This window comes from Glycine max, chromosome 2, assembly GCF_000004515.6.
Source record: "Glycine max cultivar Williams 82 chromosome 2, Glycine_max_v4.0, whole genome shotgun sequence".
Taxonomy (NCBI): Eukaryota; Viridiplantae; Streptophyta; class Magnoliopsida; order Fabales; family Fabaceae; genus Glycine; species Glycine max.
In genome coordinates, this window is record NC_016089.4 from 41,865,199 (window position 1) to 41,930,395 (window position 65,197).

Consider the following 65,197-nt stretch of genomic DNA (forward strand, 5'->3'; position numbering starts at 1 on the left):
CCTAAGAGAAACATTCGAAGAAGAAGGTGAGGCCGGTTCAACACTGTGTCCTCCGGGGGAATTCGACCGCTGCTAGAAATTCAACTCCTCCCAAAAAAAAATCACAGATGCTGCACAAAACACATCAAAAACCAAAAAAAATAAAACAAAGTAAAAGTTAGTTACTGGAAAAACAAAAATGGAAGTAGAAAAAGGAAAACAAAGAGGATTCATATCGTTGCAAACCTCAACGAGCCTTTCTCGGAACGGTCACGTCGATCATCTCATCTGTTATCTTGAACGGCAGAGGTTTCACCGGCATGAAGCTCCAGTGATGGTTGTGATCGGAGGCGAACGACAATGTCATATAATTAGCGGAACGAATCTTAGAAACGCCATCATCCACAACGTCAATGTCTTGTTCGTTTCTGACACTCTCTTCAGTGCTTTGCGAGTGAGAGCCTCTCCTCCTCTTGATCCTGTTCGCCGAATCCTTATCCCTATCTCAATTCCTTCCTCTCTTACTCGCACCTTCTCTCAACTCCACAACACCTTCCTCTGTCACGGAACAAAAATCGTGTAAGAAGGAAAAGGGTTGGTGGTGGGGGTTTTGGAGGCGTTGCTTGAATGGGAAAGAGGGTGGCAGAAGGAGAAGAGAGAGGTGTTGCTTGAATGGGTTGCGCGCGACACAAAGGTTATATAGCTAGGGTTTTTTTCCAGAATTACAACGATTTTTAATTAAAACCCGTTGTTAAGTTTATTAAATATATCATTCTAAGGCGGTTTTCAATAACCGTCTTAGAATGTGCGTCGTAAAATACATTTTTTATTATAATAATTACAAAAATGTCACCGTTTTACTTTCTAAGGCGGTTCCCAGAGAACCGTTGTAGAATAGGTGTCATAAAAAATTAAATTTGTAGTAGTGTGGGTTTCCTTTTTGGTTTTGATATTTTGAGTTCAATTATTGAAACTGAGGGTTGATAGTAGTTCTCTTAAAAGAATTTTTGTGAAACTTTCTATTTTAATTTTGACATTTAAAAAGGTTGTTGCTAACTGCTTTTCAGGAAGGTTATCACATGTTGTGAGGGATTTTGGAATCATTTCAATATGGGTAAGTAAGAATAGAATAGTTTCATGGGTTCTTCTGTCACTAAACTTTATGCTATGGGATCCATTTTCCACTTATGGAAGAATACTATCCGGTTGCCACTTTGTTAATTGGTTTGTTTCCAATCCTATGATCTCTTATAGGTAAGGTAATAGCAAATGACAACAATGTAAGTTCCTATATAAATTTTCACAGAAAACTTGCACTTTAAACATAAGCTGAAGAAATGTGACATGTGTACTAATACATTATGCAAGTCTGTCTATTAAGTTATTCATTGATTACCAACATCATTACTATTTCTCTTTTTTAGCTTTATCACTTTTATCTTTTCTTAGAATGTTTTGGATGTTACATTATATTGGATTATAATTTTATTTTTCATGAATAAGTCTTGTAAATTCGTAAAAGTTCACACCTACAATATGTTGTAGAGTTGAATATTTTAAATCTACTTGCTAACCCTTGGAAGTCTATAATTGATGCTCTGATTATGTATTATTAAGCCATCTTCATTCTATATATTTTAATTTTTACTATTTTTTCTTATAGGTGTTAACTCTGGAGTATGTTGAGTTTTCTAAATTCCCAAGCTTCTTTTTATCCATGTACTTGATAATTTTTTAGTGCATCACTTAGAAAATTCAAGAGAATAAAATGTAAATTGATTTATTCAAGCTATTTTCATGAATACATTAAAATACTTATAATATTTACTACTTGTGTATTAAGCCACAAATCAAGTAGTCATTATTGGATTTGTTTACCCATTGCAATTATACAAGTACATATAGAATCACACTCCTTTTGGTCCTTCCACAATTATTGTGTTTTTATTATAATTATTAATGTCTAAACTCCTAGGATTAATCCTTTTTGGAATAAGACTATTAGAATTTAGGTTGGGTGTACTTGTATATAATGTAATTGACGAGTTGGTATTTTTTATTTTTTTAAAAGATATTCTAAGACGATTTTTCAGAAAATAGTCTTAGAATCCTCAATATTTTTTTAAATTTATTTTGTTTTTGTAAAAAGATATTCTAAAACGATTTTCACTAAAAAATCGTGTGAAAACCATCTTAGAAACCTCAAATTTTGAAAAAAAAATTGAAAAAAATTACATTCTAAGACAATTTTCACGTAAAAATTGTATTAGAAAGTTACGCTTCTAAGACAGTTTGAAAACCGTCTTAGAAGGGTGATTTTTTAAAGACAGTTTCATCACGAAACCAATGTCGAATTTCTCATTCTAAGACGGTTAAGGAATTATCGTAAAAAATGTTGATTTTTCACGACATAGGCTTCAAAAACAGTTTAAAATCGTTGTTGAATGTCTTAAAGAACCATCATTAAAGATGTTTTTTCTACTAGAAAGAACAAAATTAGGTCTAATGAAATTTATTTTGTTGGTTTGTTCTTTCTCCAAGCAAGAAAATTGTTGTAATACATGTATGAATTGTATAAATTTAAAAATAAAAAATATATAAATGAGGAGGGATCCACTTATTCTAAAAGTTATTATTTTTCATCCTCAGCATTTTTTCTTTAAAGGTTTAATGATTGTAATAAATAACTAATCTTAACCATTAGATATCAAAAAATGAATGGTGAGAATGAATGAGTAACATTAAAAGAGTTATTCTTGAAGAAAGTGAATCACTCCTCAATATAAATATATGATTATTATGTTATTGTGAATATTAATATATTTACATTAATTGAATTTTGTGTGCTTGTAATTAAGCGTATTTAATTTTTTTATTATAAAAACTAATTTTTTTATTTTAAATTGATATTGTTGAATTTTTTAATTGATTTTATCTCATTATAGAATTATAGCTTAATTGAACACTCTCTATTCCAACAATGAGATTATTATTATTATTATTATTATTATTATTATTATTATTATTATTATTATTATTATTATTTAATGATAAAGCTTAAGTGAAGTTTAAATTGTAGAAAAAGAGAGAAGCTTATATAAATGGCAATTTATTTATTACTTTTATTTTTACATATTACTTAAAAATTAGTTAAATACCTACAAACTGTTTATTTATAATTATAATAGTTCATAAAATACATTTTTATAATTAGCACCTTAAATTATTTTCCATGAAATATATTTTAAAGTAAATATTTTTAAAAAATTAAGGAAACTGAGAATAATTATTAAGATACTATTCAATGTTATTATTATAATATTTGTATATTTTTATATGTATAAAATATTTAGGATTATTAGAAAATAAAAAATTTAAATATATTTTCGTTTGAAAACTAATTATTGGTAATAAAAACTAATAATAATAGTAATTCTTAAAATAATATTTAAAAATATATTTTTGAATATAATTATCACTTTATTGTTATCCATAAGCACACTTTATTTGACTAATTTTTTTTTCTCTTAATCTATTTAATAAAAAGTAATAACAAAAATTATTAGTTTTCAGATTCCTTTTTCAATACACCTATTTATATCTTATATATAAAAATAAAAACACGTATTACATTCATATTTATAACAATGTTATTTTTTCTCAATTTTTTTTAAAAACGAATAGTATATTGTTATTTTTATTATAATACGAAAAACATAGCATTTAATGCTATTATCATAATCATTTTAAAATTCATTAAATTGTGTTAAGATAGATAATAATAAAAATATATAAATAGATATTTTAAATATGTGCATAAATTTTATAAAAAGATCATTAGTGTGAACTATTTAGTCCTCTAATAATATAATATCATGTCAAATTAATTTAAATCAATGGTTATTATAAAATTTAAGTTTTGATGAACGGTCAAGTTCTAAATTTCATATTATTTTCTCAAATCAACAAATATTATAGAGGACAAGTTTTGATGTAAGTTGTAAAACTTTCAAGTGAAGTTTAATATATATATATATATATATATATATATATATATATATATATATATATATATATATGTATGTATATTGTAACAAAAAAAACTTACGTTTGTAATGATAAAAAAATAATTCAAATAAAAGAATGGACAAAAGTTATCATGATGTAAGTTTCGTATATTACGATATCCCATGAAAAGTTTAATTGATAGAATGAATTGAACAATATATATATATATATATATATATATATATATATATATATATATATATATATATATATATATATATAATGAGTTAACCAAGATGACTTCAATTCTTATAACTTTAAACAAAGAAATTACGAATTTTACGTGTGATTGCTAGTATATAACTTCTTACTTCTATAATTTTAAAAATTAAAATAACCATCTTTTGATAATCTCAACAACTAAAATTATATCTTTATAATTTCAAGGATTGCTTAATTCTGAAAAGGATAGAAAGTAGAAACCACTAAAAACTCCTAGCTCATTTAATCAACATCTACTCTTGTCATCTTTTTGGAACGACTAGTGGGAAAACAATGCTACTCCAACTCTCCATGCAACAAAAAATAGAATGCAAGATAGAGAGAATGAGCACTACCTTCAGGTCCAAAAATGGTATCCTCTCCAATTGATCTCTAGCATTATTTCTCTGCAACTAAAATCTCATCAATCGTGTATAACATTCTCTTTAATCTCTAAATATTGTGTTTAATCAACAATAAAAAATCAACCCTAATACTAATAGTGTACTATGTATTTGGTTCGACATCTCCAATTGATTCACTACAAAGTAATTTTGTGCAGCTTATAGCTTCACGTCGCAAACGTATAGTTACTTCCTTCTCAATAAATTTTCTAAACCCTAATAGTGTAGTATCGCTTCAGAACAGCACTAGTAAACCTTGAACACTCCTCATTCTTGTATGTTAAAGAACACAACGACATCTGTAATTTCTAACCTAAGACTAAAAATTTTGTGTTCTGCACATGTTGGAGCAAAAACAGTGTTCCGCACCGTCCAACGAAGTCGTCGAGGCCGTTGCTCCCGTGACGACGTCGTTTTGGCCTCTTTCGATCGACGTCCAATTCTCCCTCTGGAGATTTCGCTCTGGCGTCGTCGTCTTTCACGAAAACAACGACGTCGTCCGGCTCGACCTTGTAGCGGCAGAGCGGGCACGTGGAGTATGCGTCGAGCCACGTGGAACGCGTGCTTGCATTTGGGCAACAGCCTCAAAACCTCAGGATCCTCAAACCTGGCGACACAGACCGCGCAATCAAGACCGTTCTTTTGCCCCCTCAGCGACCCAAACCTAAAAACCGGCAAAGATTCCAGAACATCACGGTCAATGCCGGAGTTCTTCCGCACGTGCGAAGGCCGGGAGTTCGTGGTAAGCTTTAATGTGTTGGTGTTGGTGTCGTAGCAGTGCTTGATGTAGATGAGGAAAAGGAAGGTGAGACAGAACGTGGTGATTAACACGGCCAATATAACGCCCATGCTTAGATTGAAGGGGTCCGAATAGGAATAGGGACCGGTTGAGATAACCGGGGATGATGACGTGGCGGCGGTGCCGTCGTCACCGAGGATGAAAGGGGTGGTTATGAGAATGAGGAATGTGAGAGCTTGGAATGGGTTGAAAGAAGTTGCATCACCCATGTAGTAGTATGTCATATGTGGCAATTAGGGAAGTGAGACTGCATGTGTTTTGTTGCTATTTGTTTACTTGTTTTAGCAATGTGATGACACTGTGTTGAGATGCCTAGGCATAGGTGTTTTGAACAGATTATTTTAATCACACGGGCGAGGCCCTTTAAAAAAAGACGTGGACGAGGACTTCAAGAGGGTGAGGCTTTGTTGGGAGAGATTCTAGTCATTCTATATTGTAGGAATTCACGGGAACAGAAATGGTATTTGTGCATCCAAATTCCAAAGTGCTAGTTGTAGTTTGATACCTATTACCTAATAAGAGAGACAAAATAATGAATGCAATTAAAACAAATAATAAGAATTAATTAGATATTTAAAAAATAGGTTGGTAAAAAATCATTTCTCTTCACAAGAAATTTGCGTATGCACGCTAGTAAGAAAAAAAGACAATTGTCTTTAATTAACTTCTCAACTTTTTCTTTTTTTATGAAAGGCAGGTATCTTATTGTAAAGTCATGAAATTATTGTCTTGAGATGTAGATATTATTTAAGTGAGTTTTGTCTCTTCCAACAAAATTTTCTTCATATGCAAGACCAATAAATCAAATACTTATTGGTATGCTCAAAGAACTGTTTAATTATATACCAAGTGCGTTAGACTTTCAACTTTAATTATTGATACAACTTTCTTCTCCCACATATTCCTCATATCTTTTCAATCACCACTTTTAAACGAGATATATTCAATGCTCATTAATGTTAATCTAGTTGTCCTGTATGCACTAGAGTGGTTAAAAAAGTATGGCCCAATGGGCCAAAAAAATAGGTCAAATTGGACTATAAAAAATGAACTAATTAGAATCAAGGATTTTTGCCCTAACCCGTTTAACTTGGTCAAATGAGCTCAAGTCTGGCTGACCCAATGACACAATAACACACATACCAACTTGAATATATATAATTCGAAATTAGACTCCACAATTGATTCGTTAAACTTAATTCACTAATCGAATAAGTTGAACTTGTGCTCAAAGTTAAACTCATTAAATAAATGAGTTGAATTTGAGTTACATATAACTTGATTTGATTTATTAATGAACCATCTCGGTATATAAATTTATCTATTTATTATATCTAGATTTATCTATCAATCTATGCATATATTAAATATTTTATATTATTGAATTCCTATAATTATTTTTGTTAATTTTATATATTTTCTTATGAAATAAATAAATAAAAGTATGTATGATATTATAAATTTAACACACACATATAGTAATATATTTCATATTATTAAACTAATATAATTAATTTTTTGATTAATTCCATGTTATTTGATTCTTGCATAAAACAAATAAATAAAACATGTAAATAGTTATAATTTTAAATCAAGTTGAGCTAAAGATGTGAATCGAGTTGTCCATCGAGTCTAAACCGAATTGAGCTTAAGCTGAAAATAAAGGTTCATATCAAACTTGAGTTGAGCTTTGAATTTAATTATTTCTTGTCGAGTTGAGTCGAGCTTACACAAAAATGACATATAAATTAATGTGTCTGGATTAAATTAAGTTTCTTTAATTTATTATTATAATAATACAATATAAATAATTTATTAAAATTGTAAGTAAAATTAATTTCTAAAATATATATTTTTAGCCAAATCATTATTCATTCCTTAATTATTATGTTAATCCTTATGTAAAATAATGAATATTTTTCTTCACTTATGTAAATTTAAGTTTTCTTTTAATCGTTTATATTTGATTTTAGGATTTGATTTTTTTAAAAAAAATAATTTAAAATTTATTTATAAACATATATATAATGCTTTTAATGAGACTCAATTAATGGATTCCAAAGTGGAAATTATATTTATTCTTATGAGTTAGTAATAAAACTAAAATACATTTATTACTATATATACCTAAATTGCAAGTGATATTGCAAAGAGGAATAAAAAATTCATGAGATGAAGAAAGAAAAAAACATATAAAGCAAGTGAAAGCAAGAAATGGATTAAGTAGTTAAACTTTTCTGGTTCAACTTTTTTTTTTTTGTTACTTGTGAAAAGATGATTTGCTGAACTTCATATCTCCAAAAGCCTCTCAATATCTTTTGTTCAATTTGATTTAAATGATTCATGTGCAAGCAATATACCTCTAAATCAAAATTCAAACAAAACATTCACACAATATGGGACAATTGAAAAGTAACAAAAATGAGAGAGACAAAAAAAAAATTAATTAACCGCATGCTCTCATTACTAAAATTGTCACGCATGCCTATTATTGAAATGGTCAAATCAAATAAGTCAAAGTAAAGTGCATGGAAAATGCATAAAAAGACAAATAAAAAAGAAAAAAAATTAGTTGAAACATTTTACATCTGAATAAACCATGCAAAGTGTTGAAAAGAGAAAAATGAAGGATGAAGAACCAATTTGAAATAGAAAAGAAGTGAAAAGAGGATCACAAATTTCAATGCCAATAAGAGAAAAAAAAATATTCAAGTGAAAGGTTGATATTAGACCAAATTAATGTGGAACAATATAATATGGGACCATACAAAAAAATAAAATAAGAGATAAAAAAAATTAACCACACGCTCCCACGCTCACATTACTAAAATTGTCATACATGCCTATTATTGAAATGATCAGTAAAACAAATCCAATAAGCCAAAATAAGTGTGTGAAAAACGCTTAAAAACACAAAGTAAAAAGAAAAATATACAAAGAAATTAGTTGAAATATTTTCCATCTAAATAAACCATGCAAAATGTTGAAAATAGAAAGATGAAAGATGAAGAACCACTCTGAAGTGAAAGGTTTACATTAGACCAAGCAAACATAATTTAAATTTTAAGCAAAATAGAAAGGATTGAAAATATAGAAAAAAACACATGGACATGTACCTGATAATTAAAAAGAGGAACAAATTTGAAACAAAAAGTTATTTCGTTGTCTTTTGAGAGAAAGATTCCAATGCAGAAATAAGAAAAAAATTTGAGAGTAAGAATATTGAAAAGAGATGTCATATTGAATTGATAATATACAGTTACACAATATAAATATGCAATTACTACAATTTCTCTTTGAATTGAATGTGCAGGTATTTAAATTAAAATGTACAATAGAAAATATTAGATTCACATAAGGTCCACATAATTTCTTATTTTAATATTATTTTTTTCCTCTTAACCAAACACATCCATATATACTAGGTGAACACATTTTTTCTGCCTCTTAATAAAATATTTTTCTCTTTTACTCTCTTAACATTTGCCATGAAATAATTTAGATAAATAAAACCAATTATTTTTTGTATTCATTGTGGTGAAAAAAGAACAAAGTACTTTAGCCAAAGACATTAATGATCGTCAGCATAAAAGAAATTCGTTAGCATTAAAAAAAAATGATCCTTAAACTAAAAATTTATACAAGCTGTGTGGGTTGAGCACATTTGAGCAAAAGGCATTAATGGAGTATGCTTTAAATAATTATCCAATTTTGGGTGGGGTTTCCCTATTGTGGCCGTTAGAGTTTTTCATTGAGATTCGTCGGGACACGTGACACGCGCGTGACAAAATTTCCCATTTGAATTTCGGACCTGAGCGCTGTTTTCTCAAATCCACTTTAATCTAACCCAACACATCCACATTCAAAATTGCTGCTTACTACCCTCTCTTCTCTGTTCAAAACTTAGAACCCTTCCTTCTTCTTATTTTCCTCTCAGTCTTCTCTTTCACTTCTTTCTTTTCTCTCTTACTCCGTCGTTCCCTCCCTTCGTTCCTCTTTCTCGCAGTAGGTAAGCAAGTTCACACTCCAAATTCCATTTCGAAACTTCACCAGCTTCAACGCTCGACGCTTTTTTTTCTCTCTCTCTCTCTCTCAATCATTCGCTGTTATGCGAGATTGAAAAAAAACATTGAGTTTCGAGCGCAATGCAACTCTAAACGACGTCATTTGATTTAATTTCTGCGTTTTGATTGGATTTTAGGGTTTCCAGCCTCGAGGCTGATTCGGATTGGTTGGAGATGGAAAATTCGGATTCGGCGCAGTGTGTTCGAGTTGCCGTCAACGTTCGGCCTTTGATTACGTCGGAGCTTATGCTTGGATGCACCGATTGCATCTCCGTGGTTCCCGGTGAACCTCAGGTGTGTTTTCTGTTTGAATCTATGCTCTGTTCGTGTTGCATTTGATCTGATTTATGCTCTTTTTTATTTTGTGCATGTTGAAATTTATATTGAATATGTGATATTGATTTATAATTGTTGTTGGATGCTGTGTAGGTGCAAATTGGGTCGCATGCTTTCACTTATGACTATGTTTATAGCTCGGGATCTCCGTCGTCTGCAATATATGATGATTGTGTAGCTCCACTCGTAGATGCACTTTTCCATGGCTATAATGCAACTGTTCTCGCTTATGGACAGGTATAGTTTTCGCATATGGTTTAGACTTTAATGATTAGAAAAAATATACTAGTATTTCAGAAACTTTGTTTTGTTGTATTTTGTCTGCATTAACTGGGTTTTTTGTCCACAGACTGGATCTGGGAAGACATACACCATGGGCACCAATTACACGGGAGAGGACAATGCCGGTGGAATTATACCCAAGGTGATGGAGACAATATTCAAGAGGGTTCAGACTATGAAGGAATCCTCAGAGTTTTTGATTAGGGTATCTTTTATCGAGGTAAACAATAATGTTTGATGAATTCTCTCTGTAATTGAAATTGAGCTTTTGAAACATGGAAGTTTGAACTGCTATATTTTTTTTTGGTGAATTATTGAACTTCTATATTATGATGACAGATATTCAAGGAAGAGGTATTCGATTTGCTCGATCCCAATTCTGCCAGAGGAGATATGGCTTCTACTGCGAAGCCTGCAGCGCCCAGCAGAGTTCCCATACAGATTAGAGAAACAGTGAATGGGGGAATAACACTGGCTGGTGTGACTGAGGCTGAAGTTAAGACTAAAGAAGAAATGTCATCTTATCTTTCTCGAGGTTCACTTTCACGTGCCACAGGGAGTACAAACATGAACAGCCAATCAAGGTAAAATTGCTATAATCAAGTTTGCAGTGTCATTTTTTTTAATGAGTAATTTTTTATTGTTTGATTTGATAATGTTGACTCTAATATATTATAATGCATATTAAAATTAAACTTTACACATGATGTATCTTTCCCCCTACTGAACTGGAAAATTGCTTTAAAGTGTGATGACTGTGTGGTTTGTGTGCTCTGCCTAGTCGGTCACATGCTATATTCACAATCACTATGGAGCAAAAGAATGGTGATGATGTCTTGTGTGCAAAACTACATTTGGTAGACCTTGCTGGTTCTGAGCGTGCAAAAAGAACCGGTGCAGATGGCATGCGTTTAAAAGAAGGTATTCCTGTTGTTTGTGATAGGACATATTGATAAGAAAAGGAATAGAATAAATACAAAAAAAATGTTCTTTAATATATTATATATAATATATATAATATTTTCACAATCATAATAGAATTTTGAAAATCTTACATTGCCCTGCTTGCTGAGTTTTATAAATATAATTTTTTAAGTTATTAATTGATCTGTTTGTTTTTCCATTGTCAAGGCATTCATATCAATAAGGGTTTATTAGCTCTTGGGAATGTTATAAGTGCACTGGGAGATGAAAGAAAGCGAAAAGAAGGTGGCCATGTGCCATATCGCGATAGCAAATTAACAAGGCTACTACAGGTTTGCACAGTATTTGTTAAAGCATTACATCTAGTATACTTGTACTTATCTTGAACAGCTCTGCATAAAATATGTATGATTCTTTCTGTATCTCACTCCATAGCTGATAGCTTCTTTGACTCTGTATTTTAAAAGTATTGTTCGGAAAGGAAGTGTGGCTATTATTGTTTGTTTGAAATACCATCAGAGCTTCTGAACTGAGTGTCTTGTGGGATTTATATTGCTACTCCTATCTTGAAACTTGTTTTCAAAATTCATTATCACTGAAAATGTGATAATAGTTTTAATTGTTGTGTTTACTTTTGAAATATCTACATCATGGATTCATATTATTTTATCTTGACATGGAATTGGTTAATGAATACGTAGGATTCTCTTGGAGGAAACAGCAAAACCGTCATGATAGGTACTGAACTTGCTAGGTGGATTTTAAAAAATTACACTTTTTAATACACATGTATCATGTCTAATCTGTTTGTAATGCTGCAGCATGTGTTAGTCCTGCTGACACCAATGCTGAAGAGACATTGAACACTCTGAAGTATGCTAACCGTGCTCGTAACATTCAGAACAAAGCAGTTGTAAGTGCTTTATATTAGTGTTCTCGATGTTTTGTTTTGCTTTGTTGCTTTTTTTCTTAAATTGTGTGACAATCGTTCATGTTTTTTGCATTTGATGGTTTTAAATTTTCTTCTTTTAAGATCAATCGTGATCCAGTGGGAGCTCAGATGCAGAGAATGCGAAGTCAGATTGAGCAATTGCAGTCTGAGCTTCTATTATACAGAGGTGATGCTGGTGGGGCATTTGAGGAACTTCAGGTACGTCATTATTTTTGGAAGTTTCTGAAGTTGATCCCTCATTTATTGGGTATAGGTTTCTAATGTCCTTTTTTCCCCCTTAGATTCTTAAACACAAAATATCCTTACTTGAAGCAAGCAATGAAGAGCTACAGCGGGAGCTTCAAGAACGCCGAGTAACTTGTGAGAGTTTAGCACAACGTGCTTGTGATGCTCAGGTCTTTCTCCAATCCTTTATGTTCTCAATTCTAATAGAACATTGGGTGTTTTACCAAAAAATAAATGTTAGTTGCTTCCAATATTTGTGCTGGTCTCACTCAAGGTGTTGAATTTAGGTTGAAAAGGATCAACTGATCATGAAAATTGAATCAATTCGAAATGGTAAATCTTGGGATGAAATTGACTCAAATTCAAATCAGGTTTGAACTCATCAAGTCATTGCTAATGCATAACTACAATTTTCTGATGAAGCAATCCACCACTAACTCATGGTCTGAAATTGTTTTTAGGATTATGACCTCGTGAAATCTTATGTGTCAAAGATCCAAGATCTGGAAGGTGAATTGCAGCGTTTGAAAAATTTGAATGCAAAATCTAGACATGTTGACTGGGTTGATTCAGATGATAGTGGATTCCGGTCAAAGAATGTGTTATTTGCAAGTGGTAATGAATATTCTTCTGATTGTGATGCCAAATCAGTGGACATAACAGGTAGAATTTTGGAAGTAGTTTTTATGTATTATGTATTGTTGTACAGTGTATCATTCATTTGATTGATAACCTTGTGGCTGATGTTAACAATATTATTCTTGACAAATTTGTTATGGTTGAGACTAGTGCATCAAATTTATTAGACGATGAATTGATTTCTCAAAGCTAGACTTAGCAGCAGCATTTAGGCTTCTTAATACCCAAATTTTTTTATTTTTTATTTGCGTTTTTGCTATCACTTTAAATTGGTATTTTTTTTCCTGAATATCAATATAATTTTTTTAACATTGTGCAACCTTGTTTGCAGATGACATGGAAGATCATGCAAAGGAGATAGAACACTCTTCTCTTCAAGAAAAGTTGGATAGGGAGCTCAAAGAATTGGATAAGAAACTTGAACAAAAGGAGGTAATAGCTTCAAACTCGTGAAGACATTGGATATGCATTTTATCAAGTTGTCATTTGCTAGTATCTTTATCAAATTAGATAAATTTGCAAGATATTGGATGGATATGCATTTTATTCCATGTTTAGTATTGATTCTCAAGCATGTTTTACTGTCGAATGCTTTTTATACTTTTTTTTTGGTTGTTGAAGGCTGAAATGAAGATGTTTAATAATGCTGATACTTCAGTTCTTAAGCATCATTATGAAAAGAAAGTTCTTGAGTTAGAACAAGAGAAGAAATTTTTGCAGGTATTTGATCTTGTGTTATCTTGAATTATATTGCATTTAAATTGTTCCCTTTATAACTCTGTTCCTATTCTTTATAGAAAGAAATCGAGGAACTTAAGTACAATCTTGCAAATATTTCATCCACTTCTGATGACGGTGCTCAAAAGTTAAAGGAGGAATATCTTCAAAAGTTAAATGCTCTTGAAGCACAGGTGCACTTATTATCTGGAATGTCTTAACTCTCAATAATGGCCACTCAATGTTCTAAACTGATTATTTGCTTTCCAGGTCTCTGTGCTGAAGAAGAAACAAGAATCTCAGGCTCAACTGTTGAGACAAAAACATAAAAGTGATGAGGCTGCAAAACGACTACAGGATGAGATCCAGAGAATTAAATCTCATAAGGTGAAATGATCCTACTAATGGAACTTCTTATACTCAGTTTGAAGCAGAAAGCTGTGTTTTGTTTTTCTTTCCCGTTAGAGTCATGACTGACAATTTTTCTTCTTCAGGTTCAATTGCAACATAAAATTAAACAGGAATCAGAACAATTCAGGTTATGGAAAGCTTCACGCGAGAAAGAAGTTCTCCAGGTAAATTCAGCATTGCATAATTTTCTTTAGCTTTTTACTAAATATCCCTTTAATTTTATTACTTCATTCTTCTGTAATTGTATGGAGGGAAATCATTCTTTGGCATTCTTTTTTCCAATCGATAATGATTTCATAATATTATCTCTTTTATGTTTTGTTAGGTACACTTTGGTTATTTGCTGACCTCTTGCATATAAGGAATGACCTGTAGTGTCTAACATGAAAAATTGATCAGTTACTAGTGAATCTTCTAATACTTATCTTGTGTAATTTTCAGCTTAAAAAAGAAGGAAGAAGGAATGAATATGAGATGCATAAGCTGTTAGCGTTGAATCAGAGGCAAAAGATGGTAAGTACGGGTTATGAGATGCATAAGCTGTTAAAATAACTTGCTTTTGGGGTCCTTATTTGGTACTGGTTTTTCCCATTATTTACGATTTCATTACAGGTATTGCAAAGGAAGACAGAAGAAGCTACCTTGGCTACAAAAAGGCTGAAAGAACTTTTGGAATCTAGAAAGACTTCACGTGAAAGTACGGGTTAAGAGATTTACCGTGCCATGCAATTTTCCCTATTTTGTGAACTTATTAATTAGTAACTGGCAATTCTTTCTTTATACACAGGTGCTGCCGGTGGGAATGGTCCAGGAATTCAGGTATTTCTGTTTCTATGCCTGTGAATCACAAGGACTTCATTGTTTCCTTAGCAATGATTAATGCTCGATGTTGCTAAATATTCTACCCTTTGTAATATATCATAATTCCATCATGCTATTTTGCGGAGGATGTCTTTGTGTTTTAATAGTGCTTCTGCTTGACATGTGTGTTTCTATTTTGAAGGCTTTGATGCAGGCAATTGAGCATGAACTTGAGGTCACTGTCCGAGTGCATGAAGTACGTTCAGCACATGAGCGTCAAATGGAAGAGTATGTTCCTCTTTTTACATTTAGATTCTTCATCTGAAAACTTTAGATTGTGTAGGTTGTTTTACCGATAAAAAATCTATGAGCGTTAGTTTGAATAATATGTTGAAGGCTTGGACCTCTGAAAGGCAACTTACTTCTATGTTAATTTCATTTCTAAATTGAAGTATGGATTAGAGAGATACTGTTGGATGAAATCAATTTTATATATTTATATTTATTTCATTTTGTATGCAAAGTTTGCTCACCTATGTTTTCTCTATGATTCAAATTCAAAAAGATGTGAAAACTGGAACCAGTTTACTGATTATCATGGCTTAAATGTCTTGATAATATACACAAGTAGATGTCATTCTTATATTAGAGTTTTCCTCACAAACTATACTTTACAGGAGGGCTAAAATGGCCAACGAGATTGCAAGATTAAAGGAAGAAGCAGATATGATGAAGCTTAACAATTCAAGGTGAAAAAGATCTGCTTGCCTCAGCCATTTTATTAGAGTTTACCTCATCCATTTTATTTATTGTACAATCTTGTATTTGGAAATCTATAATTGACAACATCTGCTTGCTTGGATTGCTAATCTAGTGCTGGCCTTGCATCAATGTCTCCGGGTGCAAGAAATTCAAGGATATTTGCCCTTGAAAAAATGATTGCTACTTCTTCTACAACATTGCTGTCAATGGCATCTCATTTGTCAGAGGCAGAAGAGCGGGAACGGGTTTTCAGTGGCAAGGGACGTTGGAACCAAGTCCGTTCCCTTCCTGAAGCCAAGAATTTGATGAATCATTTGTTCAATCTGGCATCTTCCTCCAGGTAGAGTAGCTTTATCTGCAAACAAAATTTATGGTCCATGTTGTGATGAATGACTGAATCTTTGTCTATGCCTTTCTATATTTCAGGTGTTCATTGCGAGATAAAGAAGTTACCTGCAGAGAGAAGGACATGGAAATAAGAGATCTAAAGGAAAAAGTAGTAAGGTTGAGCTGTTCACTTCGACAGTTGGAAATGCAGAAGTCTGAACTTATTCATCAGTTGAAATTGCTGGTTAGTATCGAGAGCTCCACTTAATCCAGATTAATCTTGAGAAATAAATTTTGTGTATAACTTAAAATTTACTGATATAATGAAACTTAAAAATTTTCTCCTTTCCAAATTTAAGTTGCAGTTTATAAAATTGAAGAAATATTGGTCCTTGTTTTTGCAACTTTGATTATCCAATTAATTGGTAACTTCTTTTCTTTCTCTGTTTTTAACCATATTATATAAACTTATGGCAGAGTGCAAAGAGATATTCAGAATCTGTGGGTGATTCAGTGTATGCTGACATAAATGGAGGACATAAGTATGACTTGCGCAAGATGGTAGTTCTCTTGCATATCACTAGATCTCTTAATATGCCTACAAATGATTATTATCTCATGACAAATTACTTTTTTTTGGTACTCTAGTTAATGATCATTTGGTTTTCATTTAGGAAAATCGGCGATCTACAATTTTACTGGAGGATATGGATTTATCAGTATCAGATACAGAAACAGATGATTATGTTGCAGATGCAACTGATGATGAATGGGTAGCATCAGAAAAAATTCACGTTAGGAAAAGAAAATCTAGAAGCAGACATGTAAGCATGGAAAACAATCAGTCAAATATCAGTTCAGAAGATGTAAAAGATAATTCAACAGAAGGAGTTGGAGGTGCTTCTGGGGAAACTGCATCAGATATCTGCTGCTCTTGTAGTAAATCTTCGTCATGCAAGACAAATAAATGCAAATGCAGAACTCTGGGTGGCACTTGTGGGAGTTCTTGTGGTTGCCTAGCATCCAAGTGTGCCAACAGATCATCAGTCTCAAATGAGGCACAAGTTGAAGGGGCTGGTAATGATTCCAGTATTGACGAAGCAGACAAAGATCGGCTTCTTGTTGCTCAAGGTGCTGAGTTGCTTCAGGGTGCACTGGTTGAGGGGCCTGCTGAGGTGCACAGTGATCATGGGCCAAGAAAGCCTCTTTCAGATATTGGAAATACACTGGTGCGTGTCAGTCATTCTTTGAAAAGGGAAGTCCCTAAATAAATGATCTAATCAAACCTCTCTCTGTCTCTGCATAGGAAAAATTTAGGAAAATTTCATGTACTTAAATCATTTATTTATTTTTATCATTACATGTGAACTGGATGCAGTTAAGATTACTTACTCCCATGTTGTGTTTAGTCTTGTGCTTGTGCTGGGTCTAAGATGATCTGTTTGTTTTAGCAGGCTAAATCAAATGCTCAGAATGCTAATCAAAGAAGGAAATGGGCGAAGAAGAGAAATAAGTCCACAGTCCCAGTCCCAGTGCTCACCACAAACGTTGTTGTTCCTGATACTCCACCTTTCTCACAGTCAGATAATTCTGAAGTTCCCAAGAAAGAAAATAATAGCATTAGTGAAGCGAATGTATCTATGAACATACCACAGAAAATTCAATCATCTAGACCTGAAAATGCGCCGCTTGCTCCAAAAGTAGAGAAAAGTGTAATTGAGACAGATCGTTGGATGAAATTACCACGAGCTATGCGAAAGTCACCAAATGGCGGTGGCCTTCCTCTGGGGGACATGAATGCTAGTAAGCCAGATGAGCCTGTCAATAAGGAGTCTGAAGTCATAGAAGCTAGAACTCCGGTGAAACAAAAAAGAACACTTGAGAAAGAGAACAATGGACGTTAATCTCGCGTCCATTTCTTACTTTTTACCCTCTTAAAAGCAAAGACCATGATTTAAGACGCATGCTGTTACCATATTCTTATCGGGTATCTGTTGAAGATATAAGAGGCACTTGGTGTATCTGGTGTCTAGAGTTGTGTATCAATCATTAATCTACGGTTGTCTTCAGTAGACAAAAATTATTTGGCTTCCTTTTTTGCTTGTAAGATATGGTTTATCCAAAGGATTCTGTGCTGGTGTTAATCACTTGATCTCGGCATACGTTGTATCTATGATCGGCATTTTGAGTTGTTCAGTGGGAAAAATTGTTTCCCTCATTAATCTTTATCATTTGCATGAGTCTGTGGAGTTTAATTTCTATATATGTATGGCACTGTGAGTATGACGTTGCATATAATTTATAAAAATATCTCAGGAAATATTGATAATTCTAATCTTAAATGTTTTTAGTTACTATAAAATGAGTACATTTTGCTGTTATTCTTATAAAAAAATTTATTAGGTTTTTATTGCTACAAGAAATCTAAAATCATTGTGTCTGTGACTGTCATCGTAAATTTTCTTTTTAAATATATTGTTGGACGGTTTTTTTTTAAAGTAGTTGGACCAGGTTATTTAACAAGATCCACATAAATTTTATCTATCAATATTTTCAAAAGAATGCCAAAAAAAAGTGTTACTAATATTCCTTAATACATTAAGGATTGATTTCATTGGTTGATAAAATCATGCCTTCCTAAAAGTTGTTGGGCATCATGTTATAGAAATCATTCAAGTTAAGATCAGTAGATCACATTTGAGAGTAAATCTTTTGTGGACGTGGATACAAAAGTGATGTGTCAAGACACATTAAATAAAACGATAACAAGTTAACAACACGTTAAAATATTATAATTATACATTAAATTATAATAAAAAACTCTCACTGTCTCTTCGTCCAAAATCTAAAAATTAAATTATAAATATTAAATATTAGTTTGTTAATTTTTATTAGTGGGAAAATTTTGAATTTATGACTTCTTTCTCTCTTTTTTTTTCTTTAATCATTAAATCAATCTTATAATTTCAGAAAAAATTGGTATCCTTGCAAGGTAGGGTAAGGTTTTGTGACGCAATGGGTGGATGCTGAAGGATGGAAGTGCGAAGGACACTAATCCGTGGTGGTGAGGCAGAGATTCTAATATGGTAAGTTATGTTCTGTGGGTCAAAGGTGTGGGGATAGCTATTAAGATGTTGGAGTTGATGATGGCTAGGCAAAGAGCACCTTTTTGAAAAAGTTGTAACTCAAAGATAGTAATTAACTTAATACACTTGCACCCTTTTCAATTTACCCATTATGAGTAGCTTAGCACACTTGCACCATCCTCAATTTACCCAATATCCTATGCAGCAGCTGAGGTGGAAGGTTTTCTTTTTTCGAGTGGTTGATATCCATTGTGCTCCCATGTTGTCCCTACAAACAATATGATTGTCACTTTCACACAAAAAAACAAATTAGATGTACACAAACAAATACTTCCTCTAATCCGTAATAAATATCGTGTAAAAAAATGTCAAAATAAGTACTATTTTTTTAATATAATATTAAATATTTTTTATATATACTCCTAATAATATTATTGATGAGCAACAAAAAAAATATAAATAAATTCATGATAATAAGGTTAATTTTGTATAATTATCACACTGTTTGGTTTATTTACTATTTTTTTCTTAGTTTATATAAAAAAATTAAAATGACACTTATTATAATATAGAAGGATTATAATATTACAAATAAATCAACAATAAACATCATCTATTTCATAATTTAAATCATTATCACAGAAATTTCAAAAAAAATAAAGTCCCATTACTTATCAGTTTTTTTTATCTGTTCAACCACAAGCCTAATCTTAAAGGAATTTATCCGGTTTCATGAACCCAAAGTCACAATAAAAAAGAGTTAACCCACAATTATTCTCTTGAAGTGGAAGTTATTTACCTTTGGTTCTTAAATATATGTCTTTGTACAATTTAGTCTTAAAAATATTAAAATTACTTGTTTTTAATCTTTGAGTATATTTTTTTCAGTTCCTCTATTAATAAATGTTAACAAATGAGCTAAAAAGTGAGCAATTTTAGACTTTTGAAGACTAAATTGTACAAATATTAAATTGGTAAATTATTTTACATTGGAGGAAAACCTCCTGTTAAATGAAAAAAAATATTTATATCTTAAAACAAATTATGACTCATAATAATTTTGAGTAGATACAAATAAATATAAATGTTAAAAGCTACGTCTCATGCGTTATCAGATTATGTTATACAAGTTTGCGTCAAAATGTTCAAATGTTAGCAAGTTTAAGCTATCATCTTATACAATATTTAAGAGTGACATTAAAGATATTCATTTAATATTCTATGTCTAAGATCCGTTTTGTAAAAATATTCTCTGGGTATCTGTCGAAATCTTATGAAGAATAAATGAAATCCAAAATCTAAAAGTATCGATCTTCATCAAAAGACGTGTTCTGCTATACGCACCTGCTTTGACGAACGAGGAATGACTTTATGATAAAGTGTAAAACATGAAAGCCAATAAGAGTGAACTCACTACGAAGAAGGAACATGTATTTAATGTAAGCATTAAATGTCCCCAACGACCATTATCATTAGATAAGATCAAGTGAAAAATCCAACCGTTGTGAGACAACAAATACTTCAAAATGAAGACTATAAATACTAGAAGCTTTAAAGAAGAAGACATAAACATTGTGCACAAATATTTTTTCATTCTTTATGTAAAAACACTTTTTGTGTATTGATTGTAAAGATCAAAAGCTCTTAAAACACTTAGAATATATTGAGAGAAAAGACTAAGTGCTTACTGTTTATTCACATGTGACGTATAGATTTAATCAATGAGCAAATTTAAACAACAAATCTCCTTTGATTTTTTTAGAGCTAGTAGTGACATGATACGATAAAGAATACTGGGTTGCCATCAAACTTGATGTGGAACTTGATTTGTAGAACTAGTAAACAATTAATACTTGTAACTTGTGAAAAGTTAATGAAACTTGGTGGTTTGTCAAGAATTGGATGTAGGTGGTATAGACAAACCAATATAAATTTTCACATATGATATTTATTTGCTTTCTTTTTGCCTTATATGACCAATGGTGTGAATTTACTTTTAGTTTTTGAAAGATATATTGTGTTCTGCGAAAATATTTTTCCATCTAGTGTTTTTAAAGATCTGTTATATATTATTTATGAAATTTTATTAGATGAAAAAAAAAATATTTTCAAAAAACTTCAAAAGTTTTAAAATCACAATTCAACCCTCCTTCTTGTGATATATGCCTTTACACCTTATCTAACATATATGTTCATCCTAATTATATTTGTATATAACACAAAATTTAGGTATAATACCATAAGTTTGCTGATGTTCTTTTGTAATTCAAATTAGAATTTTAACATGACAATTTATAATAAAAGTCAATATTAAAAATAAGTATAGAATATTAAAACAAAACTTTAATATTAATTAAATAATAACATAAAAGATATGTATATCTAAGTCTTATCCTTTTATATAACTATCATGATAAATTGAGGATATTTATCTAAAAATCAATACATAATTACATTCTTACTAGGTCACATTTAAATTACTTAAAATTTTAAAGTGTGAATTTATTCTCTCTCTTCTTATTAAATGAAACCAAATTATGTATGTATAATTTTTTTTTAATCAAATGTTCCCCAAAAGGACATATATAAAACTTATATTAAGTGTATGCCATGTATGTGTGACGGTATATGGCATGATATATTTAAATGTATGATACATATATTAAGTCGTGGTATAAATCGTTTCAAAAACAGTTTAAACATTTATAAGAAATTAAAAGAATAAAAAAGAATAAAAGAGGACTAAAATCAAGTTTGCAAATTTACAAGACATCAAAATTCTCTTATGTCTTGTAATTTTTAAATTTTGATGGAGATATTGAGCTCATTTTTTTATTGTAACCAATGATATTGAAATATAAGTACAAGCTTGGCACTTGAACAAGTATTTCCTCCGCAAACTTGTAAGGTGTTTTCTCCGTCCCAAAATAATTATTATTTCAGATTTTTTACATAAATCAATATAAGATAATAAATAAATAATAGAAAACACTAATATTATAAAATTAATCTTACATCATCATTAATTTATTTCTAAATTTTGAAATTCATCATTAATATATAAGGGATATAATTTTAAAAAGTAATTAATATTACATTAAAAAACTAAAATGTCAATTTTTTTCCTTACACGATAATTATAATAGAATAAAAAAATATTAAATTTTACTTTCATAAATAAAAAAATGATAAAAGAGATTTATGTCATTAAATGATTTCATCTTATCCATTTGACAGCTCTATTCAAAATAGAAGAAAATGTCAAAAGAAAAATTAATTGTTATTTTTGTTTTTTTTAAATACTTAAATCCTAAAATTGAATGGAAACATAAAAGAGAAGGCCCACAAATTAAGTATGGCAATTGCATTTATTACTGACATGCATATAATAAAGAAAGTATAACTACTATTTTGTTTGAGAATACTACAATTTTTCTGTATTCTATCATCTGCATACTTTTACCTCTTTTTTAATATAATATTTCTTTTTTTGTTTTATTTAATTTGCCTTTTAAGGCAATGCATATTTCTTAAGAAATTAATATTTAATACTTTTAAAATTATTATGGTAAAATTATTTTATTGATGAAAGTATTCTTATTAAAGAATTAAAAAGTAGTTGAAAGTTATTTAACTAGTTGGATAAAATACTTTTATCAAGAAAATTAAAATTTGTAAACGGATACTAATATAATATGAGAGGAGAGTATTGCATTATTATTGTTGGATTATGGGAGGAAGTGAACATCACATGAAAGATGTTGTTCCACAGTTGTTGCCCTTAGATGAATAAAGCATCTTCTAATAAATAAGCATTGCTGATTATGTTTGGCCGTGGATCCAAATAAATAAATAAAATAGTCCGATGGTGATATTTCTATTTCCAATCATAAACCACGTGGCGCATGTGAATTGGTTGATCCATGATGTTAAATACACCAACAAAGTCATTTCATTGGACAAACTTAAAACGGAAAAGGAACTGTGTATGCATCTTCATAAATGAATGGTTGAGAAAGGAATTGATAAACTTCCAGGAAAAACAATAATTTATAATAATTGTGTCTAATGTTAGAAATTGGTGGGCCCACCAAGGTCTTAGATGATTGAATTTCTTTTGATAGTACGATCAAAAAAATTATTTAAAGAGATAATATTCATTTTAATAATCTCTACATAATGAATATTAATATAGTAACTTTTAACTATATCAGAATACCTTAGTTTTAGAAGAAAAAAGTTGTGGACCTTTTGTCAGAGACAAAAATATAATGTGTAGTACTAAAAAAAAAATAGGCTTTTTGACACAATGGATATGGGTGAGAATTGAGGAATTAGTAATCAGCCTCCTCAAGTGTTTTTTGTGGATAGGTTTTGGCTTTGGAGTTTTGATTTGGCAGCATGTGGACTTGGCTTGTTGATGGCCACTTGATTGGCTCCTACAACGCAGCAAGAGAACACAGAAAGAACAGATTTTGGACCAAAAAGGAGGACCAAGGACCGTTACTGCTAGCTACCCTGTGACTAAATCTCACTTCTCTTCTTTTGCTTTTGATTTTTTTTTCCACCAACAACTAGCAACTAGCAACAAAACAAATACTAGTAAATAATGTAAAGCAACATTGAATTCTTCTTTTTCTACATATGGTATAGAGTTTAAAGTATTTGAAATCATAAAAGTATAACATAATTGAACAAAATTTGTTTATTATCTCACTACTTTCTTTTTCTTTCTCCTAGTTTCAGGTATGAGGTCAAATAGAAGAGAATCAATTTACCTGAAATCTTATATATATATATATATATATATATATATATATATAATAGAATGAAAAACTTATTATAACAGCAAGAATCTTGATAGTATCAACTTATTATAACTAAACTCAAATAATGATATCAACTTTCTCCTAGTTTCATCTGATTTCGTTTATCATTAAGTACTCTGATATAGTCAAAATTCACATGTATAATTTCAAGGGCAAATGAATTTAGAAGGGTAAACATATACTTATATTTAACCAACTAAGTCAGTCAACTAAGGAAGAATGTATGAAGTTTGTATAATGTTTTAACTTCAAATTTCGTTGTCTTCATTATATAAACAAACAAAACATGAATCCATATTTTGTTTAAAACTACTTTTCCGAAGACTCAATAACAAAACATAATAAAAGACCATACTGAATGCGAATAATCAAAGCTAAAATAAAACTGATTTAAATTATTAAGAAGTCAACATTTAAATAGAATAGAACTACGTTTAACTTTAATTTTTCTTTTCATTAATTTAATCATAGAGTAATAGAGATGCAAGACCATAAGCTTTAAAGCATAATCATCATGATGTGGGTAAATCAAGTAATGTTCCTTGAACCACACATCCACGCAAATGCAAAACCAATTCCGGTTTGAGTTAACCAAATTTACTTTCTCAGCGCCGACGCACAGCACCACATCTACGACTTTTGAGATTGGACCGCCACCTTTTCCTTCGCAGTTTCCTCGCCGTCGGGTTTCGATCCCCTGCTCCTCCGCTCCATGTGCTCCCTCATTCTAATATTTGTAGTTTTGTAATTTGTACTAGTTAGACTAGTTAGATGTCAAGTCATGTATTTAATGTTCCTCTCACCAAAAAAAGTCTGATATTTAATGTGGAATTTTAGCATTTTTAGATTAGAGCACTGGCTAATAATACAAGAATTAAGCTGATTTATTGTTTATAATTATCTTTTTCATTTTTTAATTCTAGATATCAATTTAATTGATTGTTATAATTTTAATAATTTTTAAATGATTACTATTTTTTTGAGAAAAAAAGTCTATACAATAATAATAATGTAAAAATTATTTATCTTTTCATCCAATAAAAAAATTGTCATATAATCATATATAATAAATAAATTGACCTTTGCCAAGAAAAATTAAAATTCATAAACATATATATATAATTGATTGATAGTATAAAATAATTGGATCTTGTTACAGTGTCCTACGAATATTGGTTAAAAAAAATAAAATAATAAGATATTTAGTATAAACATTATAGTAGAACATAAAAAAATAAATCATAACCAACATAATTTTATGTATAATTTTTTTTAGTTTTTTAACCAATATTGTAAAGACACACTAATTAGCATTTGTCAAAATAATTTGATATTATAAGTAAATGATTATTAAACTCTAACTTTTTAAATAAATATTAGGTGTATTTTTATTATCAATGAATTTTTTTTTAATATACAATTACATGTTCATAATTTAAAGTTGAGACTAATGATGACGATGAAGTGAAACTAAGTTAAAAAAAATAAATGAAATAAAATCATTCTATATTATTTGATACATACACTTTTTGTTGAGGGCAAGATATTTTTATAAGATTTAATTAAAAAATATATTTTTATTGATAAGAATCCAAATCATTTAATTAAGAGTCATAGATCATTATTATTTTTTTATTAATCATTATGAATTTGATGCATACAAGATGTTGAATTGATTAATAATTTCCAATTTCAAAAATCATTTTACCAATTTATTGATTTTTTTTTTTACAGTACCATTTTATTAATTTTAGGAAGTATTTTTTATTTTTGGTTACAATTATAGGAACTAATCTATTCTGTTAGTATAATTTAGTGATTTCCTCCCTAAAATTTGATTAACATGACAGAACTAGCTTTGCTGGCCACACGTACCCAACAGTCTGTTACTTTTCTGAAACCGGCTGCACTGAATCATAACCTCTCAGTTGTTATGTTGTTCTCTTCCATCGTCCACGTGGCGCTTTTTAACTTGCAAGTGTTGTTTATGCCAAGTGAATTATTATTGGAACATGTCAGATAGATCAAACGGTTCAGGACGCCCCACGTTTGACTATGAATCATCCAACGGTATCTGGAAAGTATAGAAATTGTGACTCTGGCTTTTCTTCTATTTCTATCTATCTACCCTTTTTCCCTTGAAAGCTCAAAATTGTTCATGAAAGCTTCGTTTCCGATTAACAATTCTTTGAATAATAGAGACTTTACTTTCTGAGGTTTTAACCCCTTTAAGGTATAATACTGATTGATTAATATCGTTTCTCTGTTCATTTTTTTTTCTCACTTTTTTCCCTCAACTAGCGGTTTGTGGATTCTCTGAATGATTGAATCTTTGTAAAAAATTCGTACTTTTGTCGTTTCGGCTTCTGGGTTTTATGTTTTTCACCTTGTTTTATCTTATTTTGGAGTAAAGACATGTTTTTTGTGTGTTTATTGAAACGTTTAAATGTTAAATGAATAAATGTGTAATCTTTTTTTTTTTTTTTGGGGGGGGGGGGGGGGGGGGGGGGGTGAGTAATTGAAAATTTTTCCTGATAAAAATGGGTTCGGTGACCTTGATGGTGCCCGCGTTGGAAATTTGTCTGTGTTGCCTATTTTAAGGTTTTGCTATTTTTTGTTCTTGCTTTTTACTGTTTTTCTGTTTTGAATCTGGCATTGTTTTAATTATGTGTCAAAGATGGGTTTATTCCTCTTGATTCTGGTTGCTGAGAAAATGGGTGTCTTTGTTCAATGTACTTAGGATTACTGTTTATCTTTTGGTTTTGTTTTTTGGTGTATATACAAATGTATTGTGGCTATTGCCCTTTCTTATAACTAGTAGCAAATTTTAGGACACATGCTTGCTAATAATTTGTATTGCCCTTTTTTATGACTAGTAAATCGTTGTTTTTTGAGGTCGAAAACACGTGAATAACGCAGCTGCAAAATTCAACTCTTCCAGCTTTTAGTGCTTGAAATTCAAGTAGTAGCACCTAACATTTTCTGAATTTGATTGCTTCATCAACTCGTTTTTCGTGTGCTTTTCTATAAGCTTGTTTTTGATGAGTTTCTTCTTTAAAACGTTGGATTTCCTAATTTTCTGTTGTCAACATTATTTTTCAAATGGTGTGCTAACTGAGTTCTTTATAGGCTTTCCCTAACTTGAGGCTGTGCTCATTTGCTGAGAGTTTTGCTGCAAGGACTTGACACAAATTGTGTAAATGTCTGTGGCTTTTACCAACCTCTCTTGGTGGTTGTGGAGTGGAAAACATCAAGAGCCAAGAATCCCAAATGGGCCTTCTATAAATTCTTCCGCCGATTCAAATTTGTGGGAATCGGATGTTTTGAGGTTTCCTTTGGTTCAGGCGAATGTGGGGTCCTCATCTAGAAAGGTGAAGCGCAAATGGCATAGTAGGGGGGAGAGGAAGGTGGATAGGGAATATGATGTTGTTCTGGTTCCATCTGATGGTGGATGTGTTTCTGGTTCCGAATCTGATGATTCTGACTGGTCTATTGGCTGGTTAGAGCCTCACGGACCTGGTTTCCCAAGTGATGATGAAACAGATAACAGTTTTGCTGTGATTGTTCCCTGTTACGGCCGAGACTATGGCAGAATAATGGAGGATCCAAAAGGCAATTTACTGAGGGGTGTTGGGAACTTTCCAGACAGTTATTCAGATGGTGAGTTTTTTTTTTTTTTTTATTAACACATGTTGTAGTTTACATTTGCGCTGTTTTAAACTTGATTTTCTCTTTATGTTTTGCATAATGGATAGTTAGCTATTTAGCATTTGAAAAATGCATGGATTCGGGTTTGAACAATAAACATTAGTTGAATTGTTGAAAATGTAAAAGCTATTCAAAATGTTGGTTTGGTTGTCTTTAATTGTTGTTGGGTTTGAGCATGTGATACTGATTTCTGTCAAAACACAGTTTAGGCATTGGTTCCACCAGCTGCTGAAGTCCAACATGAATGCATTAGTTAAAAAAAGAGATTAGCTAGATATAATTTTTTGCTTAGACCTAACCAGACTGAAGTATGCCATTTTGCATTTAGTGTTATATCTAATTTATTTTTCTGAGAGGAAGTTGCTTCATTTTGTTATAAAAGAAGATAAAGATAAACAGAGAATTCAACAATCTTGCTGCATTTTTATTTAAGCACCATAAGAGGCAAACATGATTTGGGGGCGATTCATTAATTATTTTTTGCTTTAGAATAAGATTTACCATTTTGTTGGCTGGAAACAACAAACCTATTAGCAATAATTAAGAGTGTACTTGGATTTATATCTAGTATGATACCTTGTGATGTGACCTGTGAGGTTAATGTTAATTTGGACTTTGTGCATATATTTGTGGCTGGTTATGACATTTATTCAGATTTGCTTTTTCTTATGGTGGGGCTAGAGTTGTAACATTTATGTCTTTTCTGCCCTTGTCTGCAGAGAGCAAAAAATTTGTGGAAGACTGGCTCTCTTCTCTTAGAAATACCTGATGCACAACCATTCATCATTGTGATCCTGCACTTCCTTAGAAAAATCTTCTTTTGTGGTCCTTAGCTAATAAACCATTTGTATAATGTAAATATTGTAAAAAAAAGAAAGAGGCATTGATGTGATGTCAGAATATGATTGGTTAAGGTCGAGTCTTGGTTAATTCAAATCTATGAGGAGCAGATATGGGCCAAGTATGAAAGCAGTTGTGATGCTTTGGCACTGAGAATGATGTGCAAATGCTGTTGTCCTCTCTTCTTCCTTTGATTCGAGAGTCCAAACATCGTGACTGAATTTGAGAGCTGTATTGAAGTGTGACTTTTGGAACTTGCAATTCGTTCATGTAAATATGGTAATTGTTTGAATGCTTGATCATGTACTCAAATTTGTACATAACTGTATATAAATTTTGTATAACATGGGTGTACTTATGTGTATATATGTGTGTTTTTTGTAGTTTGCTTGGATGTATAGTTAAATTAGCACTGTTTTGTATAGGTCCGTTAATAATCAAAAGCCTCTAGTCTTTTCTCTGTTTCTCTAAAAGATAATAGCATTTCCCTTTGGGGATTCAAGGTTATTGGAGTTTCTTGTAAGCGTTTATTTGGAATACTTGTGTGAATTAATTTTAATGAAGGGTAATTTGATGGATAATTCAAACCATGAATTATGTTTGTCATCCTAGTGCTTTTATAGATTCACGCTTTAATAGTAAGACTAGATGTCAATTGTGGTAAACGTTTTACTATTTTAAAAGAATTATAAGGGTTTTATTTAAGAAGGATTGAGAGGGTTTCATTTAATTAAAAATTAATTAGTGAATGACATTGAGTATTATAGTGATATATGCGCATTTTTAATAATTTTTTTTGTTACGTAACTTATGAGATCCAACGATAAATTTTTATTTTCCTCACTAATTCTAAGGTAAACACTAAACAGAGGCATAACCATTATGTACTTGTTAATAAATAATTATAATAATGTTGGCAGATGATGGGGACTAATTCGGATGACGGGGAATAATTCAGTAATTGTAAAAGCGGGTATATATATAAAGGTGTAATTACCGATTTAGTTTGTATAGTTTTTAAATTTATTTGTGAATTTTTTAGTTTATAAAATTTATTTAAAAGGTTCTTGTTATTCAAATTTTTTAATTTCATGAACTAAAAAATTCACTTATTAATTATAGAGATTAAACAAAATAAATTAAAAAAATATAGAGAATAAATAAGTAATTAAATCATATATAAAAAAACTCTTTATTGGTTGGTTTGGTGGGGAGAGGTGATATAAGAAAGAAAGAGAGTGTGGATTCAATTTTTTTTCATTAATAAAACTAAAAAATTAACGATTAACATTAATCTTTTTAAAAAATAAAATAAAAGGCTAAACTAAAACTATTTTCAAGTCTATATCTATTTTTATAAGTTTACTTCGGTGAGAATAATACTAGAACTTCTAGAAAAGTATAACAAAAAAATTTAATAACCTAAAATTTGTTACTTATTGCTAATAAAGAATAAAATGTTTCTTAAATATCATGGCTATTGCTTCAAAAAATGTATAAATAAATATCATAACTATTATTCACATTAGTGGGACAAGTAGCAAAGAAATAAAAGTGTTACGAGTAATCATAGAACTTTCTTTCATATTGTTTGTAGTTCTACTTTACAGCCTTGATACCATTTTGTAATATCTTTTTGTATCGATACCATTTCCTAGTCGTTTTGAATATAAATTAATATTAATTCACATTAATATTAAAAACAGTGTCATGTGGATGTCATTAGTTCATGTAACTACACAAAATAAAAAATAATAATTCTTAATAAATAAATAAACTAAAATAAAGTATTAATTAAAATTAATAAATAAATTTTTAATTTATATATTTTATTGATTATAAAATGAATAAATGAACTTGTATAAAACATTAATTATATAGACATATCAATTGTATAAAATATTAAATATATAATACATGAATTAATCTAAAAAATCATAAAATAAATTAATAATTTAACTTAAATAAAAAATTCAAAATTTAAAAAATGTAGTCAATTTCACTGTGCAAAAGACACGTAGATTAACTGATGTGAAATTGTTATATCTTAATTAATGGACTTGAATTCAAATTTTGGATAGGATGAAATAAATTAAATACTTAGAGAAAAGGTTTCACTACTCATAGTGATCTTACTCACCTTGAGTAGGATTGTCTCATATGAAAGATACAAGTGGTCTCTAAAAAAAAATCAACCTTTAAAAGGTATACATCATGCATGAGATTAGGGCTAACAATGATATGAACCAATTTGAAAATAGTCTGAGACTCAATTCGATAATTAATTCATTGAAATTGGTTTATAAATCGAATGAACTAAACTCTAGTTAAAAGTTAAATTCGTTAAATAAATGAGTTAAACTTGACTTATGTATAACTTGATTTGATTAGTTCATGAACCAATTCAATATATATATATATATATATATATATATATATATATATATATATATATATATATATAATTCTTATATTTATTTTTAATTAATTTAATATTATATTTATATTATTAAATTGATATAATTATAACAAATTTAATTATTTTACATACTTTCATATTAATTTTATTATACAAAATAAATGAATAAATAAATGTATATAAAATAATTACAATTTTAAATCGAGTTGAGTTAAAAAGGAACTATTCACGAGATTGAATTAAGTTAAGTTTGAGTCTAAAATAAAGGTTTATATCAAACTTAAGTCAAATTGAGAACTCAATAACATCCTTTCAAACACAAGCTTATTAGATTTTGAAAAATGATTTGGATTATCTTTGACAAATCATTTCAATTAGTTTTTAATTTTTTTATTAACTAAAAAACTGATTTGACCGTTCAGTAAGGAACCTTCTTTAAATAATTTCTAGAATTTTTTGAAATGCTAATTGAAGTAGCAATTTTTAAAACACTAGCTTTTAGTTTTTTTAATATTTTATTTCTGTTTTATTCTTAAAATATTTATTCAATTATTTTTTATTTTTAAATAATTTATTTATGTCATTTTATATTTTTCAACCACTTTAATAGTTAATCTTAACGAATACTTATGATTTAATAAGTTAACTTAAAAAATTTTAGTTAGCAGCTAACTTTTCAACTAGATTTGTCGTATATAACATTTATCTTTTTTATTTTTTAATTAAGTTTATTAATTTATTTTATAATTAATATGTTTATATAATTAATTATTATATAAGTTTAACTCTTTATTTAAGTTATTTATTTATTTTATAATTAATATATCCTGAATTTGGTACTCAAACTTCTCCCACATTACATATCACGTGCGACCCCATTTTTTTTAATTTTTTTTTTAAAAACTCATGTAGCACTAAAAACTGATATGTAATTTAGTGATTTTAGTGTGACATGGCAAAAATAGTGTCACTATAATAAAATGCTTAAAATTGATCCCATTAAAAATGTGTTTCTAAATTTTAATATTATACATTAGTTTGATTCTCTATGACTTCATCTCTAAAGGTGACAAAACAAGTCAAATCACTCTGATCCACTTTCAACTCACCCAAAGTAAGGTGGACAAGTTAATTCATCAACAGAGTATTGAGAAATACAACTCACGTTGCTAAAGGTGGAATGCCAAGGTTAAACCTTGGTATTATTTGATTGATAAAGTAATTTGTCTTATTATCTCTTCTCCTTGTTTTTTTTTTTATCGTATTTCTTTCTCTCCTATTTTTCTCTTTATCGAAAGCATAAAAGTGAAAGTTAGAGGCCCAAAATAAAGGAAGATATTTATTTCTCGTAGAAAAAAAAGAGTTAAAAGTATATATAATATAATAATTGATGGTGGGCTGTCGCACAATGTAGGAGCTTAATTGTTTGGGCCAATATTAAAAGGGCCAATATTTTAAATGTAACACTGATTAGTTTGAAGAAGAAAATGAAAGAAAAAAAATAGAAAAGAAGATTTTTTTTATGTTATTTAGTAGAGAAGAAAGAGAAAGGAAAGAAAAGTGAATTTCGTTAACTTAATAATTCAATCATAATTTTATTATTTAATTACTTTAATGTTGAAAACGTATCTGTTATGCCCATTAATTCTACCTCATAATTTTAAGCTTCTTTTCTTCTCCTCTTCCATCCAATTTGGGCAGATTGCAATCTTTTTTTTTTTTTTCTTGTCAACAAAAGAGAAGATTTTTTTATTTATTTAAAAAACAGTGTAATCATCTTTATCCTTTTTGTTCTTTCCTCTTTCTCACGAAACAAAGAGAGTGTAAATATTAAGAGGTTTTTTTCCTTAGGGGGAGGGGGTCTACCTCTTTGTTTATGACTAATTTTGTCCCTGTCCATAACTTATCCAGAAATTGGTCTATTGACTCTGTTAGGAAATAATACACTAATTTGCTTGTAAGTTGTAACCTATAGCATTGATGTCGAATTATTTGTCCCAATTTTGGTTTGAAAGTTGGAACTAATTTGCTTGTTGTTACAATAACAACTGAAAACTTTCCCAAAACTTACAGAAAAAACAAACAAACAAGTATTTGTGTTCTTGTCATAAGAAACTGAAAAGTTTTGAGTTCTCATTTTTTATTCCATATTAACATGTACCTCCAAAGTTTGCCAAATTCCTTTTCTTAGGTTGCCAACGTCAACTCCAACCAAAAGTGAGAAAATTTATCTAAATAAGCCCTCCAAAGTTGGAGCTCTTCAAAGGAGCCAAAACCTTACACGTATGCATGAGGCGAAGTATGCTCCTCTCCATGTGTACCCCTTAAGAGGACATTTTCACCAACCTATGTTTTTTCTTTTCCCTATAATTTCATTAATCACCATTATTATGAAAACCTAAGCTTTTTTCTCTGATCAGAAATTTTGTGGGCCATTATTTCTCTGTGTCACATCTTCATCATCAAGGTTTTACTTCCATGGGATGAATGTGTATGATTGCTACCTAAGACAAAATGTTGCAAAGGGCAGCAAGCAATGCATATTCATGGTGGTGGGCCAGCCACATCAGGACAAAACAGTCAAAATGGCTGGATCAAAGCCTCCAAGGTACGTTTGTTAATATATATATATATATATATATATATATATATATATATATATATATATATATATATATATATATATATAATTGTTCTTATACCATCAATCTGGATTGATTTTTTTTCCAATGTCACTAGTAACATATACTATATCTTGTTGGACATTATGTTCATCAACATAAGACCTAGGAGGTATCAAATTATCAATTTCAGGCAAATTTAGAATGACCAACACTCTCATTTTCTCTTGATTCCCCAAACTAGTTTTGAAAATTAGTGGATTAAGATTAAGATGGCTGGCAACCCACATGCATAAAAATGATGTTTCTCTTTCAATGTATAGTAATTTCCTTTTTTTTATGCATCATTTTCTGAGTGGTTCATGATATATGCATAACATGACACGGTGTAGGATTAATTGATGGTTATAGATAAAGGAAAGGAAAATAGATTAATGACATTAGGAATGACATAGGATAATGGTGTAGTTCTATGAGCTTCATGGCTGCATAACCCTTATCCGTGTTTCTAAGAACTGAAGTTCTCATCTGCATTATTAAACTTTAACCTTTCGAATAAAATTAATTCACTGTTAATGATGAGGCAAACAAATGATAACAGATATGGAGGAGAAGGTGGCTGAGACCCTCAACATCCTGTGTGATGAGGGAGACTCATTTGCTAAGAGGGCAGAAATGTATTACAAGAAGAGACCAGAGCTGGTGGATTTTGTGGAAGAAGCCTTTCGAGCTTATAGAGCCTTAGCAGAAAAATATGATCATTTATCAAAGGAACTCCAAAGCGCGAACCGCACTATAGCCAGTGTCTTCCCAGACCAAGTTCCATGTCATATTGAAGAAGATGATGAAGAAGAAAGTGACACAGGAACTAATTTATCATCACCAGACTCCAACAATCAACCACATAATAAACCATCCATTCCTAGAGTTCCCAAGACCCCAAAGATGGACTTTAGAAGTCCATTCATGTTGCTCTCCAGAAAGGGTCCACTTAAGAGGATTTCTAGCTCAACAAAATATGTTCCAACAATTTCAAGCTCAGGTCTGACCAAGGTTGAAGCCTTGGCTGATATTGACAAGCTTCAGAAGGAAATATTGTCGCTCCAAACCAAGAAAGAGTTTGAGAGGAGTTCGTATGAACGCTCCTATGAAAAGTACTGGGAAATTGAAGACCAGATCACAGTAACACAGAAAAGAGTTTGCAGCTTGCAAGATGAGTTTGGTGTTGGCACAGTGATAGAAGACAATGATGCTAGAGCTTTGATGGCGGCCACAGCTCTAAAATCATGCCAAGAGACCCTGAACAAGTTGAAAGAGATACAGGCACAATCATCTAATGATGCTAAAGAGGAGTATCAAAGGGTTAAGAAAGCTCATGAGAAGTTTGAGACCCTTAGAGACCAATTCATTTCTAAATATATGAATCAACAAAACCAAGATGATGTGGACAAGTCTGAGAATGTAGGAACAGATAAAAAATGCATAGATGAAGACATGGAGCAAGAGGAGCATGACGTGGGGATGTTGAGAGAGAAGATCAAACAAAAGTTGGAGGAAGATTCAAGTAATTCCCTCACCGTGACTGAAATGGCTGAGTGCATTGATGAGCTTGTAAATAAGGTTTGTACCTTGGAAACTGCGGTTTCATCTCAGACTGGAATGGTAAAGAGACTAAAATCAGAAACAGATGGACTTCACACAAATATAAAGAAGTTGGAAGAAGACAGGGAAATGCTCATAGAAGGCTCAGAAGTTACCAACAAGAAGCTAATGGAATTGGAAGAAGAGTTGCGGAGAGTTAAAATGCTCAACCAAAGTGTCAGAACTCAAGACAACACCCTCCAAACACACTTTACTGAAGCTAGCTGTAACCTTGAGCACCTTTCTGGAAAATTGAATAACATGAAGCCAGATGAGGAGGAGGAGAACTTGGTACTTTACAAGAAGAAGAGAACTGCTTCTGATGATAAATCAGGGAAAAAATCTGAAAAACATCATGATAACTTGTCTGTTGATAACACAGATGTCAAGACAATAAAGGAAGACGATGGTGAAAATGTTGATACTAACAAGTCCAATTTGAATGATGGGTCTTTTATGAATGAAAGGATTCAGAAGCTGGTACAACAGGATAAGGATGATTTATCTGATACAGTGAGCAATCTTGACACTGAATCACAGGATCTGGACATTAGTGAGGAAGATCAACCTAACTGGAGGCAGATGTTTATAAGTGGATTAGATGACAGAGAAAAGATTCTGTTGGAGGAGTACACATCAGTTTTAGTGAACTATAAGGATGTCAGGCTGAAGCTCAATGATGTGGAAAAGAAAAACCGTGACAGCATTTTTGAGTTGACTCTTCAGGTAAGCAAATGATGAAATTTACTTAATTGTATAATTATTTTAACAAATCTGATATAGATTTAGAAATTGTCATAATTATACATAATAACTTATTTTTTACAACTATACATAAGGAAGCAAGATGAAATTTCAAAACAAGAATAGAACATATTAAATATTTTAGCATGATTTTATTATTAGCAATATGGTATTCACATTTTTTATTTTATTTTTAAGTATAAACAAACATCCACTTGCATGAGTATTCATAGAGTAAGAAAGAAAAGCTCCATTTATTTTAATTGAGATTATTAAGTCACGAAATAAAAATTGAATATTTTAAAACTGTTGCCAAAACAATGCTTTAGAATTTCTCCTTACAAATAGTGTACATTCCAGTCCTACTAATGTAGAATTTCCCCTGCAGCTAAGGGAAATGAAGAACGCTCTTTCCACAAAGGATAAAGAGATACAGGTTTTACATCAGAAGCTGGACAATCCAGATGCAAATCCTGATGAAAGTCCCTACACCATCACCACAGAATACAAATATACACCACAGGAAGCACTTCTTCGAAAAGCAGGTCAAGGTGCTAATGTGTTGGACTCCGAAAATTCGCCTTCAAATTTAGATGCAAATGCAGCCGCATCCCCTTTGGCAGAACAAGTTGAAACTGAAAGCACAGGAAAAAATGCCTTCTCATCTGTGAGAATGACACTAGAGAAGCTCATGGCACACCAAGATAAGTGCCAAGACCTTTCTAACTTGGAACAGAAGTTTCGCTCAGACATTGACAACTTGCTGGAAGAGAACCTAGAGTTCTGGTTGAGGTTTAGCACTTCAGTACATCAGATTCAAAAATTCCAAAACTCTATTCAGGACTTAAAAGCTGAGCTGAAAACAATAAGGGATAAAAACAAGAAGTCTGAAGGGTATTCACATTCTAAACAACAGCCTATTCAATCTCAGCTCAGGCCAATATTCAGACACCTGAGAGAGATAAGAACCGAGTTATCGCTGTGGGTGGAACACAATGCAGTGTTGCATGATGAACTGCAAGGAAGGTACGCGTCTTTGAGCAACATCCAAGATGAGATAGCAAGAGCAGGGAACACGGAATCCGGCGCTGACACTGCAGAGCTAATTAGTAAGTACCAAGTTGCAAAGTTTCAGGGTGAGATTCTCAACATGAAGCAAGAGAACAGCAAGGTTGCAAGTGAACTGCAAGCAGGCCTTACACTTGTGAAGGGAATGAAAACTGATGTTGAGAAGACACTTGATGAGCTAGATGAAGCTATTGGTGTTAACAGTGGTGTTCCTAAGAATAATGGTGAGATGAATCACTCCACTAGTCGTGCTCGAATACCCTTGAGGTCTTTCTTGTTTGGAGTCAAGTTAAAGAAGCAAAAGCATCATCCTTCACTATTTGCATGTGTAAATCCAGCATTGCAAAGACAATACAGTGTCAATGATGAAGCACCAGCCCCAATATAGATCAACTTCCACTACCCTATTAAGTACTTGGATTGAACTCTAAATTATGTAGCAGTATGATTGTGACAATATATACAACCTGTGTATGTTATCGAGCTGTTTTTCATTTCAAGATTGGTTCTGCTTCTATTTGCAAGATTGACATACAATCCTTTCTTATAATGCATGAGTCCGTGTGTATACACATTCCAAAAGCAAATGATTTTATAATATGCGTGCATTTTTTGATATAAAATTGTTTTCTAGCCATATCTTTGCAAATGAGTTTTGATAAAAAAACAGGAGTTGATTTTTCTAAGATTGTCAATGCTTTAATAGCTGAAGCAATCGATAATACTATGGGCATTTCCATGACAAATAACTTGGAGTTCCCTTGTAGCATGCTAGATCAGCTAGGGAGAAATACTCTTTTATCATTGACAAGGAGCCTTTCCATTGCTGGAAGAGTTACTTTGTCTCTAGCTTTCATAATGAGCCTTCCTATTTGCACCCTGCAAACATTTGTCATTTCGGTCTCCGTCATTTTTTATGAAATTGAGAAGAATTGTAGGGATTTTATTGGGGATGTAATGCTGTAGGAGAAAGTACTCTCCAAAGTCAGAGGCTGGCTTAGGCTTCATAATTTGAGAAACCTAAATCAAGCTTGTATGGTTAAGTTGGGTTGATTGCTGATAGCAAATAAGCTTATATTGTAAATTGTTTAGCTTGGGTTTAGATTTAGATTATTAGCTTTAACATCTCTTCAACTCAGAAAGTTCCTTTTAACTTGAAATGGAAAATATTATTTGAGTTTTGCGTAGTTACTTTGGAAGAATAGCAATGGGGCTTTTGTTCAAAAAGAATGTTAGTAATATACTATTTCTAACACACTCTTTATTATTGATTGGAATTTATTAAAAAAACAATTTTTTATTCGTCTCACTTCTATGATTTTATTTTGAAAGGATAGTTACTTTGGAAGGATAGCAATGGGGCTTTTGTTCAACAAGAATGTTAACATTGAATACAATCTTTATTATTGAATGAAATTTATTAAAAAAACAACCTTTTGTTCATCTCATTTCTATGATTTTATAATTTTCAATAAATTTTAACATAAAGAACATTATTAGAGACTAAAGAATGTTGCTAGTACTCCTTTTTATTGAACTCCATATTAGTGACACGTGATATTTAGTCAGAGAAGTTAATGGAGAATTCTGCTTGTCTGCTATTCCTTCCTTAGTTCTTGTGCAGTTGTGCTTATGCCTAATGAAGCTGGGATTAGTTTACCTCGGTTATTTAGTCAGTTTTTACTTTTCTTGGGTCTTTGGGCTCGTCTACTATTAAAAGAGAAAAAAATGACAATTTGCAGAACATCATAAGTTGTTATCTCATTTAAACTGAAGAGTTATTTGTTTTATTTTAAATGAAGGGACATCATATTGATTCATTCAAATTGAAGAGCTATTTTACTTCATTTGAATTGACAAGTTGTCTTGCTTTAATCTAAGGATTATAATGTTTCATGCAACGCATTTTCACCTGTCACCTGCTTAAAGAGAGATCAAGTCACCCAAACGAAAGATAATAGTAGCAATATTGAACGTTGAGACCGGGTGGTATGATATATATACTTCCCTAGTGTGTAAAATTAGCATAGGACAGAAGACAAACCCACCGGATTCATTGAAGAAGAATTTAACATTATGAATTGTTTATCGAGTGGATATATACAATGAGTGATCAACTGTTCAGTAGTGGATATCGTGAGCGAGATGGTATATCAATTGGTGTCATCACTCTTTCTTTCGCAATGTGCTCCACCTCTGCAAATATTTGAATAATCCATGACGATGTGTAGAATGAAAAGTAAATAAAAAAAATGTTATACAATTACTAAATTGCATCAAATTCACAAGATAATTAGGGAAAGAAAAGTATCTTCAAGGATTGTCCCCTGAATCCAAACTCATTTTTATTAAGACTCAAGTCATCGCATTAGACATCCCTATGACAATATTTTCCCAAAAAATTCAGGTTTGGGAAAAGTGGATGATTCACCAGCATCTTAACCTGACAAACATAATAAATTACATGTGTATACAATCCTATCATTCCTCACATCCCAACGAAACATGAAAATTCGGAGGGGAAGACATGGTCACAATAAAACTCTTTGCCACCAATAATTTTATTTTATTCCTTTTAGAGGCACGTGTTAGTGACACCTAACAAATAATGTCTATCAAAATTGATAAGTTGTCAACAGATCCAATTTCAGTAGGCTACATAAACAAGCTAAAGCTGCCCCTCTCAACAACACAATCCAAGTCAAATTGATCAATATGCCTACAGATGCCAAAGGTCAAGCCAGACCAATGGTGCTTCCAATAATAAATGCAAGCAAAACTGACAGGCCCAATCCAGGAATAGATTTTGATATTCTATATTTATTAGTTATTTATTGGTTTAAATTTATCCACCTAGAATAGAATGCCCTTTACTCCCTTTCAATTACCACTATATAACAACAATTTTTCAATTGTGAGACAAATTCTAGCAACTTTATCTAACAAAAAATTATTAGATATTCTAGGACTAACAAGTGTTCTTGGTCTCAATATTATCTAATATGTTCTTTTTAATATATTTTTTATTATTAATTAAAATTTGTTGAAAATACAAAATTAGAGAGTTTCTCACTCTTAAATGAATTTCACTTATGATTTTTTAATTTTTAATAAATTTTTTAATCAATAAAAAAGTTTATTAAAAAGTAGCGTGTTAAAAGATGTATTACTATTAGTACTCCTTTTAGTAAAAATTGGCATTTCATTAATATGTCGTCAACCATGCACCACCAATGAAATGCATACGCGGAGTTAAAAAAAAAATCAAATATTATAACGAATAATGGCCATACAAGCCCAAATATTTAGGGTTGTAAAAATACCTTGGACAACTGCGTGGTACTTCTCTGAATAGGAAAGTCATCACTTTTAGCCATGGTTGCCCAATTACCTTCACCCCACCTCCGAACAGCAGCTCTTAGTTGCAAGTCCTCTTCCTCAGACCATGGTTCTCTTTTCTTTTTCATGGATGTGTAGCCACTACCTGATCCTCTGGTTTCCACAGCTCTCGTTGAGGGTACATTTGGCAGTGCTTGTCTCTTAACGGTAACTGGAAAAACAATGTTTGTCTCTTGCATCCCCGAACTAGATGACTGTGAACTTTCCATATTAGCAATTCTAGATGAACGAAAGACTGGAACATTTATTGTCAATGGAGCCTGAATCACTGAGCTTGTAGGGGTGGACTCATTCAGCTTAAAAGATGTCATCATTACCTAATGAAGATTTTGTTTACACAAACACACTTGTCAGAACTGAAGAACAAGAATTAGCAGTCATCAGCAAGTTTATAATTTAAAATTGTTCAAGGGAATAATGGGTGATACAAATTAAGAAAAAGCTACAAGGAAATAATAATAATATGTACTTCCTCTCCTGCAGTTTAATTCAATGGTTCAACTCATTAAATTAATTTTTTTCAATATCTTATAATAATTATTATTAATTTAAATAGTTAAATCTTCTGTACTTCAAAATAAATGACAGAAGCCTAAACCAAAGAATAATGCTATTCTTTTCCAAATCCAATTGGGAAACAACCTTAAAATGCACATACACATAAGCACGAATCCAGCCTAAGACCACAAGCCTTTCTCAAATAATGTGTTTGGGAATCAAATTCTAATGTAAGTGTAAACTCGAACTCAAGCCCAATTGGTTCATCTTCACAAGTTATGGAGGAAGAAATTTATTACAAGAAACATGAAATGACGGAGCAACTAAATACCCTAGATTCCTCTTTCAAGTTAAATTATCATCTTTAAGAAAGTGGTAAATATAATTAAGTAAGACAGGAACCAAATTAAGGCTTAGCATATCTGGATAAAATTTAATAATTATGTAAATTATTATACACCTGCACACATGCTGAAGCTTCTGCTGCAATTTCCTTGTTTGGGCGAGGCAATGCTTCTCGTTCACATTCTAAGTCACTATCATCATCCTGTGATTAAGATTTCAAATATATATGAATGTAAGAAAGTGCTGTACAAATTTAATAACTTAATTAAGAGTAACAAATCAAACAAAAAAAAAACAGTAAGACAAAAATAGCGCAAAACTGATTTGAGGAGCATATTGAAGATTAAAATGCTGGTGTAAATGGTTGCTTACAATTTTCATTAATCTGCATGTGATGAATATTCATGTTCATGACGAACTCAACTATATTCTCCAGTTACGTACTTGATACAACACTGTTATCTTTGTTACAAGAACATTAAACTTTTATTAACATGGAATATACTTTTTTCAAAGAAATCAAAGTAGTTTTTAGGTATGTACCCCAAAAAAAGTAGCTTTTATGAATACAATTTCAATCAGTATAGTATAACTATAATGGCCTGAATATGGCTTTTAATGGTAGTATAACTAATAAATTTGAGATTTCAAAAGCACAAAGAATTGAATAGAAGGCTACAAGCCTACAACACATCCACACTGGGTAAAATGATTTTAGGTCTATTAAAGCATTGTAGGTAGTTGAATGGTGGAGATCGAGACACTCACTTTTTAATAAGCCTGGGTCTAATGTGGTAGGGCTCTTAATTAGGTATAGTCCCCTCGGGCCAAAAGGGTGAAGAATAAGAAGATATAATTGAGATATAATTAAAATATTTATGAAAATAAAACTCTGCCACCGCCATTGCATGCCTTTGAATCTTATCAATTGACTTGCTAACAGAGGAAAGGTAGACACTCACTTTCTGTTCATAAAAAGGACTCAACTTTTATAGCAAAAGGCAAGTGTGCACAAAAGCTTACTGACATGAATACAAATGGGCAAAGCAATGTATGTACCATATCCACATACATTTGGAACGATAATAATATTTAACATATTAGGCATTCAAAGATTAATTTTCATATATTTAGAAAATATGATGATATTTGGATACCCAAAATTTATAAATATTCCACTATTATATTTTATTTTTATTTATCTTTTTCTTACTCTCACATCACATCATATCATAATCTTATTAATCACTTATCTTTTTTTTTCCTTCTTTTCCTATCTCATTGAAAGTGTCTATACCCTTGAGATACCCAAATATATTTTTCCTTTTAAGAAAAGAATAAAGGTAAAGAAAGATTTAAAAAAGACAAAAAAAAGTGAAGCAAGAGATGTTAAAGGAAAAAGAAAAAGTAAAGGAAGAGAATAAGTATTTATAACAACTCATAAATTTATACTTTTAACCTCTAAAAATTATTTAACTATTATACTCTTTCGTACAACGGCAGTGCTTACTGATCAAACCGTAGCATAGAGGAGTAAATACATACAATATAGCACCTGGTACTCTATCTTTTCATATAATAAAGAACCCTAGCAACAAATTATTTCTTCGATGAAATCATTGCAGTAAATTTACATAAATTTCATAAAATGCACATTGGTAAAGAAGTGATAAAAAATTATTTTTTCATAAAACGAAGAGTTTCTATATATCCCCAAAAAATAGGAGTAATAACAAAAAGGATAGGCAGCAGGTGCATATAATTAACTTGGAATTCGAAAAACTCAGTTAAATTCTACTAATCTGAACATTAAAAACATAAATTCAAAACATAGATTTAAGAACAACGCAGAACAGTAAGAAATTTGATCAGAATTCCAAATCCAATATAAATATAAATATAACAAAAAGCACAATATGGACATTATAATAATGCGAACGATCAAAAAGCGTCTTATGTATACAAACCAGAGGTTGATTATCGAGGTCCGAATTTTCATCAAAGGAGTGACCATACGCTAGATGACGCCACAGCATCTGATACTCTCTGGCATTGGAAATTCCAGTTGAGGTTTTGGCCACCAAATCATCCCAGTCGAACTTCGAGTCTGGATAATTGGCCAATTCCTGAAGCAACGTCAAAATTGTTTGTGCGTTGTACCTACATCATAACGTATCGCACAAACTACCACTGCTTAGAAGAAAATTAAACAACACTACAAGCGCAGCAAAATCGTGGATGAAGATTTTGTTTTGAAGAATGAAAAAGAACGAAGGAAGGAAAAGGAAAGAGACCTTTGCAATAGAACAGCAGCTTCATCCTCACTGAAGAAAACATTACTTGTCTTTTTCATCTCTCTCGTCGTCGTTCGGAATTTGCAGAAGAGAACAGTCCCACTCACTCTCTCTCTCTCTCTCTCTCTAATATTTCTCCCTCTGCAACGAAATTTGTGCTGTGTTGTTGGATAAAAAAACGTGACCCCTTATTTATATATAGTGGAAATCGGAGGTGTACGGGAACGTACAGATGCGTTCGTTGCGTGGGGAGGGGGAAATTACGAGATTACCAATTTATCCTTCAAGAGATTCAGAAGAATGTGAAAAGTAAAAACTACCATTTTTATATCATTTGGTTGAGGCAATGATGGATGACTCGGTTAGTATAGCTGAGTTGGAATTAATGATTTACTTAGTAACAGGATTTGATTTTTATTATTTATAAAAAAAATTTGAATAAGTATTATAAGTAAAATTAATCTCTCAATGAAAGATAGAATAGTCGTGTTCTTTAATCGAAAAAAGATATCATTCTATATTTTTGTTATCTTATTCTTGCCTTTGATATTTATCTATTTTTTAATCTATTATTGTTTAATTGATATAGATGCTATTAATTTGTTGATAAAATATAATTTTAATATTCTTCTCAATCTGATTGTGTATTGGAATTTTATTTGTTAATCGACCAGCTCAGATCAGCATCAACATTATCATCGATGTTCTTGAGTAGTCATTCAGGTCAATAATCACAACATTCATTTTGATTATTCTATTTTTTTTGTCTTATTCTCAGCTTTCTAATTTAAAAATCCTCTACTTTTATTTTCAAAAGGTGTATTTTTTACCTTTTATAACTAACTGTTATTAAATATTAACTATAATCATCTTTAAGGTCGAAAGTGAAGTATTTTTAAATTACTTCATATAATAACAAATTATAGAAAGTAAGACAAATTTTATAGCACTAAAATAAAAAAAATTTAAAGGGACTAAAAAATATAAATTATTAATAAAGAGTATTCTTATAATAGAAATATAGAAATCATTTGATGTTTTTATAAATTAAAAGTATTTAATTAGGTATAAAATATTTATTAATCAATTTTTTAAGTTAAAATAATAGACAACTATAAAATTATTAATAAAATATGTACAAATATGTAATAAAATTCAATGTCAATGCTTACAGCTTTATACTTTTTACCTTGTAAAGTACATCTCATTTTAAAGCAAACAAATCACAAATAGTTAATGAATAATATTCTATTGATACCCATGTATCTATTTACACTAGTAAAAGAAATATGAGATAGAGAAGTGATATATATAAATATAACAAGTAGACATGGCAAGAAAATCCGTACATGCATACCTGTGGATATCCGTTCGAATCCGCTCCAACTTTGACGGGTAATACTCAAGTTGATTGAGTATGAGTTCGGGTTCAGGTTTTTTTCAATAACCAAAAGTCGGGTACGGATATGGGTATGAGATTACTACATCCGTCCCGACCCGAACTCGGATCCGCCCGCCACTTAAAATTTTTAGAATTTTTGCATAATTTAATCAAAAGGCCTAGAATTTTTATTACTAGTTAATTTTATTTTAGAATTTTTACATAATTTAATATTCTTTTCTTAACGATTTTTATAGACACATACACTATAATAAATTTATTGATATAAAAGTAGTTAAAAATAAATGTTTAATAATCAATTTATTTTTTCTAAAATCAAATTTTTAATATTTTCTTTTAAAAAAATTATTTTTCTAATTTAAATTGGATACGAGACGAGATCAGGAAGTATGAGAACATGTTGAGGAGTCGGATCGGGGATTAGAAAGACAATACTCGTTCCCACCCCATTGCCATGTCTAATAACAAGTGATATGACACACCATTAAAAAAAAGATGAAAAATAAAAATGTGATGAATATTTATAATATTAAGATATTCATATGTTCATAATTAATCAATAGTTTTTTTTATCATAATTGACAAAAAAATCATGTCATTATACCATTTTTCAATTGAACTAGTGCCTTTAATAAATAATGTTGTTATATCCCTATAGTGAGTATCATCTAAACCTTAAACCACACCAAAAAGTAATAATGTTGCTATACTTAGATCAAGTATTTAGCATAATTTATGATATATTTATAAGTTATTTTTATATTAGTTTAATAAGTTTTTCAAGATAGTTTGTGCAAACAGCTTATAATTTATATAAAAAATAACTTCATTTATTCTTCAATTATAAAAATAAGTTATATACATAAAGTACTTATATAATAAACACTTATTCAATACACAATTAAAGTTTCATATTTTAAAATTAATATTGTCTAAACAACATATGTAAAACCTATCATTATCCTAGAATAAATTTATCATGATCTTGTATAGTTTGAGGTAGGGACGGACAAACAATTGGATTTAGGCAGATTCGGTTCTAAAATACACAACCTTGTTGAAAACAAAATTTCTTGTATATGGATTGATGTTATTCGATATGCTTCAATATCGATCAAGTTTCACGTCTCGATTTTTGTGAATGCTACGGGTGTGGTATATTGGGTTGTTGAGGTCTCCTCTCCTTGAGAATGGGATTGTGATGGTCGCCTTGTACAATGGTGTGTTGAAAGTGGGGACAACAATAGAGATAACAATGAAGAAAGGAATGACTAGTAGGGTTATCATAATTGAATAGGTCATTGTCTCAATAAGAGTACTAGATTAATGGTTAGACCTGTGATCTATTAATTGAACCACTCAAATTGATATATAATATTATTACTTTATATATATATATATATTGTCAATTCTATAGCAAAATAACTTGGTTTGGTGGTAATTTGAATTCCATGGTCTAAAGTTTTGTTTTTTTTTTTTTTTTGTGATTTATTCAAGAGCCTTGTTGAAAAACTACTTATGAAAAATGACATTAAAAAAAGTGTGTATGAAAAAACTTTCACAATTGAACTGGTCTTACGTACTGGTTCGAGCTAGGTTTAATAGCACTATGATGATTGAAAGAGGAAGTGACAAGTCTCCTTCAGAGTCACTACCACCAAACAAGACTAAGACAATTGGAGACAAGGTTGAATGAGTGGGAAACTCTAGTGCTATTGTGTTAGGGAAATTTAATGAAAAGATATAACCTTTTATTAATATTGAAATCTCACAAAATTTTTGGATACAGAGAATTTTAAACTGATAGTTAACTAGTAAATTTCCTTTTCAATCATGCATATCTATTACATAGAGCAATAGCGTAAATTTGAATTTTCTCAAAAAAAGAAAAGTGTTGATTGAATCTATCTATGGGGTCTTATAGGAGTGTTTTCCTCAAAGACTTGTTGATGTGCTTTATCTAAAATAGATTAACCCCTTTTCTAATAAATGGATTCTCTCAACTCTCAAGTGACATGAGAAAAAATGTCTCTCTCATCCTCAACAATCACAATTTTGATAAAACCTCCCTATTTAATATTTACAAAAATAGAGATAGATACAACATATGACTGAAAATTCACGTAAGAGTATTCGTTCCAACTTTTCTTAGCCCTTAGCACAACCATCGTTCACAATTGTAAGATCAATGTTGTTGAGACTTTACATTTTAAGTGTAGAATTTTGTGTTCCACACAGTTACTGCAAGAGTAAGCCTAAAGCTATTAAGAATATCAAATTATAAAATGAAGCTATGATAGCACTATAAACAATTTTCATCAACTAGAAGAATTATTTCATCAATTGAGTGCTTATTCATTACCAATTCCTACAACTTGATACATGGCCATTGGAAATAACCAAGTGCGACCTATACGTGCTATAAATCATCTACGAAGCTATCTATCAGTCTCTCTAAAAATAATCCTAGTTCAAATATCATGATAAGAGAGAATATTAAGAGAAAAATATAAGAAAACCACACAAATGTCCACAAAAACGATTTGTTTTCTCAAAGAAATTTCAGCCTTCCATCATTGGTGTCCCAAAACTCCATGATAGCAGGGTATCAAATATCCTTCAACCAATCTTGAACTTAACACACCAAATAGCAAGGGTGCCAAAACCCAGACAGATGAATAATCAGAAAATTTACCAGACATCTCTAAGATAACGTCCATCCATCTGGAATTTTTTTACTATAGCCTCTGCATTTGAAGGGTCCACATTTTCCTGAAATTAAACCCAGAAACATGGTTGTAGACATAGTTTTGATTAACATAAGATGCAATCAGGCAAAAATTAAGTGTTTATTCAATAAAAAGCTTGTCAACTTTAACCATGAAACTTATTGGAATAAATTAAAAACTTATTTTGATAAACTTCATCAAATAAGTTCCTATAAACTCTTCCTAAAATCCACATATAGTGTATTGACTAAAGCGTCAGAAGAAAGGACGGTATTATAAATTTGATGCTTTGCAAAAGTTTTAAAATTATAGATAATTCAAAGAAGTCAATTGAGTAAACTAAATAAAAGATTAATGTACACAGAGCATAAGCAAGTCCAGTAAAATCAGCAGATGGGTACAAAACAGGGTCAGTAACTACGGAGGTAGTCCAGGTCAACCCCTAACCTACTCAGCTTCTGAAAACTGAAGTTAAGGCTAAATCAGAATGAAGTGAGAGATAGGGAAAAATGTTCCACAATCAACTCACATTCATGGCAACTCTTAATTATCAATTATCAATAAGGATAAAATAAAGTTTAGAAAAAATAATCATCTTTTCCAGATAACTTTTAAAGCCCCCTAGGTCTATAAAAAGACACTGCAAAGAAAAATGGACATAAGGTGATGGAGTCATTATTTATTTTCAAAACAATATGGGATTTACTAACATACACTCACTTGTTTTTTGATTGGAGTATGTTAGCAAACCCCTATATCTATATGGGAAGAGATCAAGTTACTCCAGGATTCATCATCTCCACCATTTATTTCTTTTTTAATCTAATGGTTAAAGGTGAGTTACTCATTAGAACCATTAGATTAAAAGAAAATCAATGGTGAGGATGGAGGGTAATTCTTTTAAAGTTACTCTTGGAGTACCTTGATTCCTTCTCTCTCTCTCTCTATATATATATATATATGTGTGTGTGTGTGTGTAAAAAATGATGAGGAATAACCGAAATGGACACTTCCAAGGTTGGGGAAAGGGAGGGATGAAAAAAGACAATTAGGCATCAGTACCTGCTGCTGGACAATGGTAAGAAGAGTCCGATGAACATCTCTGGCCATGCCCTTAGGATCACACAAACATAAAGATAACCCCCCTGAGAAATCAAATTCCACAGATTTGCTGCCTGCACACAGAACTAATGCAATCAAAAAATTTATCCATAGTGCATCTGTTGCCAACTAGGTTGATAATGACGCTTACTTTATCCATCATCTTGTGTTGAACATACTCCTTTTCAGGTCCCTCTCTCGAGAATGCGACTATCAACTCTGACAAAGCACCTTGTTCCACAAAATTCTTTAGCTCATCCTCATAAATAAAATCCTATACACAGGAAAATCCTGGATCATTCTAAAACTCCATCAGGATTGAAAGCCCACCAAGCAATTATTTTACCATTTGTCGATTCCTACATCCAAAGAAGAGTAATGCAGGACCAAGTTGAACGCCATCCTCTTTGAGGACCAATCTTTCCTGGGTAAATAAAAGATAATGCAACAATTAAAAAGCAGAGTCTTACCATAAATTAAGTTCATGTATTCAACAGTATCAATGTTATTCAGGAACATTTTGGAAATCTAGAAATTAGTGTGTATTGATTCAATTTATTTAAAAGAAATCATCTCTTACTTTTGCCAATTTTTTTTAAAAAAATTGAAAAAAAAATGACTACTTCCTACAAAACAAAACAAACTATATTCCCAAACAACCATTTAATCATTTAGGTAAACCAGATTTTTCCAACAAACTGGGACTTGAATTGGAGCTTCTGATTCTCATGGAATCAGAATTAGATATTTCATATCTTAGCTCAATATTGTGCTTGATTTTACGTACTTTTCTTTTTGGTTCCAATGTTTCCTTTCTATCCTTCACTTTCTATTCTACACCTCCACCCCAAAATTTTCCCTCTTCATTTAATATTATGCAAAAGCTAGCAACCTGATTTTCATAAATATTTAAAAACTACAAAACATCTGTAAAATGTTAACGTACCTGTAAAAATCCCCTGAAAGGTGCCAAGCCTGTACCAGGACCAACCATAATAATAGCAACGGAATGATCAGCTGGTAACTTGAAGTTTGATGTTCTGATAAAAATAGGAGCCCAACTACAGTCACAGCTTTTCTCTAAGGGAATGGCATTCTGATAATTTGAGAGATTCAGGTCAGATATAATAAAGCTTGATTGGGGAAATTCATACAAAGATTATGAAAAAAGAGTCCAAGACATTGAAACAAGAATTTGATAGCACAAAGTGAATCCATCAAAAGTTGATACCTTCATCCAGGTTGAACATACTCCTTTGTGAATTCTTCCTGTAGGAGTTGGACCACATACCAAGGCACAAGTTACATGTACCCTTTGCGAGGAAAACCTAGAATATAAAAACTAAACAACATTATTTTATGGCCACTTCTCTCTTAAAACTTTGTTCATATATTTTAGATAGTATAAGATAATCACCTAGGCGAGGATGAAATAGAATAATAACAAGGTTGTAAGTGAGGGGCTACTGCAGCAAAAAACACACCAAGCGGTGGTTTTGCTGAGGGGAACTCAGCCATTACCTCAAGGAGACTTCTCTGACTTCCCAGCAGCCATTTGGAGTACTCATCCTGGAAAACAAAAATTTTCAAAACTATTATTAACAGAGGAAAATATAGAAAAGTCTCAACTTGAAAACAGAAACAGTATAACTCTAGCAAAATTTTCAACCTTCCCCTGAGGAGATGAAAGGAACGTTAATCTATCTGCTTCACTTGGTTCTGAAGTATGTGCAGCCAGAGCCACTAAAGCAGCCTGAAAGAGAAGCACAGCTAACTATTTCTTCCTTTATTTTCTTAAAAGAAAAATCTTTTGAAACATATTGTTATACTTATAATAAGTAAAAGCAATTATATACTACATAATAAGAGAAAAAATAAAAGAAATGGAAAACACAGTCAGTGAAGGTCATAAAAACCTTGCGTGGAGGGTTCAAGAGATCTGCATAATGTGCCAAAACAAAGCCCAGTGTGCAAGGGCCAAGAAAAGGAGGAGGCAGAGAACCTCCAAGAGGAGTACCATCCTCATTATCAGTGAGAAGGGAAAACACCAAATCCAAATCCTGACCCAGCAACTTTCCAGCTTCTTCAACAGCTTCATCATCGTTTTCAGCAAAAACACCCACATTGTCAGCAGTTTCATATCTGAGAAAGATCAAACAAAACCATCCACCTGATTACTTAATGGTTAACAGTTGAAAGTTGAAACTGACAGAGAATACTTTCTTATATGCATTATGAATGATTTGTACAACATATTTATATACAATGCGTCTGAATCAATCTCTAAAAATTAGGAATTAGCATCAAGCTATCTAAGGAAACTATACAACAAATCAATGAAATATCACCCTAAATCAGGATCACAACCCTCTCTATTCTCAGGCAAAATAATACTAGAATAACATTTTAAAACCCATAGAAATTATAATACTTACAAGTACAACCACATCATATCCAAAAAGAACTAAATCAGTAAATTGTCACCACAATAATCCTATCATATCTTTAAAATAAATACATAAGTTCTCAAACAAAAAAAAATTGCAAGAGTTTATTTAAAAATCATAAAAGATATAATATAATAGTAATTGCCCATGGCTATCGTTCTTTCTTTTTTATCTTGTGGCCTGGTCCTGTTATTGTTTTCTTGCTTACCAAAAAAATGAGTTTATTCTTTGCAAAGAAACACATAGTCCAACTTACATTATGCCAGTCCCGGATATGTCAAACTCCAAATGTATGCAAGAACGATCAGACTCAAATTTGTGAAGTTCTCTTTGAACAGCAACATTAACCCTTCAAGAAAGATACAACAGTTTCATGGTATCAAGCTTTCAAGTTTAGTAAAAAAATAACAACAGCCATAAATCAACATGCACAACTTCAAATACCTGCAAGGATGGTGAATATCAAACACAGCATTACCATTTGCTACATTTAATTGATTATCATTGCAAGATGTGACAGTGGAATCATGAATAACCACTCGATATTCAGGAATAGCAGCCTTATAAACAGTAGATACAGTATTTACATCATCCTCATCTCGGAGCAACTGATCCAACTCAGGCCATAGAGATTCCTTCCTGCAAAGGAAAAGCAAATTCAGAAACATCTAAATGGAGAAAAGCAATAGCCACACACCACATTTCATACAATTTTTATATATTCCCCAGTGAATCTTATGAATAATAGGATTATACTTACCAAGCAACAAAATCAGAAACATAGAGAAAAGCAATAGAGATTCCTTCCTGCAAAGGAAAAGCAAATCCAGAAACATTCTAAATGGAGAAAAGCAATAGCCACACACCACATTTCATACAATTTTTATATATTCCCCAGTGAATCTTATAAATAACAGGATTATACTTACCATGCAACAAAATCATCCTCAATGGATTGATCATCATCACCTAGCCCCAATGGAACAAGACGCTTAGCACCTGTGCCAAACACAAGCCTGCATATAAGATATCTATGCAAAGTTGAAAACTACTTTAACATCATTTAAGCCTTGTTTAAAACTAAAAACTTAGATTCATGTTTTCACTTCCCATAAATATAACTTGAATTTTAAACATAAATTCGCAAAAAATTTAAATCTATACTTTAGCAATACAAGTTCTTCCTATATTGTTAAAAATACACTATACTTGTATATAATTAAATTCCACCAACAAAAATATAAGTGAAGTCTAGTAAGTGGGCTTGGTATATCTGAATTTTGAAGCCAATATACATAACAAAATTTTCCAACAAATATGTTATAGTATTTTCTGCAAGTATCAGAACAGTTTTCCATCCAATAGATTTCTAGTATCAAATATGGCATACTGCCATACTAAAAACTTTGGATATAACATACTAAAGCACCAGCCCATGCTAAGCTAACAAAACAAAATCACACAAGAAAATAAATGGATTTTGGGGAGGAAAACAAACATCTTCACCACAAATGATATTGATGAATAAACATATCAAGCTCCTTAGCTTTTCCCAGGTAATAATGCCAGCAGAATCATGCAATCAAAAAGGAGCATATATACCAATTTGATTTTATGAGGTCACAAGAAAATACAGTTGATGAGATAACAGACCTTGTTCACTAAGTTCTTCATTAACTATTTTACCTATCTGTTTCAGAAGAAAAGATGATCAGATGATGAACTGTTTTTGTCAAATAAACAAAATTAAAATCATCTGAATTTTACCTTATTAAAATGATCATACTGCTGGTTACCTAAGCCAAAAACACCATATGTGAGCTGTTGAAGCCAGGTACCCCTGTCGTCTTTAACCTAAAATTATGTCCCCAAAACTTTGAATCCTTTTAAGTATAGCTGAGAGAGAGAGAGACATCAAATCTTGGATTTTCTTAGAAAAGGGATGTAATACTACAAACCTCAGTAAACCATTTGTGAAATCTTGCAGCATTGTCAGTTGGCTTTCCATCTCCATATCTACCATGTCAGGTCCAAATGCATCAAGGGTGATGCTAGGTGCACCAGCATTATTGCTTGTGCACCCAGCAATTGTTTTTAATTCCCTAAATGCCCCTGGTGTCTTCTTCCTTTTGAAGTTGGTTGCAGTGTTATTTTTTCTCTTACGCCTCCATTGTTTTTTTCTTCGCTTTCTCCCTCTGTTGTTGGTTCGTGTTGGTTTTTCATTGTTGAGAGAGTTGCTGCTTGGGTCGAGATGAAAGTGTTATGGGTCGGTGGTGATTGTTGCGGTGGTTGTTTCGTCGTCGTCGGCATTTAAGGTATGCCATTTTACTGCATTTTGCTGGGTGTGCATGAGTTGATCCGTATGTGTAAGTTATAAGTACAGATCAAGTTGATCCGTATGATCTGTACGGATCAAGTTGATCCGTATAGATCATACGGATCAAGTTGATCTGTATGAAACATACGAATCAAGTTGATCCGTATGAGTCATACAGATCAAGTTGATCCATATGAGTCATACGGATCAACTTGAGTGAAGGACATTTTTGCCCATTCACTTAAAATGCAGGGTGCATCAGCAATAATGCTGGGTGCACCTAGCATCACCCATGCATCAAATACAACATAGATTTCAAAATAATAATAATAATGATGATGAACTTCAAGTTTCCGACCATTTTTTATGTGCATAATTCTTATGTGGCCAACATGAAAAATGCAACTGACTCTTTCTTCAGCTTCTCTTCATATTGATCATCATCCATTGTATAGTCATCCTAGATCAATTTATATACATCAAATACTTAAGCCACATCCAGTTAGCTACATTTTACCTTTTGGAGTTTCTATAGAATAATTCCACGAGTCACTAGTTTGGAAGACTTTCTGAAAGTCCCCTTAACAAAAACATTTTAAAAAGTACCACATTTTCCCCACTACAACCATAACAGAGGGATTGCCAAAATTTCATCCCAGGCCAACTTACCAGGTCAACAACTTTGACAGCTGTTTTTTCATACCTAGCCTTGATCTCCTCTACCAAAGCCTATAATAAAAATATAAAGAGCAAATAAAAGTTGTGATTATAAAGCATATACATGCTTGACTGCAGGTATAAATGCATAGTGCTCTTAGGAAAACAACAAAATCCCCCTTTAATTCAAGCCTTTTGGAAATAGTGGCATTAGCTTCATCATTACAAAAATGTATTATGTCATAATGATTTTCTAGCTAAAATTAGAAAATGCCATAATCAGTCAATTATGAACATGTAATTGCAGGGAGTCATTTCCAAATTGACACAACCAGCATCCTTTTTCTTGTGGTGCTCTTAGAATTTGAAATTAGGGCCTAACTCTAACCCACAAAATCGACTTGTAATGTGAGGAGTTACATTTTCCAAACTTTCACAGAAATACCATTAGGATTAACAATTTTACCATTATTCATCCTCTTAAGAGCTTCTTTTACCTACAACTCAAATTTTGTGATGGTAGGTCAAATTGAGTTCATCTTCTTGGATTTCTAATCCTTCTATATTACAGGATGATCCTTACCCATCATTAAAAAGGCTTATAAAAAAAGTTCTCCACCTATCTTTGATATCTTGGTCTATAACCAAAACTTTTCCTTCTTCATCCTTGATATATATTACTTAGTCCAAAATCTCATGATTTCCTTTCCATATTTTTGGCAAGCTTATATATCTTCCATTCTCCATTCTTAGCCCCCAAGATCTCAGTAAAACTCCTTAAAAGCTTTGGATTGTCCCTTCATGCAAAGTTTTCTTTCTCTTATTTCTAACTTTCATTTCTGTTTCACCCCACTATCCATTATTCTGCTATAATAGAGGTTTTGAGGTTGGCTGTTCTGCACCATAATCTGGGATTGATAATGCTTGAGTTGTCACCACTTGATTCTTGGATTTGTAACTTTTCAGATTTATTGTTTAGTGTTTACAACTTTTTAAAAGGAACATTAAGGATCAAGACTCTGTTGTGTGTAATAAAACTTTCTCGTGGAATTACATTGCATTTCTTCCAAACTCTTTTATCGGAACTCCTTATAAAAAAGAAATCAATTTGTGACCTTGAGGTATTACTCTTATAAGCAATTAGATGTTTCTGTCACTTCTGAAAACAAGTGTTTATAATATTGAAATCATATACCATTGCGAAATCAAGAACAGATTATCCTTTCTCATTTAGCTCTCTAAAGCCAAAACCACCATGAGTTCTTGTAAATTGCCTTACTTCACTACCAACATGTCCATTTAAATCTCTGCCTGTGAGAATCTTTTCTTCTTGTGCAAAACCTTGAACCAACCCCTTCAAAATCTTCCAAAAACTTTTCTTTTCAAAAGTGTCTCGCAGTTCTACTAGCAGTGCATAAGCATTGATAATATTGATAGTCTCCCACTGAACCATTAATTTTGAAGTTAAAAAATCTCGTCTCTAATACTTTTACATTCACCACATTTTCTTTCAAATTCTTGTCCACAATAATACTCACTGAATCCTTCCTCTAACTATTCCAGTGTACCAAAGTTTAGACCCTGTTGTGTCTAGTTCCTTTCCTTAAACTTTTCTCCAACTCATTCAGTTTATTAAAGATACGTATTATTAATCCTTCTCCAAATCAAAGTATCCATTACCTCCAAAGACATGTCTGTCAAAATACCAATATTCCAAGTACCAAAACCTAATCAAGCACTCCTAGACTAATTTTTTAACCTGCATCAGTCCAACTCATTTAATACTAGCAGCTCTAGCCCAAACTCCCAAACTATACACTATCCTTGTTTACAAATAAAAGGCATAAAATCATTTGTTACCAAGACGTGAAAACAATAGCACATTCTCCGGGGTAGGAAAAAGGAGTTCTAAAGAATCATTATCTTAAGCATCCCCGGTCCACTATCCGAATCACTTTAGTTTGACACTTGAAAAGCAAACAAACAAATATTCCCTCAAAAACATTCCCAGGAATAACTATTAACACTTTATATCTATAATAATCAATTCAACGATTTTTATTTTTTTTGAAAGTCAAATGTTAGTTGTTAGAAATGTTAGTTGTTTTATTAGGAGAGGGGATCGAACCGACGACCTTTCCTCCCTTCCCTCCTCCTTTATCCATCCAACCCAACTTCTAACTCCCAATTCAACGAAATTGAAAAGCAGCAACCTAAAATCACCTAAAAAAAAAAAGTGGCAAAAAAGTAATAAATATCCATACACGCACGCACCTTGGCAAAGCCCTCAGCGGTACCGGTTTGAATTCCGAAGAAAATGGCAACCCTGGTCTTCCCCGAACCAGCGTCTTCTTCTTCTTCTTCTTCTTCTTCTTCTTCCTTCACCAGAAGCTTCGGCACCGCGAGCGGCTTCGGTCCTTGCTCTGATCCGAAGATTTCCTCCACACGAACACGAGAAGCCCGATCACCAGCACCGAATCGGAAACCGAAACGCCCAGCGCCGACTCAACAACGGTTCGCACCAGCTCGGAATTCGAAGCCATCGAAGTCAAACAAACACTCGGAACTACTAAGCGAAGCTCAAATTCAGAATGCCTAAGTTTCACTGTTCGGTGAGTTAGTTTCTTTCTCTCCACCTCGCGTGCAGTGCACTCATCTTACTCTCTCTCTCTCTCTGTATATATATCGCTTTCGGTTTCGGTGTGCGAGAGAGAGAGTTCAAGGGAGAAGATAGAGGAGTGGTGGTGGTTGAACGCAACACAGAGAGTGAGGAAGGTGATGGTGTGGACTTGTGGAGTGAAACGGTGGCGTTTTGCCTGGAGTGGACCCACGAGGTAGTATTTTTTTAAATAAAAAAATTGATTGACGATGGCGTGGCCTCCTTGTTTGGTTTGGTTGCTTTTGCAGTTCCAAGGCAAGCGCATTCGCGTCGATGACATGTGACGTGCTACACTTTGAGTAAATACAAATGCTTACAAGTGCTTTTGCAGAGAATCATACTGATTAAAAAAGTTTTTGTTAAAATACCTAAAATTAGATTTTTAATTATTTATGATTTTTAGAGTAAATATTTTTTCTTTTTATTTCATGATCAATATCCTAAAAATATTGATTAAGAAAACTCAATACAAATTTGGCTCAAAGTTGTTTTTTTTTTTTAAGTTGTCTCTATTTCATCAAAATGTAGTGCCGTTGAAGATTATTTTTAGGTAGAAAGAAAGATTATTAAAAGAGCTTACTAATAGACTTGCTGTCGTGAATTGACCACATTCGTTTTTGTATTGATTCTGTTAGCAATACTATTATTAAAAGAATTAATTGTACTTTTTATTCTTTTTTATATAAATTTTACTTTTAATGTATTATATCTATAATTTTTTAAAAAATTGTGAATTTTATCTTATGCCGTTTATTCATTAATAAACATGAAAGTTAGGGATAAATTTTGAAAAAAAATAAAAAAATTGAATGTAAAACTTGTCAAAAAAATAATAATTGAAAGTAAAAAGTATAATTATGTTATGAGTAAATTGATAAAAGAAAATTCATATATTTTTTAAAAGTTGAAGATAATTTAATTTGTTAGCTGTAAATTTGTAAAAAAAAATTAAAAAAATAAGAATAAAAATATAATTAAATCTCATTAAAATTGTCCCATCATTGTCACATGTTGGTTAGACAATTTTTTGAATTTTTTCATTATTTTATTCAATTACTCAATTTGTCATTTATTCTTATAACAACTCATTCATCATGTTTAATTAATTAAATTAGATTACCTGAAAATAACTTGTGTTCTTTAGATGGTTAATTAATTAAAAATAATCTCAACTATATTATCATTTAATTTAAAATTTTAAATATAAAAATGATTTAATATAATTTCTGTCCTAGAGAGAGAGTTGATGAGGAGATTCGAGAATAGAAAAACAACACAATACACTTTATATCTCACATATTAATTCAAGCGAATTATGAATGACTAAAGGTTGAATATGATTTTTTCAAGTTAAAATTTGTTAACCTTGCAATTTAAAAAGTCTTCTTTATCTTTGTCTTAAATTTGTAAACAAAATATTTTAATATAGGACTAAATTATCCTTTAAAAAAATAGGACTAAATTACCGAGAGCTATTAATTTAGTCCTTAAAAATATTAAAATTCTAAAACAGTCCCTAAAATTGAAAAATGATTGGTTAAGTTAGTATTGTTATCACCTTTAATTAACTAACGACAAGCATACTAGTATGGCGTATTTGGTGGTCACATTGGCCTACAATATTCAAAGGGTTGTTGGATATATAAATATAAAGTATTAATATTTGACATAAAATCCTAATAAAATAGCAAAGCCCACAATTGTTCGTGCCGTTTGTCAATCCTAATAAAGTATTAATATTTAAGTGTCAATGCTTAACATTGTTTGAGTTTGTTTGTTTTTTAAAGTAGATACCTTTAGTTGAAAGTTAAATACTAATTTCTTAAGATAAAATTTATTTAAAAGATTAATTTTCTTTCAATAAATGGTTTTTTATATGAACGATCAAGGAATCAAATTCATGATCATATATTTAAAAAATAATATTATTTATCAATTATGTCAAATTTTGTTGTTATATTGTCAATAAATTTAACAAACCACTTTTAACAATAATAATGTTTATATAATAAAAGTACTCATTTAAACCAATAATATTTATATAATAAAAAGTACTCGTCCAAAAAATAAGCCAAGTGTAATATTGAAACTCATTTAAGTCATGTAAAAAGTAAAAGGAGAAATAATAGATTGGAGGAAAAAGTGGTAAGAACAAATTATTATTAGGGAAAAATCTATTTAAAATATGTAAAAACTAAAAAAAGAAAGTTAGGTTGGACTTTGGAGATAGCCTAAACACCCATACATGGCGGATTTAACTTTTCTAGGCAAGCAAGGTTGAATTGCTAATTACAAAACAGTTATAATTATTGATTAAAAAACCATTGAAATATTAAATGACAATTTAATTTTTAATTTTTTTTACAAAACTTTTAATTTTCTAATAAACAGATATAGAAACAAATATAATTTCCTTTATCATTAAACATTTTCCTTTTACAGAAATGGAATTCATAGCATGCATCATTGCTTTTGATAAGGGAAACTGATGCAATCCAAGTCATGAATGCTTGGCCCATATCATTCCAGATGCAAATTCAAGAATACCATTGTTCATTTTCAAAGAACACAAGATCATAAAAACAAAAAAAGATGAAGAAGATGAACGGAACGACGCCACGATCTGCGGAGAATTGATAAGTCGAAGGAAGATTTGTCATAAAGGAATAATTTTCTTGATAAGAATCAATTTGGTTTTCAGTTAAAAATAAAAAAAAAAGGCTAAACTCTCTCTAAGCACAAGCTTAATTTCAATTATGCAAAGGCTTAAGAAGATAACTAAGTCTCTAATAATCCCTTAAACACTCAAACCTATTTACATCAAGCTCAAGCCCATTAGACAAGTAAACAAGAGTTTTCGTAAATTCTCATTGAAGGTTTGCACTAAGCGAGACATTTGCGCTAAGTCTAATTGCTGGAATTGCGCTTAGCGAGTTAGTGCGGCTGAGTGAGCTATTCAGCAATTTTCAACGTGCTCCAATTTAGTCTCTTATGATTTTCTTCTTCTTTGTCTTTGATGAGTAGTCTATCCTTGATCCTCTTGGTCATTTCTTCTTGTCGAAACTTGACTTTGGACCTTGTCATTGAATCCTTCACTCATGAAGTGCTTCTAGGTCCTTATATTCTTTGAATAACCCTCTATCATCCTCTCATTTTTTAAAAGAACCAGTCCTTGGATTATACTCTTGGGATAGCCCTCTGTGAAAAAGGCTAGCTAACGCAGAGACAGATCTACGCTTACCACTATACTTAGTAATATAGTACAAAGTGGGCATAGTTTTGGATGGCCTTTTTTATGCTTTTAGTATGTGGGCGATATGGTTATCCTATATTTATGCTGGTATTTATACAGAGTATAACTTCTATTGAGACGACCTCTGACTGGGCTTTTGATCTATTTGTCTATGTTTCTTATACCAATATATATATATATATAACATTCTTCTTTATAAAAAATTAATAGGGAAAATTATTTACCCTGGCTCATTGCAGAAGCATCCCTTCCAATTCTTCCAACATTTTTTATATTTTTATAACTAAAGTCCCACCACTATTTTTTTATTTAATCCAAAGTGATGTTGCCTTCTTATGAACACTACTGGATCGAATTTTCTAAAAATCAGAATTTTCCATGAAGGTAACTAGAGTATGGTCTTTACCATTAACCATTTCATAACTCAACCAATGATCGAAACAAAATCAACATATTGTGCTAACTGTTTCACCTTTTCTCAAAAGATGAAGCAGAATTGAAGTTTGTAGTGAAATTTTTTTGAGTACTGAGCAGTTTTGAAATCAAATTGGTTTGCAGCTCTATGGTTTCGCCTACTCTGGACCCTTTGGACATTTTCTCTACAATTTAGGGGGGAGAAAGGCAATGACACTGTTGCTAAGAAGGTACTGTAAGCTTATGATGTTGTTGTCTGTTGGTCTGTCCTCTAGCTCTTTCATTTATAGGGACAGTATTTTGTATTATGTTAAGTTCTATAATTTCCTTGGCTCTAGTACAAGTTCATAGAAAGCATTGGATATGCCAACTTGTTGACTAGCAAAATATCAAATGCAAGGATAGTTGAACATTTAAGTATCTCTTTATTTCAATGTTGGAAAATTGGCAAACACACATTCTAATAAATTGATAGTAATTGAGATTAATCCAAATTCACAATTATTCAAAATAATTAGTTGTATCCGGTTTTAAAATATACATATAAGGCAGTTCTCATATAGTGATAGAAAAATATCTGGAAAATATAGTGGCCACTTAAACATGGTTTGTACTTGTTGATGCCTCCACAGCCACACACATGTTTGACAAATTAACCCCACTAATCCGTGTTGTTTTTATTGTTCTTACAGAAACTGATATGCAACATCCAATTCCTTATCTTCGCATCCTCACCTGCTCTCAATCCTCATCTAGTCACTTCCTTTTTTGTCTTCAACAGTTTCTTCCCACATTAAATACCAACTGTGTAGTATAGTACTACTTCAAATGTTAACTATGTGAAAGAGCTCCGACGACAATGATTTGTTGTGCAGATGAGGCTGCTTTGAGTGCCAAATGTGACGTTGAAGTTCATGCTGCAAACAAGCTTGCAAACAAGCACCAAAGGCTTCTTCTTCAATGTCTATGAAGCAAGCTTCCCAGATGTGACATTTGCCAAGTAATTAAGCACCTCAATTATATTTGTGTATCTTCTAGTTTTATGATATAAAATCATCTCCGAGTTAATTCATGTGCTACTTTTATGTTGAGCTTGTTAGTTGTTACTAAAAGATATGTTAATGATATTACACCATTTTACTAAAACTTTGTGTGTGACTACCAATAACTACGTTATTTGAAGCACAAGCACCACCAATGAAGTGAGTCTCTCTCTTTTGTTTGCCAATTGAATCTATTTAAGCATCAAGAGTAGAATTCTTTTTTGTTTCTTAAAGACATTAATAGTTAAATAGACTTTCTGTTGGTGCATGGTGAGAATGTTGCTTGCTATTTTCTACATCCTTGTGAAATGTATTACGTAGACACTTGTAGACTGAATTATACCCTTGACATTGGGATCTTGAACTAGTTTAACTGATGAGATCTGGATTAGGATATTTCTTGTATATTGTATGAGTTAATACCTTCACTAAAATGGGGGAAACATTGTCTGATGGATATTAATTGTAATAAGTTTCGTATAATTATTGCTCATTTTGTTCTTTCCTCCTTCATATACCAATAAGACAAACCAACATTCATATTTTGTGTTGAAGACTGAGCACTCTTCTGTTTGGAGGCTCCTAATAGGCTGTTGATGACTTATTGGAACTAACAGGCTTTGAATCACCTAAGAAAGTAAGACAACTTTATTTCATAATAATGATTAGAGTTACATAATACATATACGTGATGAAGTAACTAAACTAAGTAATTAGAGTGTTATAACTGAAAGACTTTAGTAGCATTACATGTTTCATGTGTTGTCTATATACATCTTTGAACTTCTATATAGAACGATAGCATGGTTGTAGCCACTCATCATGGTACATGCATGTGAACATTATGATTGGGTTTAATGTGGCTGGAAAATGTGAAAAAATTGATTTATCCAAAAGACCTCAGCCTCAAGAAAATTGGTTAGCTAAGTTATTGTTTTTTTAAATCAATCCAATTAGTTTTTCATTGATTCTTTGTTGGTCAAGAGATTGATAAGGACAAAAATTACATTGAAGAACTTTTCTTGAATTGATTCCGTATAAATGATTGTCTTGTGCCTTGTTATTTATTTTGACACACTGCCTATACATAATCAAGCATTCAATTTCCTATGAAAGAACCACAAAGGTAGTAAAGGCTAGTTATGTTTACAAAATAGTTAAGCAGCAGTAGGTGAATAAATAACTTCGTATTAAACCCAGAGACTTGATTTCAGTTTTATTTGATTTTTGATAATTTGAAATATACATGTGCACATTATTTTGTTGAAGGGTTAATGATACGGAAATTTTGATCGTGGCCTTTATGAATTGCTAAATAGTTACTGTATTATGATGTGCCTCTTGCCTTGTAATATTTGTAACTCTTTATTTCTGTGTTCAGAAGGAAGCTCCGCAGTTTGCAGAGCTAGAGTGGCTTACAGATGTGGGTATTTTCGGTGAACAATTTGCTCAGGAAGCCTTGGCTGCAGCTGAAGTACCTCAACTTCTAGTTACTCATAACAATAGTAGTGTTGCTTCAAACAGAACCTCCAAATCCTACATTTCCCACAAAAAGCCTAGGATTGAAGTCCTAAATGACCAAGATGATGATGATGAGTTTAGTATTTTTATTGTGCCTGATCTTGGCTGAGTACGTGGCTTGCCATATGGGATGGTGCATGCATGATTGGAAAAGATTAATTATGGGAAAATAATTGTTTTTTTTTTCTTCTTTTATAAACTCTTCTAGTAAACTAGATATCAGCTACGTCATTTGGATTTGAAAAGATTCCCAAAGACATTATATTTGGATTGGTGTAATGAAACTATATATATATATATAATTCTAATATATTTTTTGTTACTTTAATTTTTTTCTATTATGGTTTGGTCCTTGTATTTTTAAATAATTATACATTACTGGATTGAAATTATGTAAGAGTTTAAAACATGGTATAATTTGATTTTAGATTTGGATGTACAACAAAATAATTTTAAAAAAAAAACATCGGTTTGCAAAAACTGTTTTAAAAAGTATATTTTTTAAGAAGTTTTTTGGAAAAATCGTCTTAAATCCTTAATTTTTTTTTAAAAAAAATTTAAAAAAAAAAACACATTTTAAAATGGCCTCTAAAAGAATCGACGTAGAATAAAACGATTTCAAAACCGTTTTGGAAAGTCACAGAACCTTTTTTGTAATAGTAGAAAAATTGGGCCAGCTAAAAAATGACTTTTAGTGGTAGCTATTTTGATTTTAAGAACAAACCTATTTTTTATTTTTAAAAAATATATAATTATAATATAATTGAGTGTTTATTCACTTATTTATGCAATTCATGTTTTAGAAGAATTAATTATAAATTTAATTATTATTATTATTATTATTTCAAATTTAAATATTTTAATCTTTAATTAAAACAATAATTGTAACTATTTTAGAATTTGATATTATTTTTTAAAAATTCTGATAAAACATAAAAACATTATGACATTAAATACCAATAAAATAATAAATATTTTTAATAAAATAAATTATTTAATTAATAATTATTTATAAGTATTTAAATAATTATAAAGGGAGAGAAATAAAACTAAGCTCCCTGGTATCAATCTCTAGATCCGTCCCTTAGTTGACGTATATAAACTAATGATTTGCTAGAACATCTCCAACACCATTTACCTTTCTAAGAATATTGCTTCATGTCAATCATTACAAAGCTTCTAAAACAATTACATTAAGCATGTGTTGGGATGGAATGGTGTAAAATTGATTTTAAATAAAATTAATTTCAAAATAATATAATTTATATTTAGATATTTTATTATAAAATCAAATTAACAATAAAATTTTGTATAATTTAACACTAAAATAACTCAAAATTACTTTATCTATAATCAATTCTATTTCTGTAAAATCAAACATATAAAAATTATTTAAAATCAATTCTCTAACATCAAATCAAACATGCACTCCATAAAATTTATTTAAAGGGATAAAAGTACACTTTACAAAATCAACTTATAACATTTTATCAATAATGTTATTATCATTTTGCATGCCTCACAATCTTAACTAGCTATTAATTTTCTCGTAATTGCACTTATGAAAGCAGTGAGTTGATACGCTTTGGACTATCAGAATGGAAGTGACTCAGGACCCCATTCTCCTCTCAGCTTCTCTTTGAGCTGGTCAACTTCTTTTTCAGGCAAAGAAACAGTCACCATTCTTCCAATATTCCTCCCATTTTCTTCATCTTCAAGTCCCGGAAGCACCAAAACAACACCTTGATCACCCACTCCATGGATGCTGCAATTCGTCACGACCGGTTTGTGTCCATTCAGCACAACCTCGTACATGTCACCTTCTTCCAAATCCACAAACGTCAAATTCGCCCCATAAACCACAAAATCCCCTTTCCCTTGGCTCTCTTCCACTAACTTTTCCACAACAACATTCTCAACCCTTTTTTCCTCGCCAATCAGCTTCGCCAAATCGGACACGTCAGATTGTCCAACTGCCACGTTGGCTTCAACAACGCTCAACACCAAACCATTGGTGGGGAATTCGATATTAGCCATGCCACGTGTGCAAATTGTTACAACCTTTGGCTCGGTGTCTTCCCTCATGCCAGCAATGTGTTTCCACACCAACGCCGAAAGAATCTCGAAATACGAGGTTTTGGTGGCTTTGTTTTGGTCACATGAAAAGAACGTGGATGACACCAAACGGTTAAGTTGTTTGGCAGTGACGTGGAAAGTGTGAGTAACCATTTTTATGCCGTTTGTAGCGAGCCAAAGTTCTTCTATGGTTGT

At 31.3% G+C, this 65,197-nt stretch overlaps 5 protein-coding genes, 1 long non-coding RNA gene and 1 pseudogene across 6 annotated transcripts in view; 3 read left to right on the forward strand and 4 right to left on the reverse strand.

Annotated features, from left to right (window-relative positions):
* The first annotated feature begins 9,297 nt into the window (after positions 1-9,297).
* Positions 9,298-18,226, forward strand: LOC100817984 (kinesin-like protein KIN-4C). The gene is made up of 28 exons (XM_006575291.4): positions 9,298-9,460; positions 9,653-9,809; positions 9,945-10,088; positions 10,201-10,353; positions 10,473-10,717; positions 10,915-11,054; positions 11,265-11,389; positions 11,759-11,795; positions 11,879-11,970; positions 12,091-12,207; positions 12,291-12,404; positions 12,522-12,605; positions 12,696-12,897; positions 13,205-13,305; positions 13,495-13,593; positions 13,671-13,784; positions 13,861-13,977; positions 14,085-14,165; positions 14,443-14,514; positions 14,614-14,698; positions 14,789-14,820; positions 15,005-15,090; positions 15,480-15,551; positions 15,677-15,904; positions 15,991-16,135; positions 16,369-16,452; positions 16,566-17,120; positions 17,346-18,226. The coding sequence occupies exons 2-28, from the start codon at positions 9,690-9,692 to the stop codon at positions 17,793-17,795; spliced, it is 3,894 nt and encodes a 1,297-aa protein (XP_006575354.1). The 5' UTR covers positions 9,298-9,460; positions 9,653-9,689; the 3' UTR covers positions 17,796-18,226.
* LOC102660418 (uncharacterized) lies at positions 15,553-17,708 on the reverse strand. The gene is made up of 3 exons (XR_413276.3): positions 17,566-17,708; positions 17,284-17,481; positions 15,553-17,189 (listed from the first exon to the last, which is right to left on the reverse strand). It is a non-coding gene; the product is annotated as an uncharacterized lncRNA (long non-coding RNA).
* A 7,615-nt stretch (positions 18,227-25,841) lies between the features above and the next one.
* LOC100812670 (uncharacterized) lies at positions 25,842-28,718 on the forward strand. The gene is made up of 3 exons (XM_003519154.5): positions 25,842-26,039; positions 26,936-27,466; positions 28,234-28,718. Exons 2-3 carry the CDS (start codon positions 27,007-27,009, stop codon positions 28,281-28,283), a joined length of 510 nt encoding a protein of 169 aa, XP_003519202.1. The 5' UTR covers positions 25,842-26,039; positions 26,936-27,006; the 3' UTR covers positions 28,284-28,718.
* A 5,267-nt stretch (positions 28,719-33,985) lies between these two features.
* LOC100818521 (protein NETWORKED 2A) lies at positions 33,986-37,353 on the forward strand. Its single transcript, XM_006575997.3, has 2 exons — positions 33,986-35,761; positions 36,168-37,353. Exons 1-2 carry the CDS (start codon positions 33,986-33,988, stop codon positions 37,233-37,235), a joined length of 2,844 nt encoding a protein of 947 aa, XP_006576060.1. The 3' UTR covers positions 37,236-37,353.
* Positions 37,354-38,769: 1,416 nt separating this feature from the next.
* On the reverse strand, positions 38,770-43,581 carry LOC100819057 (telomeric repeat-binding factor 1). The gene is made up of 5 exons (XM_003518215.4): positions 43,384-43,581; positions 43,057-43,249; positions 41,205-41,291; positions 40,171-40,563; positions 38,770-39,043 (listed from the first exon to the last, which is right to left on the reverse strand). Exons 1-5 carry the CDS (start codon positions 43,440-43,442, stop codon positions 39,014-39,016), a joined length of 762 nt encoding a protein of 253 aa, XP_003518263.2. The 5' UTR covers positions 43,443-43,581; the 3' UTR covers positions 38,770-39,013.
* A 3,538-nt stretch (positions 43,582-47,119) lies between these two features.
* LOC100813553 (NADPH--cytochrome P450 reductase-like) lies at positions 47,120-56,899 on the reverse strand (annotated as a pseudogene).
* A 7,441-nt stretch (positions 56,900-64,340) lies between these two features.
* Positions 64,341-65,197, reverse strand: part of LOC100814097 (protein ECERIFERUM 2) — a 4,731-nt gene continuing 3,874 nt past the window's right edge. Inside the window, exon 2 of the mRNA XM_003519156.3 lies at positions 64,341-65,197. This exon is cut by the window's right edge and continues 228 nt beyond it. Within this exon, the coding sequence (XP_003519204.1) occupies positions 64,520-65,197 (678 nt within the window). The 3' untranslated portion in view covers positions 64,341-64,519.

What these genes read in the sequence shown, in the direction of transcription:
- LOC100817984 (XM_006575291.4), top strand. Translation starts at nt 9,690, where the DNA reads ATGGAAAATTCGGATTCGGCGCAGTGTGTTCGAGTTGCCGTCAACGTT. An exon ending in CAGCAAAACCGTCATGATAG is followed by an intron (nt 11,796 to 11,878) that starts GTACTGAACTTG and finishes GTAATGCTGCAG; the next exon opens with CATGTGTTAGTCCTGCTGAC. An exon ending in AGTATGACTTGCGCAAGATG is followed by an intron (nt 16,453 to 16,565) that starts GTAGTTCTCTTG and finishes GTTTTCATTTAG; the next exon opens with GAAAATCGGCGATCTACAAT.
- LOC100812670 (XM_003519154.5), top strand. Translation starts at nt 27,007, where the DNA reads ATGTCTGTGGCTTTTACCAACCTCTCTTGGTGGTTGTGGAGTGGAAAA. An exon ending in TCCAGACAGTTATTCAGATG is followed by an intron (nt 27,467 to 28,233) that starts GTGAGTTTTTTT and finishes CCTTGTCTGCAG; the next exon opens with AGAGCAAAAAATTTGTGGAA.
- LOC100818521 (XM_006575997.3), top strand. Translation starts at nt 33,986, where the DNA reads ATGATAACAGATATGGAGGAGAAGGTGGCTGAGACCCTCAACATCCTG. An exon ending in TTTTTGAGTTGACTCTTCAG is followed by an intron (nt 35,762 to 36,167) that starts GTAAGCAAATGA and finishes TTTCCCCTGCAG; the next exon opens with CTAAGGGAAATGAAGAACGC.
- LOC100819057 (XM_003518215.4), bottom strand. Translation starts at nt 43,442, where the DNA reads ATGAAAAAGACAAGTAATGTTTTCTTCAGTGAGGATGAAGCTGCTGTT. An exon ending in GCTGCTGTTCTATTGCAAAG is followed by an intron (nt 43,250 to 43,383) that starts GTCTCTTTCCTT and finishes GTTATGATGTAG; the next exon opens with GTACAACGCACAAACAATTT. An exon ending in AAGCTTCAGCATGTGTGCAG is followed by an intron (nt 40,564 to 41,204) that starts GTGTATAATAAT and finishes AATCTTCATTAG; the next exon opens with GTAATGATGACATCTTTTAA.